This window comes from Pelmatolapia mariae, linkage group LG9 (genome assembly GCF_036321145.2).
Source record: "Pelmatolapia mariae isolate MD_Pm_ZW linkage group LG9, Pm_UMD_F_2, whole genome shotgun sequence".
NCBI lineage: Eukaryota > Metazoa > Chordata > Actinopteri > Cichliformes > Cichlidae > Pelmatolapia > Pelmatolapia mariae.
Genome location: NC_086235.1, coordinates 28,034,926 through 28,095,873, shown reverse-complemented (window position 1 = coordinate 28,095,873; position 60,948 = coordinate 28,034,926). Strand labels below are relative to the sequence as shown.

Below are 60,948 nucleotides of genomic sequence, written 5' to 3'. Positions count from 1 at the left end.
ATTCATTATAACCACTAGAGGGCGATAAAAACACACATCTTCAAGTAGCCAGAAGACTATCTGTGAGAAATAAGGTAGCATGAGAGATGTAGTCAGTATTTACTGTAACACGTTATCTGCATATTAATTCGACTGCTTTGTTCAGGTTTGCCTCCCATTGTCAGTCTTCACTCCCCTGATTTAAGATTTATTAAAATGATGCGCACTAGAGGAACAAGGAAAGCAGAGTGCGAGCTATAATTTCAGTTCATCTATAAAACATGAGAGCAAAACTAACCATTTATTGTTACCGTGTATGTCCTCTAGTGGTCAAACTCAATGCCTACAGCAAGTACTTCCGGTATTTCCTTCATAATAAACACTCGCCATGTAGCTTTCAAATAAATCGTGAAAGAAGCTTCAGTGAGCTATGTATTACTATCAAATATTACATATTAGTACCTTTTAAAATTATATTTACATGTATGCGTGTTCTGTACGAATAGCCTACGAGAGTCCAGGAGGAAGGGGACTCGCAAAAAGAAGTTAGACATTTCATACTCCAGTCCACAGGGTGGCGCTAATGCACATTCCTGATGCTGTCAAATGGTATAAGAAGAAGAGAATACGGAAGTGGGTTTGTTTACTGGCTGGTTTTGGAGGCAAGTTTCTGATCCGAAAGGTTTATTGCGGTTCGGAACTCTGTTTTATGTTTTAAAATCTTTACTTCGGTTCTGGAAAGTGTCCAGAACATATAAAGGCTGAGATAAATTAGCTTAACGTTAGCTCCGTGTAGCACAGCGTTAGCGGCACATTACGGTAAGGACTCAGTCATCGTGGAGTAGAGCAGCTATTGGAGGAAAGGCATATTAAACTTGGCTTTGCTAGTGAAAAAGCAGCACGTCCTATATCGCTTCGCTTCAGCTTTTTTAAAAAATGACCATAATTCATTCATTAATTCGGCATCATTTGTTTAAATAAATACCAACGTTTTTCTATAAATGAGCCTAAATAAACCTAGTACCTCAGCCTGCAGTCACACACATTTCTCATTGTCTTTAACGATTGCTTGGGGTTAAACAGAGGCTTGCTCAGCCCGTTAGAAGCACGTGTCAGATATCCAGTCTAATACATCAGCGTTAGTATCAGACTGATCTGCTGCAGCTGGTGTAACCTAAATCTTCACTACTCTTATGGTCACAGGGCTTAGATATAGGACTATTATATATGATTGTATGCGAAGGCTGGCACCAAATTAAACGATTTAGATATTGAACATAGAGCCGGTCGAAGGCATCAGTGGGGCAGACAGTATCAAGAGGCATTGCACCACCAGTTAGCCTGTGAAATTGCTCTTTTAGGTTAAAGGTTGCTTATTAAGCAGTGGTTAACACTGGACACAGGAGGTGAGTGCTGCTCACTGATGGAGGTTTCTGTGAGGTTAACTTGCTGCCATTTCTCTTCCTGCTGTCCTGCAGCAAAATGACTGAAGACCTGGTCCAAACAAACTGCAGTAAAACACTGCTTGTCCGCCACTTACCAGCTGAGCTCAGCGAGGAAGAGAAAAAAGACCTCCTGAAGTATTTCGGAGCTGAGTCAGTCAGAGTCTTCTCAAACAGGGGCCGCTTGGTACGTTTCTCCTCACCGATTATCCCATGGGCTGTATCTCACATCCTGACATTCATTTGAGTTGCCAGGCAGTCTGAACATATTTGTCCATCTCCACAGAAACATGCAGCCTTTGCAACGTTTAGGAGTGAAAAGTCAGCGGCAAGGGTAAGAGTTTTGTTTGAGACTTCCTCTGGTTTTTCTCTCACTTTGTCCTGTACGGTCTTTTTCAGTCCCCTTAACATCTTTTTTTGTAGGCTCTAAGCAGACTCCATCAGTTAGAGGTTCTTGATCAGACACTCATTGTGGAGTTTGCAAAAGACCAAGATCACATAACAGTGCTAAAGGACCCACCTGTGTCAGAAAGGTGAGCTGTCTGAATAACCCCGGGCTGCACAGACCTTCATTCTTATGTAAATTGATGGACTGTTAATGTCTCTGTCAGTTAACAGCGGATGATTGCATCCCTTGTAGTGGTCTGAACCTCCCCTCTGCCTTTCTGTAGTGGTGAAAATGTCAAAGAAGAGCAGAAGAAGCAGGAGAGCAAACAGCCAAATATTCCCATCATAGAGACGGGCGTTGCACCGAGTCTCGGGTAAGAATGAAAGCATGTCATCATGAAGCTGGTGTGACATGAGGGAAGGAAACATTTTATTTTTATCACTTGTTTTGTTTTTTATTTTATTTTTATTTTTTGGCTGATGTTATTCTCTAGTGCATTATTCATTAGATACCTTGTAGATTTCTAGTCTTTGTTCTTTTTGCCATTTTGTGGGGTTAAAAAAAGAAAACAAAAACACTATATCGCATTCTGCCTTTTGGTGACAGGCCCTGTCTCCCATTACCCAGAGTTTGTGAGTCATTACCTGCCCAAACTCTGTCTTATTCGATTAAATATGCATGTGTGACACATGTTCTCCAAACTGCGGTCAGAGTGTTGTCAGTTTGGCTATGCAGAAACTGCCTGGAGGCTGGCTGACAGTAAACCTGGATGAGAATCTGAGAGCTGTAGTTGGGAGCTGTCAAACGCCTTGTGTCCAATTAGATAGCCAGGCCGCCACTGAGCGCCTGACAGGCCGTCTGTCCTGCCAGTTGGTGGGACCAGGTGGTCTTTGATACCTTTCACTCCATTTCTGACAGTTTGTCTCGCTGCTGCTACAGCAACCCAGACTTAAGAACTCCATATTCTAATACTAGTCTGCACAAACTGAGAGAATGTGCTGTCTGGTTAGACGAGTATATTGCATTTAGGTGTGTTAGAGCTTGTAGAAAGGTTGGATTAGGGACAAATTGAGATGTCCTGCTAGCTGCACTTGCTGGTTATTTTGAGCTTGAGTTCACCAATGACGGCGTATTTTAAATCTCCTGTACAGCAAAAATGTGATTGCGTATTTGGAAGGAGAACTCTGATCTTTTTCACTGTTTTTCGCTAGTCTTTGGTTCCTTTTATGGACTAAATAATACATTGAGGGATATTAAGTGAATTTAAAATACATTAATCTGTGCTTTTAAAAAAAGGGACTCTAAAATAGTGGTCAGCTATGCTCATTTTGTTAATTCAATCGTTGTATAAGCAGAAAGGCTCGAACTGCATTTTGTACACATTTACATTTTTGTAATTTGTTCTGTGGTAAATTATATGCTAATAATTAAGAAAACAATTTTTCGTTGTTTTATTTAGAAGAAATAAGTAAAGTCTGTGTGAGTAGGTGCACAGACACAATGAGCAAATCAGACAGACTCAAATGCCAGCGGGTGAAAATAAGCTTCAAGATTTTAATAATATCTTTAGCATCATAATGCATGTAATGATTACAGAGTTGAAACCAGATATTTAAACCCTTTCAATCAGACGACGTCCAGGATATGATATAGATTTATTTTACTGTGGAGAGCTGTGGCTTAAGATGTGTATTTGAGTTGCCACAATGGATTTAAATTTTTTTTTTTTATGTGAGTCGTGGGTGAGCTGATTGGATTTTTGTGGGCAAAGGTCGGCTTCACTGTGATATGCTGATGTGCTGCAAAACATGTATTTTTTTTTTCTGCCCATTAATAATTAAAGAGCAGAAGGGGAGATTTTAATCATCTTACAAATTTCACATTGATGCAAACTGGAAAAAACTGAGCTGGGAGAGGCATACAACCACAGTCCGACTTTATCGGCGACCGCTACTAGCTGTTTGCTGCTATCGACCAATAATATTAGCTGCATTTATAATGGTCGGTGAGGGAACGTTTTAACCCTCTCAGGCTCAAATTAAGTTTTAGTTACAGGAAAAATCTGATATTTGGGGAAAATTATCAAAAAAACCCAGCTCATAAAATATGTATGTGGGGTAATCAGGTTGTTAGTTTTTAACTGTTGCAAATCGGCAACGCCTGCCTGGAGAGGGTTAAAAGTAAAGAAGAAATGGGAGAAACACCCTTCAACTATATTATGAGTGTTGATGTTTCATAGTTTGCCCACTAGAGGGCGCTTTGCAACATCCCTGTTTTTCAATTTTAAAAACAAGAAGCACATGTTTGAGGTGACTTTTGTTGTGATTTGGCGCTATATAAATAAAATTGAATTGAATGTTTGGAACCACAAGCACAACAACCAGCTGATCTAGTCAAGTCAGGTAAATAAATGACTACATGTAGCAAATGTTAGGAAAATCTAAAAAAAAAACAAAAAAAAAAACATAAAACAGTGGTGAAAAAGATCAGAATGACTTTTTAAAATCCTTAAATATAAGTATCGGTGGTTAAGTGGTTAAGAGTCCTTAACTTCAGCTTGCTTTCATTCTAATTGGAGAAGTTGTGTGTCGGTTGAGTGCTGAAACAAAGGAGAAATGTTTGTGGGAAAGACATGTGGCTTCTTGTGGCTTCAAGCCGCGACACAACAGAATCTACATTCACAAAATCAAATGAAGACGAAGGTGAATTAGATTGCTGTTAAGGCACCATTTACCAGGCCTCCGCACCTTTAACTGCTGTTTCTAGTGGCAGATTAAATAACTCTCCCCTACCTTCAGTCTTTGCTCATTAGTCTTGAGTGTAGGTGAATTTGTTGTCGCACGCTGTGTAGATTGGCACCTTAAGAAATTTATTTCCCGAGGACCAGCCTTGCTGTGCTGACACGGCATGGCTTGTGCTTTTAATCTTAATGATAGTCTATCTAGCAAGAGGTAGGGCCACTGCCTGGGCCACACACTGATGTGTGCCTGTTGTTTTGACATATAGTCATGTGAAGAGGTTTATCCCATAAAAAGTATTTGAGAAAGCAAACGCTTGATTATCTTTGAACAGTGCTTATAAAAAAACAAAACAGGGACGTGTTACATAATTGTCTGCCAGTCTCTGACATCATCTTGTTTTAACTTTTGACCAGTTTATATGCAATATTCATTCATTCTCAGGATGTTTGAGGGTTTTCTTGCATGATTTAATCCCACATTTTCAGTGGGATTAAATCTGAGCTTTGACTAGACCGTTCCTTCTCCTCTACCTCTCCGTTTCTCATGCCGAAACCATTTTTTGGTGGATTTGCTGCTGTTCTTAGGATCATTATCCTCTTCAAAAGTCACTTCTGGTTCAGCATTAATTCTTGGAGCAGATGGCCTAAAAGGATCTTCAAGCAGTCCTTGGTGTGATGCCGACTTTACAGTTGAATCAGAGACTGCAAGGGACATGCTCCGTAAAGCCATAAACTAACAGCGTAACCTCAAAACACAATGTTTTTGATTTGCTAGTACAGAGCACATTATTCCTAAAGGTTGGGTGTTTTCCTGTCTGGTCACCGGCCAAGCGTGGTTTAGTCCTTTCTAGGATTTCTTGGCTTCAGACCGTTTCCACCTGTCGTTCCCCTGAGCAGACTCAGATCACTTGTGCTTTAATCTGGATTCCAATTTTAGATTTGAAGGTGAAGGAGATAAATATAGAAGTGTACATGCTTCGTTCCCGTTTGACTGCTTTGTGTATAGAAATTGAGAAAATGACTGAATTTGTTTAGAGTACATCACCTTCATCTGTATGCACTCATTTGAAATGGATCGCGTGTTTGCGCCTTCAAATGTATTCAAAACGTCAGTAGTTTCCACGCTAATTTCCATACTTTTTTTTTTTCTCGTGACTGTTTTTCAGTGAAGGGTTTATTGTATTTAAGGCAGGGAGTTGCAGGTTTAAAGTAACTCTGTCTTTTTTTTCCCCTCTCTCTCTGTCTCCTACAGGTTGAAGTTTCAATCAAATCCCACTTTGAAATATTTATATCCACCACCCTCTAATGGCATTCTGACAAATATAACGCACGCCCTCATGAGCGTGCCAAAGTTTTATGTTCAAGTGAGTAAACACAGCTTCCTTTGTGTGGTTTTATTTGTTATTTTACCTTGATACGCAGATGCTGGCCATAATAATAATGATGATGTCCCTGTGTTTATTTTTGGTAAGTGGGAATTGGTGCAGGAAAAAAAAAATCAAGCTAATGTGACAGCATTTCGAGTCCGTACATTTATATCTTAAAATAGGAATATGATTCTGGAATAAGTGTCCCAGAGGTTTTTGAACTGCATCCAGGCTCTTAAAGATCAAACAGCAAACATTTGCCTTTTAAATCTCAATTTGGGAAGCAAGTATTAATAATAAACCATAAGTGGGCGGCATGAGTTATGGGTTTAACATTTCCCTGGGAGCCGCGCTGCCTGGATTTTAATTGCTGCTGTTCCCCGTGTCAGCGGCTTGGTGGTGCTAGTGTGTTTCGGAGAAGCTCTCCCAGTGCTCTGCCTCATCGTAGGCATCTCACTCGAGCCTCAATCTCACCTTGATCCTCGTATTTGTATGCAAAAGCCTGGAAATCTGTTTTACATATGGAGCCCGAGTTTCCGGCTGCCTGTTTGAGAGCGGCAATATATATTTATATTACCTGCTCTCTCTCCCCCCAGCCTGTGGTATGAATTTTCACTGTTCTCAAACTCATATCTCAAACTATACAGGTACTTCATCTGATGAACAAGATGAATTTGCCATGTCCTTTTGGCCCAGTCACAGCCAGACCACCCATGGTAAGCTTCTGTACACCATCACTGAATGCAAAGCTCTTTCCAAGTGTGTAAATGTGAAGATTTTTGCTTTTTTTTTTTTTTTTTTTAAAAAAGAAGCAGGTGTTATGTTTCACAAAATGTACTTCTGAGAGTTAGACAGCTTGTTAAGGCAGTAACACTCAGCTGTGTGTCTTTAGGTTGATGAGCAGAACTATAGATCCCTACCTTTCCTTAACTTTTTGACTTTCCCAAATACGGAGACTGAAAGGTCTTAAATGTAAAAAGAACATGTTTGAGCAGTAAATGTGAGCACTTTTCCCAGATCAGCCAAAATATTCCTACTTTCTCTCCATTCATAGTTCATATTCTTTTTTTTGTCAAAATGCACATATAAATATACAAATGTACTAGTTAGCTTATTTATTAATCATCAGAACTTTCATGTGTTAACGTCACACTTTCAGATGCAGGAACCCTTTGGTATGATCAGTATTTCTACATTGAGTACACATAAAAGGTATTTTCTGAGTACTTTATTCAGACACAATCTGAGTAAACTAATAATACACAAACAGGGAAAAATAATGAGTAAATATTCACATTCAGAACTTCTCCAAAAACTACTTTGAGTTTGGTGTTTCAGTAAAGCAGATGCAGGTGTGACTTTCATTTATAAAATTTAGTTCATGACAAAGGCTGCTCTTCCCTCAAATGATTGGTTGGCATGAACCATACCTCAACAAAATCACAGCAGGCTTTATACCCAAAGCTGGAAAAGGCTGCAACGGCCGTTCTAAAGACCTGAGCGCTCATCAGTCTGCAAAGTGCCTACAAATAGGACAAATTCAGGACAGGTTGCTACCTTAGCTGAAGTGGAGTGGGCAAAGATCACACAAGAACACAGTGTGCAGTCCTGCAAGAAGTGAAAAAAGAACCCGAGGGTAACATAAAACTACCTGCAGAAATCTCTTGGTAAACATGTGAAATCCTTTTTCATGTGTCAACTGTAAGAAAAGTGCTGAGGAAGAATTGTGTTAATGGAAGGACACCCCAAAGCGCTACAGTCCACAAAAAAGGTTTGCAAAATAGGAAAAGAGAAAAGAAAATCAGCGGCCTGTCCCAAAACACTTTCCTTTGCTATCATTGAAGGAATAATGAATTTTACAGGAGAAATGCAGGCAAGATGTCCATGCCCTGAAGTTTAGGGGAGGTTGGGTGACGCAACAGGGCAGTGACAAAAAGCACACGAGTAAATCAACAGAAGGATGGTTAAAAGGATGAAACTCGCAAGACAGAGACCTGACCTTAACTCGGTTTAGATTCTGTGGCATGACCTGAGGAATGGTGTTCAATCAAAACATCCCAGAAATATTGATGGACTGAAACAGCTTTGTAAAGAGGAACGGTCCAAAAAGATGCCAAAAACCATTTGGAAGTGTCAGAAGCAGCTACAGCCAAGGTCTGACGAGGCTGCTGCTATTAGAGGGCCCGTTAATTATTAAAGTCAGGCTTTCACTCGTCTTTTCCAGCCTTAGTGATTACAAAAGGGTTCATATACTGTACACATGCAAGCAGCAAAAACAGCACAGACAGAGAATAAAGAATTGAATAGAGTTTTAATTAAATAGAAACTTTACATTTAACTGTATGTAACTGACATGGTGGTTCAGAAGCAGAGCAATGATGCTCAATATTCAAGGAAATTCCAATGTTCAAAATGTCAAAGGCATAGAGAAAAGAAAAATTGATAGGATGTGAAGGGAGAGATCCTCTCTCATGCAAAATGTCTGGGAATGCTGTGTCCAGCTCTGCTAGGAGTTTCCTTTTTTCCTCTGACACGTTGGTTCTATTGTGTGCTCATTTTATTAGTTATTAGAAACTGGTCGTCAGGTTGCTCAACTGCAATAGTAATTGTTGTTTTTAGTACCGTAAAGTCGTCTCCTTTGACTGTTGTAGAATTTCAAAATATTGGTGTTTAATTTAATATCAAAATCAGCCATCGCTTCCCCCATTTGTATGCTAAGCCATGTAATTTTCTTTCCCGCAGTTTGAACTCCTGCCTCCTGCTCCACCCATCCCCATGCCTCCTCCCTTCCCTCCCGATTATCCCCCTTTACCAGAGGAGGAGATGGAAATGAGCAGCGAGGAAGAATCCGAGTATGAGAGTGGAGACGACGAAGACAAAGAGAGGTGAGGCGACGACAAAGAGTGTAGCACAAACACTGGCAGTCAGACTGGCTTTCAGATAGTTTTGCACCTCATCATAGCTAACGGTCATGCCGGCGTATTAACATATTATTCATCAGTAGTAATCTTTCCAGAAAAAAGAGTGACTAGAATTAGTTGCAAACGTGTGTGGAGACTTTCACATCTGTATCTCACTCCCTGTCATATTTTCTAAATATGCATAAAGCTCGTGTAGATCCACAATTGTGTAAATGCAAAGATTTTCGCGTCTGATTTTTGCTCCACTTTAGATTTAGCAGCAGGTGACAAACTAAAGGGCAAATATGAATCTTTGAACCTTACATCGACAGCGTTGGCTGGCTGTCAGTGGAATCATACTGGCATGTTTTGGGTCACTGCCAATCGATATGAAGTTGCTCTGAGTGATCACCTTTATGGTGTGATGAAACATTCCTGTCCTGATGGGAGTGGTATCTTCCAGAACGGCTGTGCCTCCAGTGTTAGGGTCTGAGAACTCGCTGAATGGTCTGATGAGTAAAAAAAAAAAACAAAAGCTAGTGTGAATCATATACTATTGTCTTTGCGGTCACCAGGTCTCCTCCCAGTTGACCACCTATAGATGATTTTAGACTGACGTGTTATAGAAGATAATCACCAAAGTGATGTCCCAGCCCTCCAGCCGAGCTCCAGAGACCTGGAAAATCAATGATCCTTCTGCACATTTACAAATCAGAATATAAATTTAGAGAATTTTTTTATACATTTCTAAATCTGATTACAGCAGATATTTAACTATCCATATACATTTGCAAATGTGTGATTACAGTACTAGCTTCATAGATTTTTTTTTTTTTTTGGACCAAGTTGGACAATTTTCCCCTTATTCCCTATGCTTGGTTTATTTCAGGATTGTTCGTCTGATGGGCCTGGTCAACCAAGCATGCAAGCGACCCTTGAGACCAAAAACAGCTTCAAAACGAAAGAAGCCCAGGATCAAGGATCTACTCTATGCTCCCAAGCCAGACTCTCAGAGGTAGACCAAAGGCACTCATGCATGTCACAGTCCTCACGCATAGCTCATCTCAGGACAGTATTCACAGGCAGCTAAAGAGAGAGGACAAAAACCTCCAGATAATAAGTCTTCCTCATAAACACAGCCTTGTGCGGCTCGGAGACTTATTGTTTCAGCATCACACACGCACACACTCCCTTAATGACAGGCCACAAACTCTGTTACTAAACTATAAATATACACAAACACACAGTCTCCTGGCCACATGTTTGTGGACTGGGAAATATCTCAGGTTGACCAGAACAAAATATCCTGAACCGTAAGGAGCTCAGGAGCTCAGTTTTATTGTAGGTTATTTTTAGAGATTGCAGTTGAGGGTAGCAGTGATTGTCTTTGTTGTCCTCAGTGCTCCGGCTCTGCAGCCCTCGGATGTGTTTGAGCAGCCCCACGCCGCCGGTCCGAGGAAAATTGAGTTCCGCATTTCTGCTCCGGATGTAGCAGCTGCTGTTGAAGGAAGTAGGCCAGCTCAGCCTGAAGACGACGAAGGCAAAGGTAATCCTCCCTCCCACAATTTCTACTGTCAATTATGTTGGCTAGTTTTACTGGATTGAGCTTTTTTGTTGAGTCATGACAGTTTTCCAGAGTCCAAGCTGATGCCTCTGAAACTGAAGATCAAGAGATATTCAGTTTCGAGTAATATAAAGAGGAAAGCAGGAGGAAGTTTAGAGTAGTTAATCAGTTTTAGAAATTCATGATGGTGTGATTTTTATTTTTTTTTATTTTTTTTTTTATTTATTTTTTTTATTTTTTTTGAAAAGGACAAACAGAGCTGAGATAAAGGAGCATGCCATTGTTAAAGGGTAAAAATAACCATTTCACAGAAATGGTAACAAAAAAGTTACAAAAATGAAATTGAGACTTTTTGTCCCAGTTATCAAAATTATTGTTGGTCCTTCTCTTGACTGATTCATTAATGAACTTATTTAAGTTGTACTGATGACATTGGAAAGATACAATTCAGCCAGAGTTACTGTTTGAAAAGGAAATTGGGATAAAAGAAGCTGTCCATCAACCACAGGTGGCTTTGCAAGACCGTAATTTGTTTGTGTTTAGTTAAGCGCAAGACATGAAAGCTTGAGGCACAGACGATGATCAGTGTAACATAATATGATTACAGAATGACAAGGATCATTTCACACAGTAAATTATCTGTTTTTAATTTATTTACATTTTAAGGTACAATCCAAATGCTTGTGCTTAATTATCACAAGAAAGATATTTATTTATTTTTACTTTTAATCGCTGCTTAACCTTTAGTGTGATTCCAAAGAGGGATATACAGATCTTTGCTAAAGGTGGATTTAATACTTCCAACAATAAAATATGATCTCTATAATTCGCTTCTTCCAACCCGCTGCCAGAGCTATAGAGCTCTCAGTGAGTTATTAATAAACTTTATGAGGATGTAGAAATGTGGTAAAGGTGAAGAGCAGAAACTGTAGAAGGAGGTAGAACAGGTCATCTACTAATCGGAAGGTTGGTTCTTCGATCCCAGGCTGCTTCCAGTCTGCATGCCAAATACCCCTGATCAAGATACTAACCCAGAGCTGCTCTCCGGTGCACCAATGAATGTGTGTGCATGTTAGACAGAGAGCACTTGCATGAATAAAAGTGAATGGGTAAATGATGAAAGTTGTGTAAAGCACTTTGAGTGTTCAGGTAGAGTAGAAAAGCTCCAGAAATTTACTGCGTGTTTTATATTAGCATAAGCAGCATGTGTTAAAATACGACATCATTAAGAAATGAGAAGTGGCAGCCATGACAACTATGTAATGATGCAATGTTAATTAGTCAGTTTCCAATGTTGATTGTGCTAGTTAACCATGATCACACATATAGCTTTCAAGCACTTTCTGTCATTGACACATGCTGATGGGTGTATTGTCCATGTCCTGGCCACGGATACTTCAGCATGTGGATTGGAGAAGTCAGGGATCAACCCACCGACGTTCTTTATGTGGATGACCCACCCGAAGTTTGCTTTTTCCCCCTCTATTTAAAAAAAAAAAAAAAATCCACATGTGTACTGAGCCACAGATGTGGAAAATTGTTAAATCTCTAGCATGTGAGAAACAAAGGCTAAGCTGTATTAAGACATGCAAAAAGCTACTTTTATAGCTACCGTTAAGATAAATCGGACCAATGCTGCAGTCTCCAAATACATCGCAAAAGTTTAAAGATGGGTTTGCTTATGTCCTTCTGTGCAGCTGAGGCAGTGTAGGGATTTAGTTATTACTATACATCATGTTTATTATCACATTGATGCAGGAGGTGTTTTGATGTTCCTATTGACATAAGTTAAAGCCCGCACCATGGGCGAAGTCGCAGCCAAGTGTTACACAGCAGTATATCACGGTAGAAACTCCCACCAAAAAGGTTTAACCATTATCTGTATGAGCAAATGTCATTGAGGGCACAGTCTGTGTTACTTGTCAGCTGTGCAGTTCCCTGTTTGCCTTATCTCCCTGCTCTCTAGCTACAACTTCACTCTCTGGCAAGTCCCTGCGAAGTAAAATAGATCTCAAAGTCAAACACAAAAGATTTCCTAAAGGCAGGGGAAAGATAAACTATGACAGGTGGCTTTTTGGATTAGTCTTGTTTTGGGGAAGTGGAGGTGTGGGATCCGATAAACAAGCTATTTAAATGAAAAGGGGAGGTGGGGGTAGATAAGGAGGAGGATAATTTTGAAAGCAGCGATCTAGTTCTCTGCAGAGAGTGTATCAGAAAAGCTCCCCAACGCTTCTTGCTCTAGTGCACACACACATACACCTTGCGTGGATGACAACTCCCCCCACCCTCCTCGGATTTGTAGAGGCTCACTGCTCTTAGTAATTCCATCTACAACATGTGAGTGTGTGTGTGTGCATTCATGTGCTCCTCAAAAGAGTTATCCTTCCACCGCCTTTCAAACTCATGTTTGCAAAACAGGAGGGAATTTTGATTACAGTTCTTTATTTCACAGAGACTGAATGTGCTCATGTTTGCTCGTCTTCCAGTAGTCAGCGCCACCAAGTTTAACCTTCCACCTTTTTCATTATTTCATTATTTCTTTGCCGTATGAAACCCGGTTGTATTAATCCCCGACAAAGAAATCATTATTTCCAACTCGGATTATACTGATGCCACAGTGAGAAATTTAAATATCAATATGTTAAACTAATTGTGACCAAGAGGATTTGCTTCCACCCTCCCATCCCCATCCAGAGCTGGTGTTGTTTACTGAAGAGGATAAACATTTTGGAAGTGATTATTTCACCATCTGCTACTGGTAAACACTTTGAAAACTTCAACTGTGCTAGAGGGAGAGTGTCATCCTCCTGTTTTTGATACCATAAAGCGATTCAGCAGATCTAATTTAGTGGCACATGAGAAATATGTGCATAATTAATGTAACAATCTGATACACAGGTTTTAGCACGCTTACACTTTTCTCCCTTAGCATCGTCCATTCAAGTGGATCAGAGCGAGATCAAGCCCAGCAGCAATCAGGAGGAAGCAGAGGCTAAAGGTTTTGGGAAGCTTTATTTCAGCACACAGGCATCAAAGCAGCAGGAGGAGCGCAGCGACAACGAGCAGGATCTCGTCTCAGATGTCATCTCGAGGAAGGAGCTGGAGAAAGGACGGCTGTCAAGAGATGGTAAATGTAACGCACAGAAATGTGACAGATTAAAGGAAAAGGCAACATAAAGTCTCTTAGTAAAGGGGTTGGGCCACGTCGTGATGTCAGCGTCAGTGCACCTTGTCATTGATTCAAAGTCTTTGTAAGGATAAAATGCATAGTGTGATGCAGGGTGTGATCTAGTCACTGCAAAGGCCATAGGATCTAAGTCACATCATTTTCATACTTACCAGATTAATCAATCAGTAAGAAACGATACAAAAATGCAGTTTTAGGTTATCTATGTGATTACAGTAGTCACTTTTTCATGTAACTGTTGTTCTGTTGGTCCTGTTTATTGTGCATCAGCTGCTGTGTCAGTTTCCAAAAGTCCTTGCTTTCCATTTTAAGGAGCTGTAATATATTCTGATTCCCTCCTTTGTTTAGATGCGAGTAGAGTAGAAGCAGTAGATACTTTGAAATGCATATTAGCGTAAACTGCCAGTTAGCTGAGAGGCATCATGGCTAAAACAAAAAAGAAGTGCAAATTGTGGAAAATCTGCCTTGAAAGAAATCCTTCACAGAAACAGGAGCTGGTGGTAAATATGGAACAGAATTTTCTTTTGGCATTGCAAAACCCTGCCTCTAATTAGCTTCTACTGACTGTGACCGTCTAATATTACATTACCTTTTTTTGAGTGCAAAATATCAAAGCATTCAGTGTCAGCAGATTGTTAATCTGAAACATTTTAAGACGAGATAAGGGAGATATGTAAAGTAACATTGTTCTCCCTGTGTGGAGTCAACAACCTAGCCGTGCAGTCTACCTTTAGTGGTTCACATGTTTGCTTGGCAGGCAAAAGGTCACTGGTTCAATTCCAGCCAGAGTTTTTGTGCTGGTGGTAATTCCAGCCCCTTGTGGGTTGCGTTGGGAAGAGCGTCTACCGTAAAGCTGCCAAATCAAACATGCAGAGCTTCCCACTGCGGCAGCCCCTTGTGACAAGCGAGCAGCCAAAAGTAGCTTGACTGTAATACTTGTTGCCGCCGATCAGTTCCTTCCCACATACTCTACAATCAGCTGTAAGTGGCATTATTGCAAAGTGGAAGCGGTTAGGAACCACAGCGTGTCGGCAACAAAGTGGCAGCCACATAAATTTACAGAACGGTGGCGCTGAGTGCTGAGGCGTATAGTGGCTAAAAGTCACCAACGCTCTGCTGACTCATAAGACATCAGCTCAAAGACTGATCTGGTAGGTGGCCCAGTGCTTTTGTCTATCTAGCTGTTGGTGTGTGTTATATAAAACTTTGAAACTTCCATTACTCAGGAAGGCCAAAAATGATCAACATTACTGACATTAGCAGGGTTGTAGGGAAGATGATGATGATTACAAGTCATTTTCTTTAATGAGGTTGTGATTTTAAGATTCCGTTATCGTAATTATTTACAATTAATCCAGTGACTCAGACAGAATTATCATTTGCAGGTCGACTCGGCTTTGCAGGGCAGGTTAGCTTAAATTCTGCTTCAGGGCAGAGCTGCTTTCAAATCCTGCTGTTTAGTTTAGTTGAATAGGTGAAAACACACCTCCAAATAAACACTGACATTCCTCTGGCTCTGCTGGCCATTTACATAGGTTTAAATGTGGAAAAATGCACATTTTTATGTATATTTAAACCATTTTAGACAACTTGTTTTGTTTCTCCCTGGCATGAGGGCAAATTTGACAGAAAGGTAGACCTTTATTAAATAGTTTGGCTATCCTACCAATACTTTATGTCTCACGTTCTCTGACGCCGTGTTTTTACAAGCACGTATACACCAGCTAACGCACGATATGCCCAATTACACTGAAAAACAAGTTCATACATGTAATCATTGCTTTATAGTCATGGAGCTTCTAAGCCTAGTTCTTTCTCCATCCTGTCTTAAATAAAACATTGAGCGGATGGTATTGAGTTGCAACGACTTTGAATTTATTTAAATTTTTTGGTATAGGCAGCCCTGTGATCCTTTGTACCTGTTTTTTTTGAAATTCACCTTGCATCAAGGCACCCCCTCCTTCTCTCTTTTAAAACAGAGATAAAAAGGATGTCTGTGTTTAAAAATTATGAACCTGGCGAGCCAACCTGCAGACTATACGTGAAGAACATTGCAAAGCAAGTGGAAGAGAAGGTAGGTCCAATTTTAGCTCTTTGATCCACTTTTATGCGGTTGTTTGGTTTACTGGAGTTGTTTCATGAGAGTCTGGGATCATTGTCCTATATATTAAATTGGCATAGCATCAGTTATCTTTGAAAATGTCTTGTTTTAGAAGCCTGATGATAACTATGCTATTGCATAAAGCATCCATGGACTGATGTGCAGAAATCGGGTTGTTGGTGTTTTTCTAGCAAAGCTTTACTTTTCTAATCCTAGTGATGATGCCAAGCAGTGATAGTTGGTGGGACTACAAATAACAGGTGCCACTACCTCATAAAAGGTGTTCTTGCAATGCATTATATCAGGATGATGTCATACATTACCACTGTTTGACCCTATGCTTCCTGGGAAAATGGTGATATTTCTTCCCTTACATTTGATACGGAAGCTGTTAAGTGAATTCGCAGGCCTTCTTAGCCGTAGCTCACAGCTGTGAGTAACGGTCCTGGTGAAGGTGAGAAAAAAGGTGGCAGCGAAAGTGTTCTCTGTGTGGGCGTCTCTGGGCTCACCTGAAGGTCAGGCTGCCTTAATCTCCACTGTTAACCTCCACGCTGTGTCGAGCTGATTTATCCAGTAAGCTACTTTGTTGCCTTCTAGTTTGCAGAGAGACTCAATTAAGTGCAAAGCAAATGTGTCATCAACATTTTGGGTTAATATTTATTCAATTTTGTAATGATGCATCACAAAAAATGAATAAAATCCTAATCATTTTTGCTGCTAATGTTTATTATTTGTGTTTCAGGAGCTGAAGTACATCTATGGGAGATACATTAACCTCTCGTCAGAAGAGGAGAGAAACATGTATGTTAACATCAATCCTCTGTATCATGTCTTTACTTCATATTAACACAACTTGTGATTCACTCCCCCCCAAGTTTCTCTTCATGAGCTATTTTTTGACTCTAGCAATTTGTCACTTTCTCTTGAGAGTTTTTAGTTATTCATGCTGACACTGTCTTGTGTTATTAATAAGTACCTAAACTGATGTAGAGATCATGAGGGACGTTTTTATGTTTGTGCATCAGCACTACTTCAAATGAATATTCCACCTGAGTCATCAAACCGAGCTTATGTTGAGGACAGACTCTGAACACAGATTCAGGTGATAAAAAGGAAACTGCAACTCTGCGAGCCAATCAGTTTCTCACTTTAGTGACCTGCTTGGCTTTTTTCTTTTTTTCTTTGGCATTTACAACAATTACTGACCTCGACACCTTTGAAAAAGAGTTCTGAACACCAGCTTTTTTGCAACAGTGAAAACATTTTGAGTGTTTAAACTGAGAAAATGTTCAATTTCAAGGAAAAAAATGAGTCATTTGGAATTTGAAGGCAGCAACATGTATAAGAAAGTTGTTGTGGGGCCGTGTTAAACATGGTGTCGCATTCACTCTTCTTTAACAACAATCTGCAAACATCTGGGAACTGAGGAGACCAGCTGTTGGTCTGCTGGGAGAGTAATGTTGTCCCATTATTGTCTGATTTAGAATTCTAGCTGCTCAGCAGTCCTGAACGTGCATATTTTCCTGTTGGCTTTCATGTTTTTTAATTTTATGATGTGCAAAATGTTTTCAGTTGGGGAAAGGTCTGAAGTCATCTACTACAAAGATGTTTGTGCAGGATGCAGTTTAGCATCGTATTGCTGAAATATGCAAAACTTGTCGTCTGTATGAGAGCTCTGTTGCTCTAAAACCTTTGTATACCTTTGAGCATAGATGTGCCAGCTCCGTAGGCACCAATACACCATCGTCCTATCAGAGATGCAGGCTTTGGGGTATGCAGGGTGCATGTTTTCCAAAAATGGTGACCTGCCGCTCGCACTGGAGACAATCACAGCTGAGTGCAAAGTGGTGGGAATAACAATTAGCACCTCCAAGTCTGTGGCCATGGTTCCAGAAAAGGGTGAAGTGCCCACTCTGGGTCAGGGACAAGTTCAAGTGTCTCTGGGTCTCGTTCATAAATGAGGGGAGATTCAAAATGAGCTAATGTTTTTCTTAAAATGGTACATTTTTTTAAATATCCTATTTTAAGTTAATTATGGGGGATTGGAAAATTGGGAGATTTTGTTTTTAATTGTATTTTAAACAGCATATCAAGTTTTTTGGGGAATTGATGATTTATGCAAATGACAGCTTGTCTTTAGTGAATTCAAATAAACTGTAGCACAGAAAAGCTGGTCCTGAGAGAACTAAGGTGAACGTGAGTGGATGTTGTCACTTGATAACTTAACCAGCTGTCTGCAGCTGCTCACTCACAGTCAGCTGTGCAGCAGCAAAATTAAAGACAGCTTTCTGTCGTCTCTAAATTTCTTTGTGATCACAGTTTTAAATTGTTAATGTGTGTGATTACACAGCTGTTTGTCATTAACATGTGCTTATATTGATGAAGTCAACCTTAAAATAATGATTTAGTCAGCTACCTTTTTCTGTCCATCTGCTTACCTGATGTTGCCAAATGATTAGAAATGAAGAAGAGAGATTCAGTGTTTCAGGTTTCACTGTGTGCTGGATAGACATGTTGTGTTCACAGTGTAGTTAGACATGCCTAATGTTTTGGTAGTAGACTGCACTTTAATACAGAGTTTCAATTATTCTACCAGCTAAATATCTACTCAGTTGAATCAATTAATTGGAATAAAAACCTGCAGGTTGCTGGGTCTCACTAACGCATGACCGACAGCCGCTGTTTTATGAGCTCACAGGAGCAGATAACATTTTCCTTTTGTAATGCTGAAAAGCCAGAGCTTAACGTTGAGTCGACCAGGCCACAAGCTTTGAATGATAATGATGTGTCTTTATTCCTGTTCCATAGGTTTGACATTGTGTTAATGAAGGAGGGGCGGATGAAAGGGCAGGCCTTCGTCGGACTCCCCAGTGTGCAGAGTGCAGAGAAAGCCCTGCAGGAAACCAACGGCTACGTACTTTATGACAAACCTCTGGTTGTTGTATCCTTTCTGTCAGATGAAACAAAGACAACGTGTGAATTCAGGTTGCACTGATATTTGTTTGGATTTAAAAACATAACCATTAGTGTGCATTATTTAGCGTAACAATACAGTGCAGGTAAAAACATGGTAAACAGAAGGAAGCGGCTATGACATGTAAGTGAACGTGCAGAAAATGGTACAGACATCAAGGGGTAGTTGAGAGCTGATTTATCAAGTGGGCACTTGCTTTCACAGATGTGCTTTTGGCTTTGGTCCTCGGTACCTTCAGGAGGATATTGTCTAATATCTGGCAGCTCTGAACTACCACCTGTTTTTCTTCCTCTTTCCAGAGATAACCATGCATCCACTTTTGAACTTGTCTAATGGAACAAGGCTATTGACTTTGATAGTGTTTTAATGTGCATCCTGCAGCCAATTAGCTTGTCGACAGCATATTAGTCTTTCAGCTCAAAGCATGAACAGAGATGTCTGCAGCATAATTTACTTCAGGTGTTGTCCTGCATTTAGCTGTGTTGCAGGAAAAATTAAAAAAAAGGATAACATTTTTGTCTCTTGGTATCAATTCAGTTTTATTCATATTTATAGTATTTTAGCCACTATGTGATTAGTAAAGTGTGGGATGGTCTTTTTTTGGTTGCCGGTATCTTTTTATGTCAGAAGATATCAGTATGAGGATGCACTTTATTCCAAAGGTTTGGACATTATTCCAAAGGAGGAGAACTGACCTTGCTACATATCCAAACACAAAGTAGCTCAGAAAGCTTAAAAAACATTCAGTGGGAGCTAAATAAATAGGAAATAGAAAAAAAATAAATTAAAATCTGAATATAATGCAATAAAAGATTCAAAGATGTCTTCTCAGTCGATGGAGCAGTCCAAGCGGCAACAGCAGTGTTGGGAGAAACTCACTTGGCAGGCTGACCTGAAGTTGACATGTTAACTTTGTTACCTTTCACCTTCATTTCTGATCTCTGTGTCAATCTCAGCTGCTTGACTCTTTGAGATTGCATTTATTGGTTCCTCTTGTATGTAATGCTGTACCTTTCAAGTCTGTTTGATTAAAAACAAATTTGATGGAGGCTGCCAGTAAGATTAGCTTAGCATAAAGCAAGGGCCAACCAGGTAATAACAAACAGCTGTGCCACTTGCTATTGCATCATTCACAGTGGCCGCTGGCTACGCTGATAAGCTTGGTGTCAACGTTCTCATCCAACTCTGAGCAAAAAAGAAATTTTTCCCAAAAATTATTTATATAATTACTGTTACTGCAAAAATGTTAAGATTTTTAATTCCAGCAAAATTTTGCTGTGGATATTACGTTATACGCTACAATTATTATTGTATAATTAGTCCTTTATTCTGAGAAATGTTTCCTGGATTGGCTTGTTTGCGTACGTTTGTTATAAAATGAATTAAGCATGTACTCGTAGCTTAAATTTGATATTTTTCTAGTCTGTTTGCAGTATCAGAAAGTGAACCGAGGTTCATTCAGGTACAGATATCTTTAGGCAGAGGACAGCCAGTCCCAGTTTGAATTCCCTGTCATGATTTTTTCAGTGTTTGCCTGAGACTGCAGTATGGCACTTACCAAGAGCTGCAAAAATTAGTAAGCTTGAAGAAAACCCGGCATAAAATCCTCATACGTTTTAGTCTGAGGTCTATCAGCAAAAACACTACAGTCACAGTCTTCCACACATTTGGATCTCTTCTCTTTATTTAACCTGCTACGTGAGGTGAACTGTTTATCAGTCTGTATGATTGGCAAGTTATGTCACTGAGTAAGTGAGGCAACCTCAGGAAACCAAGAGACCCAAACTCTTATAAGGTCAATTTTGGCCAGAAGTCTTCTGGCATTTATGAACAAATAGCTGAGACCTTTACTCAGATTAAATTCATATGAGGCAGTGAGTGTCACAAGGAAGAAGGCCGATGTGGCCTAAAGCTGCTCTGTGCAAGTTCAGAAATAAACGACACTCCATGGCTGTGAGATAATTAATGAATTATAGATTGCAGTAGTACATAGAATTGAAAATATTTGCTGCCCCAGACCTTAACTTTACAATTCTCAGCAATTTGCTCGATCTGCAAGACCGAAACAAGACAACACGGATACCAAGAGAGGACCAAAACAGAGGTGAAGTCAGCAGGTGAGTGATGATATGGTGATGAAATGATAATATGGAAATGATTTGCCTTTTCTCATGATGCCACTGTATATAAAGAACAAGCCTTATGTTTATTGCAATGGTCTTTTCGCTTCACAATTATGTTTACACTTTATCTATTCAAGATACCAAGGCTTGATATTGTGGCCCAGCAGAACCATTTGTATCCTTATTGTGTCATATCCTTTGGGGAAAAAATGAGGGGGGGAGCGGTTTAACTGCAGATATTGTAGCACAAATATATAATTATAGTATAGCTTTTTTTGGTTTCTTTTCTTTTTCTAGCCTATTGTATCTTATTTGTCTTTTTTTTTAGCACAGACTTTATAACCATAAGCTATTTTTGAATCTTAAACTTCTTCATTGATTTCTGCCCTTTTTGACTGAATTTCAGGTGGAGGTCATCAGAGCATGTTTTCTTCCTTTCTTATGCCATTAAATACAATATTTTATTAAAATAATTTTTGTCATGTTTTATTCCAATCATCGCCTCAAACACATGTCAGCATTTGCGCGTACACTTCAGTCAAACTATCATTACTGATTATCTTTAGTCCCAAACTTGAAGTCCTGTCAGCCAAGTAAATACAGACTGGGGAAGGTATATGAGATCGAGATTGGCTCTGAAGCAGATGGTAGGCTGTCAAAACAGTGGGGGAAAAAAAACCCACAGTCCTGAAGAGACAGCAAACAAACCAAACAGACTGCTGTGTGTGGAAAAATTGCTGGGACTGGGTTAGCTTACCTTTACAATCCCTGGCTGGCTCCATCTGTGTGATTATAGAGAGTAAACCTTGGAGGGTGAACTTCTCCCCTCAGCAGCCATCATATCTAAAGATTTGGAAATAAAATTGTTTTTTGTCCTCTAGGTATGAGCAATACTGGAAGTGTGCTTTGGCTCACGTCAATCACAAGTAAAGTTTGTGATGTCGCTGATATTTAGGCATCAAAAGAAGAGAAAACGTTAATCTGATGATGCGAGAAGATTGTCCTTATGTTAAGCTTTCCCCAACTTGGAGCTCTTTAAAAGTAGATGCAGAGCAGCCGAGGGACACATTTTTACAATGCGTCAGATCCATACAAGGGTTGCATTGTATCTTTTCTTGTATTCGCTCGAGCCGTTCTTCTCAGCTTGCCCACACACAGTAACGTGCGAGCCTCCCGTAAACCGGTGGTGGTGTTTTTTTCTTTCTAAAAGCACAGGGATGTAGCCTTCACATACACCTACTGTTCTATCTTACAAGTTTTTAATAAATTTGAATGCAGACATGACACGTGTACAGTGCAGCCTGTGGAAGTGTTCCAAAACAGCAATAAAAAAAAAAAAAGCATACAACAAATAATAGATTTAAATAGGTCGTGATGAATGTGCAGATCAGTATAGGTACGAGTTGTCTGAATACATCTATTTTCAGGGAATGACAATATGTACTAATTACTGGATCTTCCTTGTCACATTTGACAAGTTGATTTTAAAGTGGGCATACTACCTCCAAGTAGCTGATACTCTACCACCAATCACAAATCTGGAATGTGTAATCTACTAATGCATCACACAGTGCTGTTTCATTGAGTTATCCCCCCGTGAGTGCAATAGGCTTCATATACCAGCTTGGAGGTATGATTTAAAGTTGGCAGAGAGAGTGGTTGCCGTTGCAACAGTTTTACCCAAGTAATGCGGGGTAATTTTACTTTTTGTATAACTTTACCTATGAAGCTTCTTGTAGTTCATTACATTCCAGTGTTGCACATGAGTTCAGCCTCTCGGTAGTTAAGATGTACGCACGAGGGGTTATCAATCAAACACGTGCTTGTCTGGTCCGACCCGCTGCTCATATGTCAACGCCAGTGTGTAGGAGGAGTTCCCATCTGTGCCCTACTCTGCCCGCCACCTCAACGATGACAAATGTGCCACCCGCAGTGAAAATATTGAGAGTTACCAGGACATTTATCAGGTAACATTTGAGCAATAGGGAAGATAACCTTTTGTAAGTGGACGCTGATAAAGATGTATGTTCTTCCTTTCCTCTAAACGGGCTCTGTCTTTGTTTAATACCTACTGCAACTACCCAGAAGTAATATCGTGATAATATGTTTCATATTTTGGGTTCAACCAGGTGTGCAATCTACTTACTGAGTCTAGCCAAGCCTTTGGATTGCTGAATATGTGTCCACAAGTGGGCATTATATGTTGCTAAGTTGGATGCCTGCAAGTACCTGTTCTGGTCACTGATCACAGTTGTATGAGTCAACAGGCTTTCAGCCTTTGTGGTTGTGTACTGGATATCCCCAGTACAGTCTGAATGCAGTGCTCATAAAATTATTAATACCAGTAAAGAACTGGTTTGCTACATGAAAGTTTAATCAGACACAACAGCTAAGAGTTAAACTGATAGATTTGGAGGGAGGCGATGCTCTTTGATGGAACCAAAGCAGCAGAGAAGATTTGGCTTTATAAGCACTACTTAAATGTTCCGTTCAGGCTAAAACTTAATGAAACTACAACGTTGGGGTGGTGGTAGGAGGTAATACATTAAGAGCTGTTGGCATGTAAGGGATCCATTTGTGCTGTCAGATTATAATACTTATACCTGAATCAATATAACTGAGTGTTGGGTGTCAGCTGTGAATGACACAGTGATTGTGAAGCCTGAATAAAACAGCTGATGTTAATCAGATGATTAAGGTAAGGTCCTGTGCTTGAATGCAGTTTATCAAAAAATTATGTGTCTTACTAAGCTTGCAAGGGGTATTAATGACAGAGGAAAATTAAAGAAATGTCCATAATCAGCACTTTGCTGGCTTAAAAAGTGAAGCCAAAAAGCATTTTGCTCATCAATTAGTTTTGTACTTCATGGTGGAGAAATTGTATGAAGTCTATGAAAAAAACAGTATGTAATTCATCAACAGTTTTACAGTGTGGAACCAAAGGTCGAATTTATCCCAAAAATATATTTATATTGTCTGTCAGTGTTTTAACCATATTTAGTAAAATAGTTTTAATGCAATTGGGCATTAACACATAATTAGATTTATTGTTTATTGAGTAGATACAGCATGCACTCTATTGTGGATATAATTACACGTTTTTGCAGTTTGCTAGTCTGGATTCAGCCATTCAAGCATGTTTTAACAAAATGTCATAAAACTTCTCAGGAATGAATGTCACAGAAAACTGGCCTCAAGGTCAGACTGCAATGCATAGAGACATTGCAAAAAACCCAAGAGCAACAGGCCTCAGTTAGCATGTTAAATGTTAAAGTTCATGGCAGTACAATTAGATAAAGACTAAACGTGTAGCTTTTTGGGAGGGTTTCCAGGAGAAAGCCCCTTGTCTCTAAAATGAACATGGCAGCACATCTTAGATTTTCAAAATTGCATCTCAACAAAGCACAAAACTTCTGGAACAATGTCCTTTGGACAGAGGAGACCAAAATCGAGGTGTTTGGGCATAGTACACATGTGTTCCATGTTTTAAACAAAGACAGCCTATCAAGCCACAGGACCTGGGCACCTTGTTGTCCAAGATAAGGACAATGCTGGACAAAACTTCCTATCCACTCCATAACGTACTGGCCAGTCACAGGAAGATGCTCTGTGATAGACTGAGATTACCTAGATGCAACATTGAATGACACAGGAAATCATTCCTGAATAACTCCTCCATCTAAAGCACACATACACGATGCAATAGTTGCACAACATTACCATCTGCACATCCTTTACAGAGAAAATAACAAAGTACAGTACGACAGTATGCACCTCAATGTCAACCAGAGATATGTATTTTGTTTAATATACTGGGATATTCACAGTTAGAGCTATTTGTATTTATTAGAGCTATTTTGTAATGTTGTAGTATGTTGCGTTATTTAATTTAGTTTAGTAAACCTGATTAACCTGATTGAAATGTGTCCATAAATGAAAACACCCAAACCTTAATGAACTGAAGCAATACTGTAAAGAACCGTGGACCAAAGGAGGGGGTATCAAAGAAGGCGTTGCCACCAGTGACACTGAAATGTCATTTTCGATTTAGAATTAACATGTATAAAAACAAAAAAAGACAGACAGAATATTTTAAAATAGTTTGATTTATCTGTGCTGGCATTTAAATGGAAACTTTTAGAAAGGCATGGTTCAAAGAGAATACATGCATTTTTCTGTCAGTATATCGGTACTGGGAAACCAGCTGTTGGATAACATTCAACCTGACAGTGAACCAACATTACGAGGCATTGCCTTCCCTGGGTGAATTCACGTTAGCGAATTACTGTAGAATTCACCGCCAACGAGTCATAGCCTGGAGCTGTTGGGGTGCACGGGCCTCTCATCGGCCACAGCTTCATTTGCATACATATCTGAGTAAATGCGGGGAGTTAAACTTGTTGGGCTTTAACCAATTAAATGGCGAACAGCACACTCTAATAGAGATGTACTGTATCTTATTCAAAGTTACTTCAATATTCCTTAATATACATCACCCGCAGCATTTCAGTCTGGTGAAAATTATACCTCCGTGCTATCCTTTTTTGAGATTTTCAAAAATAAAAACACGAGGTAAAAGAGCAGCAGGGATACACATAATGAGCTGTTGTTGTCGATACTTCTCTGAGCTGACGGCAAAGCAGAGACAAAACTAACACCTACAGCATGTACTTGCAAATTCTTGATTTAAAGTTTCTTATAGATGTTAACTCTCAGCTGTGTCTCCTTGTGTGGTGCATACTCTGTGTCATCTTTTCTTTGCATCTTCTTTTTCAACACAGTGTGTAACAGCCCTTAGGTTTCTGCCTACCTCTTCCCCCACAGTATTCATTGCGGCTCTCATCACACACACCAACTGGTGTGTATAGAAAATACATGAAACCTGCTAACCTGCACTCAGTATGCACACTTAAAAATGCTTAGGTATGCATCAGCAATTTTGATTTAGATGACTCGTTCTTGGTTTATCATCTTTTCTTCACACGATGTTGCTAATTTAGAATATGACTTACATGTTTTTCTCACTGCTTAGTGACTGCCTTTAATTATATGCTACCTTTGCAAACCTCACCACAATGACCGAAAAGCTTATATTAAATCATCTAAATCATAAATTTGAGCTGCCCAAATTCCAGCAAACAAATTGAATAAATCCAATTCAATAAATTAAACTGAAGTAGGAAATACCCTCTCATATTGGATGCATTGGTTCACAATTGGTCAAACCACTTTCCCAGCCTCCTAATGCTGTAACAAGCGTAATTTCATCAGTTATACTGTTGCTCACTCCTCTTCTGGTTTTACTTCATCTCTTGTTTTTCCTGGTTCTCTTGTTCCTCTTCCAGTTTTCACTCTTCTTCCTTTATGTCAAGTTTCAGATTTTTACCTGTACACCTATGTGGCAAAAATTGTAGATTTCAGAAATTATGAGTCCACACAAGTACTGTAATCATCTCCAATATACACAGCGATCTCAGTCTGCAGGTTCTCTGGCACTGTGAACACACAGACTGCTTAATAACCATAAAAAGATTGTTAAAGTAAATCTTGACAGTACAATTTTTGAGTTTCTAAGCTGTTTTTTTCTAGTTTGCTAATTAATCTTACATAAAGTTGAGATGACATGTACATGACACCTACATTTAATTCCACATCAGTGTTACCAAAGAAGTGTTACATGTCTCGATACAGATACAGGTAACACATGCACATTTCAAAAGGTTACAAGACATAAAAGAAACTTGATATCAGACAGAATTGTTAACCCATCAAACCCTTACTCACTTCTGGAAACAGGCAAACACAACAGAGGATCAGACAATAAATCATATCTACAGTTGCGTTGACTCAGCAAGGGCAATAATAAATAAGGTTCATAATAAATAAAAATAAATAAAAGTTCAGAATATTTATTTGAAAGTGATGCTTACCAGAAAAACGTTAAACTGCTAGCGCGCCATCTAAAGATGACTACATATATCAAATAAAGTGCAAAACCAGTGTTGTAGATTAAATAACACTACATAATGCTAACACCATAATGGTAATTATGCTAATTATTGGCCTTTAAAACAATATTATTTTTCAGTATAACCAAGCTAGCTCTTTGCTGTGCCTAATCTTCATGCTAAGCTGTGCTAACTGCAGTGGCTTCATAGTTAATGTATAGATGTAGCAGCTGAATCCTATTTCACTAATTGCTAGTGGGGTTTTTCTTTTTGTTTGTTTGTATTCTTTAGCAGGGATTACCCAAACTGGGCTTCTTCCCTCGAGATCATGATCGTCATGGTCTCAGTGTTTAATGACTGTATTACCTTCAGCTGCCTTGAAAGTGAAGTAGCCTTCTACAGTAGATTTATATACACCCATTCAGTGTAGGTGGAAAAACATTAAAAGTGTATTCTCTTTAAAAGAAAAAAAACTGCTTCTTTGACCCTGAAAGCTTCCAGCTTTATAAACTGACATATCAATAAAAAGAACATCATTGTGAATGTTCACTTAACATGAAGAACATTTCTAACAGACTGTCAGTCACTAGTTACATTGGCGCACCACAAGGGTTCATTTTGAGGTGACTGACAAGATGTTGCACTAAAACTTCTGTTTAAAGAAAATGGATTTAATTTTAACAAGTCAGGGGTGAAACTGTTCACCTCCAACCTGTTTTATTCCATACGTCATCCATCTGTGCTTGGTGCCAAGGTTGAGATAAACGAGGAGTTATCTCATAAAGAGGAACAAACAGTACTCCAAGAACAGACAAAGCCCAGCAGAAACCTTGAGGAGGAGCTCCATCTGCCCCCACCCGGGAAGAGCCTCAGAAAGGAGAGATATCTGAGGCAAGAAGAGGGGTACCTATTTGCCTCCAACTCTCTCAACAACACCAACGACCAGGACCAGGGACCACGATCATCCCCAGTCCCCCAAACCCCTGACAGGCCATCACCCCCCTCCCCCTCCCTTTCTCCCTCCTCCCCACACCTGAAATTCACTGAGGAGATGATGGAGCGGGTCAATGCTGGGCTCAGATCTACCCCCCGGCCCAATCCCTTTTTGTCCCCCATAAACCCCCCACCAGAGCATCCAAAGGTTCGCCATCGAGCCCCGCCCTCAACAGAGCAATCGAAGTCACATTGCCCAGCCTCGCCCCCCTTAGTTCCACCTTACCACCTTCATGCTCTGTCTCCGCAGTCTGATGTGTGATGTGTGGAGGGTCCGGGCTGCGAGGATTATGGCAGTGGTGACTTTTCCCAGGAGAAGCTGGGACCCTGTTTACTAGAAGGTTTTAAAATTTCTGTACTTTTAGGTGACAGAAGGAGACATGTGGCCTGGTGAAAACACAGAGAGCTGCACTCTAAAAGATCTTTAAATATAGTAAACATACCTTGTGTGCCACAGACTGCTCCCAAACACGAGGGGGCAAATAATACCTCTAAACACTTAAGTTGGCTTTATTAAACGTTAGATCTTTAGCTGGGAAAACATTTTTAATTAATGATTTAATCACTGAGCACAGCCTTGATTTTATGTTTTTAACTGAAACTTGGTTGGACCAAAGTAACAGTGGAGCTGTTCTCATCGAGACGACCCCTCCTAACTACAGTTTTATCAGTGAGGCCAGGGTGAGCAGGAGAGGAGGAGGGGTTGCTGTCTTATTTAATGAATCATTTCAATGTAAGCAGCTATCTCCTGGAAGTTTTCAGTCTCTTGAATATGTGGCGTTACAGCTGAAGGCCCCATCCAAAGTTGTGTTTCTTAATGTTTACAGGCCTCCCAAATACTGCACAGACTTTTTTAATGACCTCAGTGAACTGCTGTCTGTGATCTGTTTTGATTTCGACTGTGTAATTATTGTTGGGGATTTTAACATCCATGTGGACAGCCCTCAGGACAAAGGGACTAAAGACCTGAGTAACACGCTGGGCAACTTTGGGCTGACTCAGCATGTAACAGAGCCCACACATAATAAAGGACACACTCTTGACCTACTGATCTCCAAGGGCCTGAGCATTTCAAAGGTTACTGTGTCTGATGTGGGCCTGTCTGATCATTACTGTGTTTTCTTTGAAAGTAAAATCTCAGCCCACACAAATATATCAACAGCAGTGATCACAAAACGGTGTATAACTGAACACAGTAGTGAGATCTTTAACCAGGTCTTCCCATTAACACCTGACCTGTCCAGAGGTTCAGTCAATGAGCTCGTCAATAGCTTCAATGCTAAAATGTTAAATGTTATGGACACTATTGCTCCCATTAAGGTGAAGGTTATCTCTGGAAGGAAAAAGTCTCCATGGAGAAACTCCACACTGGTGAAAAATGAAAAAAGAGAGTGTAGGAAAGCTGAGCGCAGATGGAGAAAAACAAACCTCCAGGTTCATTATGACATCTATAAAGAGAAACTTCACAATTATAATTTACAACTGAGGAGTGCAAGGAGGTCCTACTTCTCTGACATCATCACTAAAAGCAGTCATAACGCTCGGGTCTTATTTTCTACAGTTGACAGGCTAACAAACCCTCCTGTGTCAGTGGCAGCTGAACTTCATTCGACCATGGCCTGCAATGACTTTGCCAAATTCTTCACAGAAAAAATCCAAAAGATTAGACAAGCAATTGGTACATCAACAGCAGATCCAGGACATGTACTGTGTCCACCAAAAAAATGTTTAAACACCATCAAACAGTTTCACCCTATTAACAGCAAAGACCTGGAGGACATCTTAGGCCAACTGAACTCCTCCTCTTGCTGTTTAGATGTCCTGACAACAAGTTTTTTCAAAAAGGTCTCAAAGACTTTGGAGTCAGACCTGTTACAGATCGTAAACTTTTCTTTAATGTCAGGTGTGTTTCCAGAATCACTAAAAACTGCTGTAATAAAACCTATACTGAAAAAGGACAATCTTGACAAGACACAAATGAATAACTACAGGCCGATCTCAAATCTCCCATTTTTAAGTAAGATCATTGAAAAAGCAGTTTCTCAACAGCTCAATTACTTCTTAACACAGAATAACTGCTATGATGCCTTCCAGTCAGGTTTTAGACAGAACCACAGCACTGAAACCGCTCTGACCAAAGTGTTTAATGACATATGTTTGAATACAGACAGTGGAAAAATGTCAGTCTTAGTTTTACTGGATCTCAGTGCAGCATTTGATACAGTTGACCACAACATATTACTCAAACGACTGGAGAACTGGGCAGGTCTTTCAGGAACTGTACTAAACTGGTTCAAAACATACTTAGAAAACAGGAAATACTTTGTATCAATAGGTAACTTCACATCTGAGCAGACAAGTATCACATGTGGAGTTCCCCAAGGTTCCATCTTGGGACCCCTTCTGTTTAACATTTACATGCTCCCACTGGCACAGATTATAAAGAACAACAAAATAAACTATCATAGCTATGCAGATGACACACAAATATATATCACAATGTCACCAGGAGACCGAGGCCCTGTACAGGCTCTTGGTAAATGCATTGAGGAAATTAATGACTGGTTGTGCCACAATTTTCTCCAGCTAAACAAAAACAAAACTGAAGTAATAGTCTTTGGAGCCAAAGAAAAACGATTACAGGTCACCAGAGAACTTCAATCTATACACCTAAAAACCACAAACCAGGCGAGAAATTTGGGTGTAGTGATGGATGCAGACCTAAACTTAGAAAAACACATTAAGACAATAACAAAATCAGCTTACTATCACCTCAAGAATATTTCAAGGATAAAAGATCTGATGTCTCAACAGGACCTGGAAAAACTAGTCCATGCATTCATCTTTAGCAGGCTTGATTACTGTAACAGCATATTTACAGGTCTACCTAAAAAATCAGTCAGACAACTACAGCTCATTCAGAACTCTGCTGCTCGAGTCCTCACTAAGACCAAAAAAGTGGACCACATCAGTCCAGCTCTGAGGTCTTTACACTGGCTGCCTGTCCGTCAGCAGGATAGACTTTAAAGTTCTGATGCTGGTCTATAAAGCTCTGAATGGTTTAGGACCAAAATACATCAGTGACCTCCTGACCCAGTATGAACCTTCCAGATCCCTCAGGTCATCTGGATCCGGTTTTTTATCAGTTCCCAGAGTCAGAACCAGACACGGAGAAGCTGCATTCAGCTTTTATGCTCCATATATCTGGAACAAACTCCCAGAAAGCCTCAGATCAGCTGAAACACTCAGTTTATTTAAATCCAGGTTGAAGACTCACCTGTTCTCAGCTGCTTTTGAATAAAGCACCAAATCCACACTTTTAAGCTTAAATTTCAAAACTTACATTTTAACTACTGATTTTATCTACTGTCCTGATTTCATCTACTGTTTTGATTTTTGATTTTATATACTGTTTTGTTTGTTTGTTTGTGTTTGTTTGCTTGTTTGCTTGTCTTAATCAATTTCAAATCATGCTTTTTATTTGTTTTTGTTTTTAATGTCTCTGTAAAGCACTTTGAATCACCTTGTTGTTGAATTGTGCTATATAAATAAACTTGCCTTGCCTTGCCTTGCCTAAAAGGAATTTTACATACAAGATGGTGACAAATTAAAGGGACAAAACAGAACAACTTGCCTTTGTGTAAGGATTATGAAGACCACAGTGTGTGATTCAGATCATTTTCATGCTCATGATGAATGAGGGCATTGTCAGTCTTGAAGTGATGAAAGTGATGCTTAGCAGAAAAACGTTAAACTGCTAGCGCTCAATCCAGAGACGACTACATATAATCAAATAAAGTGCAAAACAGTGTATACACACTATATAATGCTAACACTATAATGGCAATTATGCGAATTATTTGGGCTTTAAAACATTACAACTTTTCAGTATAACCAAGCTAGCTCTTTACCGTACTTAATCTTCATGCTAAGCTGTGCTAACTGCAGTAGCTTCATAGTTGCTCATCAAACCATCAGCACCATCAGTGACCCCTGATGCCCTGTGAATGAAGGCATTGCCAGTCTTGAAGAGGTCACTTTCTCATAAGGGTAAAAATGCAGCTCTGGAAGATAGAAATAGTTGTTCAGAGCACATCTATCTTGGTGGCAATGGTTCCTCTGTTTAAGAAGACAAGTGGGCCCAAAATATTCCAATGAAATGCTCCTGACAGCATACCACAGCCACCAAATGCCCTTACTGAAAGGATCGAGTGTTTTATGTGTTTCCATCATTTTGTCGTTGTATTTCTATTTCACAACAGACTGTCAGTCACTAGTTACATTGGCGCACCACAAGGGTTCATTTTGAGGTGACTGACAAGATGTTGCACTAAAAGAAATTTTACATACAAGATGGTGACAAATTAAAGGGACAAAACAGAACAACTCGCCTTTGTGTAAGGATTATGAAGACCACAGTGTGTGATTCAGATCATTTTCATGCTCATGATGAATGATGGCATTGTCAGTCTTGAAGTGATGAAAGTGATGCTTAGCAGAAAAATGTTAAACTGCTAGCGCTCAATCCAGAGACAACTACATATAATCAAATAAAGTGCAAAACAGTGTATACACACTATATAATGCTAACACTATAATGGCAATTATGCGAATTATTTGGGCTTTAAAACATTACAACTTTTCAGTATAACCAAGCTAGCTCTTTACCGTACCTAATCTTCATGCTAAGCTGTGCTAACTGCAGTAGCTTCATAGTTGCTCATCAAACCATCAGCACCATCAGTGACCCCTGATGCCCTGTGAATGAAGGCATTGCCAGCCTTGAAGAGGTCACTTTCTCATAAGGGTAAAAATGCGGCTCTGGAAGATAGAAATAGTTGTTCAGAGCACATCTGTCTTGGTTTGCAATGGCCCTTCTGTTTAAGAAGACAAGTGGGCCCAAAATATTCCGGTGAAATGCTCCTGACAGCATACCACAGCCACCAAATGCCCTTACTGAAAGGATCAAGTGTTTTATGTGTTTCCATCATTTTGTCATTGTATTTCTATTTCACAGCAGGTTTGTTTGACGTTTAATGTTTTCTAACTGCTTATTTTTTAGTTTATCATGTTTATATTTCCAGGAGACTAAATTAAATCTATGCAGACAGAACAAGCTGTCTGCCGAGCTGCATTAATCACTTTGTCCCTCTTCTTGACCTCTTTTTGAACCGAAACCATTATAAACAATTGATGTCCATCATTGAATTTTCTTCCTGCCTCGGTCAACTTAACTCTGAGCTTTTGCTGACTTTGACGGAGCAAATAGCAGGAAGGCACGCACTGCTTAGTCAACTCAAGAGTGTATGTATGTCATCAGTCTTACAAGTCTTTCCAAGAGTGAACGTGTCAATTCTAAGGTATGCTAATTCATTATGAAGAGAGTGATGGCTTGACCATTCATATTTCATGCTTTTAATCCTTGCAAATTTCATGAAGTTGTCCGAATGAGTAGCATTTAAAACTGAAGTGAAGTAATGTGCTTGAATAATTAATCTATAATGTCTTTGATGAGAAGTACAACCAAGGTCATCAGTTTTATTTATGCCAAGAAGCTTATTTATTCATCTTAATTGCATATTTAGCTTGTTTATGTTCAGAGCCTTATGGATGGACTTCTTCTTTTTTATATGATGAGTGACAGAAAAAAAATTCATCTACCTTCCCCACTTGAGCTAATAATGGCTCAGCTTTTCCAAAGAAAGCAAGAACTTCATTCCGAAGTTATGCAGTGAACGCAAGCTCTCGGCTGGTTATTGCATAGCCCTATAAAGCCTCTGCCGGTATGTAAAAGTGCAGCCTGCATGCTATAAACTGCTCATCCCCAATGTGAGCTGCCTCCTTTTTTTTCTGACATAACACCTCTTTCCTCATTGCTCTGCCCTGCGCTGTCCGAGTTGCCAACTAAATCTCAGCCTCATCTTGTCCGCTGTAACCTTGTTTATTCCCAACAGTGGCATTAGCAAAGCTGTAAAAGTATTTATGGGGGTACAAATGCGGGACAGCCAATCTAAGGTAAATCTATAAATCCTGGCTGTTGATTTCTCAGGGCCAGGAGGTGCGGGCCGGTGATCAGTAGAGGTGGAAAGTATTCCCCGGGTGACTCTATGTGAGTAACACACAGAGGCCGAGCAGCATGCCAAACAGTGCTATGGCGACACTGTTGTGCTTTTAATACGGCTAAGCTGGCCTTCGCCTCTAAAGTGAAACGCCGCCTGGCTATCCATCTACCGTGAGCTGGTATCATTAGCTAACACCCAACAGGGGCCTGACTCAGCAACTTTGCGTAGGGGTGTGTTTGTGTGTGTGTGTGTATGCATGTGTGTGGGGTTTATTTGTGTATCACGCACTCCGTCCTTGGGAGGGAGTAGTTATAGTGAAAGCTATAGCTCATTATGAAAAAAAAGTGTAACAAGCATAGTATGTGCAATATGTAGAAGTCAGTTACTTTCACAGTAAGTGGGACTAAAGCTCAATCTTTATTACGATCCCTTACAGGAAATTTGATTGCAACATTGAGATTACCGAACCATCAGATTATGGAGAAAGACACTGATTCAATTCCTGACATCGATGCAGGATTTATAGGGCAATACCATCAAGATCCTATCTACATTAATCTCACTATTCTAAGAATTTTTGGTTATCGGTAGCCGTTTCCAGATATTTGTAGTTATTCATGCACATAATTGTTCTGCACTTGTCTTAACTGCTAACAGCTACAGGACAACACCAGAATAAGCTGACATAAACAGTTGCTGCATATCATTGGCTTGTAAAAATGTTTATGACTGCACAGTTTCCTGCCTTCTCACTGAGTAGACATAGCTATATTTACATTTATGACCTACAGTAATGGGTCTTTTCTCTGTGTTAGCATGTTTGTTTGACTTCCAGAAAAAAGCGTTTAAATGCATTTGTCATATTGAGAATGTGTCTTTTTTTTTAATTAGCCATGTTGGATTGGCGGGATCGTTTTCCTGCCCCTTTGTGAATGGTAATGGATATTGATGGAGATATTGGTATTATTCCTGTAAACATTCAAACAGTGTGGAACAAAGGATGCAAACAAAGGGAACAAAAATAGGTATTATCGATAATAACGTGTGCAACAAATTATAGTACCTTTCAAAATTTGGATAAATGATGGTCGATGCAGGGGGAACAAATTTGCTGTTAATGTAACTTTTAAATATTCTTCAGTGACACTCACTATACCATATATTCTGGGCCACTGTGGCTACATAAGCAGTACAGAAATTCACTATCATTCAGCAGAAGAAAGGCAGGCAGGCATTCCCACAGTAAACACACACGGGTGTTAATCTCTTTTATGACAGAAACACTGTAAGTTGGAGACAACATCTTTTCAACCTCAGTCAAACTTGTCTCTTTCTTTAACCTTGTACTCTTCTCAGTATCATGCAGGGAAGGCGCTTCCATCAGCTTCCATCTCTAATAAGATTTACAGAAAGTATAGTAGAGAGAGCAGGGTGATATGTCTTGGGAGCTCTACCCTCAATATTGGCAAGGAAATCAATGTGGTGAGTAAACCTACCAGCACAGTCTGCAATCAGCTGCTAGGCCCAAAGTAATCACTGAATTGAAATAATCCTGAAAGGTTCCCCCACTGTACCAAAGTTAATAACAAAAGAGTCATCCAGGCCTTCGCTTGGAATTAGATATTAATCCTTGTATCAAGAATAATTACAAGGAAGATTCAGAAACAGTGACCTTGCCGAGTTGCTGGTTGACTGTCTTTACTCGTTTTAGCATTCAACAGGCGCCCTGGTTCCTGGATGTGTACTCAGTGACACAATTTTCAGTGGGACAGTATAGTTCCTCGCTGCCTAATTCTTTGCGCTACACTCCAGGAACGGTCCCTCGACGGGCAGGAACCTCATCATCAACAATTTCTCACTTGTTTACATTAATCCCATCTAGATATCCACTCATTCCCATAGCAGCTCTTTGTAATTCTTCTCTGTTGTCACGGTTTTGATAGACAGGCAGCTAACACTCACTAATTAGCTGTGAATATTAGCTGTGTGTGGTACTGGAAGTTTTCTTCTAATTCTCATTAATGTTTGTCAGGTCACTTGTTAACACTACTACGGCAAATTGCGAGGCCTTACTCATATGAAATCCCATTGAGCCTGCACATAAATTCCTATTATTATTATTAGAATTTTTTGCACATTTTTTTATTTTTATTTGGGAGTTATAGCCAGCAAACCAAGGCACTGTATGTTGAGGACCAGTTGCATATTTCTGAGGGGATATGATGAGCCGTCTGCTCTTGTTCTTGAGCCTGCCTCAGTTTGGGGAGATAAAGCATACTCTCCAGCAAAGTCCAACTGTCAGTCAACTGTCAGACAGCCAGGTCAGGTCTTTGTCAGAGCCTCAATCATTTGTGTTTATTAGAGGTCAAGTGGAGTCATGTTTGGCTGAATTTCAAGCCCCTCTTGCCTGCCTCTCCAGGGGTAATGGCGATTCATTTTGCAGAAAAGTAAACACATTCCCATTTGGCTGATTCTCAGAGGCACCATTTCATAAAGTTTCAGTATGAGATATTATTTATTGCCCAATATATTCATGTTTCTGGGCGCTCAATGGATCATAGACTAAACACTGCTCAGAAATGATTATTTGGTAGATGTTAGCCCAGAAATTGTTTTCTGTGTATCTAATGTTTGTAAAACAAACAAACAAATGTTTCATAGCTGGTCTCTCATATTATCACAGTGAAAAAAAAAAAAAAAGGTGTATCTGCAGCACAAAGATTTTTTTTTCTGTTTTCTGTGACCAATGCAGAAAGCAGAATGTGTGATTGTAGCTAACCCCGCTGTCCTGTAGCATCTATCGACACTTAATAGTGCAATTCTTTCAATTTCATTTAGATTCATTGACAGCAACCCTAGAATTACCTGCTTATTTTTGACTTAAAGTACTGAAAGCATGTTTATGCAAGTACACTGACACTTTTGTGTTTCATATGCATGAAACACAGAGGTGTCAATACCAACTCCTACCTCTATTATTTAAATGAAGGCTTCAGGTCTTCCCACCAGTCATTCTATTCATTGCTTGTACATATGAGTCCTCTCCATGGCCATACCAACACTATTGATGATAAAGAGCCAGAGCACAGGATCTATGAGGTCCACCACTAAACTTTCAGAGTATCAGAGGAGCAAGTTTTATTTATTTATTTGCATATTCTAAAATATCTGCTGTACAGAACAGAACTTCAGCTGCTTGGTGGGGCTTTCTGTGTGATGCTCTCTGCAGTAGGTCCCAGTGTGATGTACAATAATGACCTGTCAGAAATGCAAGCTTTTGAAAAACAGGGATAATCCACAGAGGCTATCTGACTAAATGAATTCTAACCAGAGCCAAGCCAATCCCCAGAGACCCCAGAAAAGCATAATCCATTCTACTTGTCTCTTATCACAACTGACATGAAAAAAGAAGCACACCAAAATAGGACGTTTAGCTCAAGGACAATGATTTCCTTTTTAGATTACATTGTCTTTTGGTACACAATAACTATATATGTTATAATTAATTAGCTTTTATTCTCTGCTCAGAATTTCAGAATCAGATTGTATTGTTTGCTCTGGGTTTTTCATAAGCTTAATAATACTCATGCTGCATAAAGATGGTGTATATAGATGTATCCTAAAAGGCCAAATTTATGTTTCAAAAGTTGCAGTGAGAGTGGCTGCACTAGAGCCTGAAAGATACTCGAGTGTTTGGGGCCGATGCTAATACAGACTGTGATGAATTACCTCAGCCATATTGTTCTTTGACAGTTTTTATATCATACACCTTATACACTACTTATCAGACAGCTTACATGCTGTCACTCATATCTGTGATAGACCAGTGTGGACCGATTTATTGTTTGGGCTCCAGTTCAGATATTTTATAAAAGGAGCAGCTGTTTGTGATAACAAATAATGGATTAAAATGAAATCTGCAGGGGGCAAAGAAATTAATTAAAAATACGTCATCAGGAGGAGCACGGCACCCAGACTAATAACAGATAACTCTTACTTAACCAAAAAAATATATTGTGGTTTGGGAGATATTGTAGTTTAAAAACCACTGTGAGTAAGTATGTAAGAAAATACAGATGAGTTGCATTAATGTGACTAGTTTAAATTTAACAGAACTGACCCAGTTCTAAAGGACTGGTTGTTAAGGTCATTTGTTATTTTAATAAAATTCCTTACATCAATGATGCTGTTACCTTTAGTTTGCAGCTAAACCTGTTACCAACTTTTTCCTTATTCGCTTATAAAGGATACTGCATGCATCCACGTACTGACTGCAGACATGCTATTTTGAGCTGTATTAGCTGAAGATTTGCTGCCTGGGACTGCTGCATTCAGTCATGGTATCATAATTACAAGTTGGATGTATGAGATTTTGCGGGTGGAAGCTTTTACAGCATGTACGAACACAGCGGCTTATCCACTGACGTTGTCAAACAAACATTGCAGAGTCAGAATAATCAATTATAGTCACACAGATTTTACTAATTCAAAAGCATCAATACTGGCTGATAGACAAAAATACATTCAAAAATTGATTGAAACTGAATTTGTTGGAGTGTAGCTGAACTCAACAGTATTCCAAGAGTATGTGGCACAGGAAGAGTACACGGTTTGCTACTACAGTACATTTAATGATTGTTGGACAGTGTTTACATTTAAATGTTTAAAACCCAGAAATTGTTACCAGTCATCTAGGTGAAGCGAAGCACCCAGGATAAATCTTCTCTGAGATGGATATTGTTTTTAGGACATAGCTGTCAGTTGTGTCAAAGGTGCTTTGCTGTCAGAGATAAGCAATGCTGAATCCGAAACCTCAGCCTGCCAAAATTACTTTTTGATGGAATCTTTACCCCATAATAATCCAATTCAGTCAAATAATCAGTCTCCATAAAGCCCTGAGTGTGAGTGAACTTAAACTGTCAGCATTCAATTAGGCAAAGATTGTGATCTCTCTGTGGCAGTGCTTGTCAAGCTGAATAATATAGCCATCACCCTTGAAGGTGAAAAAGGTCCGCTGCATGGATGGAGACCTATTGTCTAGAGGATTGACAAGGGTTGATGCAACAGGCTAAAGCAAGTTAAGGTCTTCACACATGCACACACACACCAACACATTCCCTCTTTCCTCAGCACTTGTCCTTCTATCCCCAGAGAGGGCATTTTTCATGCTTTCAAACCACCCAGCAGTGACAAGCCTCTGACAACCCTTGCTTACTGTGACACCTTTGTGGGTCCAGAAGAGGTTTCAACCACAATACCTCTTTGACGGGCATTCTTGAGAGAAAACACATATTATTCTCCTATAACGCCAATTTGATTGATTGGCACAGTCAAACTTTTAAGAGTGAAAGCTTCCATGGAAGACTTTGACACATAATTATTTTTTAAGGAGTCCCACTGAAACTTTATGAATGTTGAATGTGTAATTCAAAGCCTTAGTCAAGCTAGTAGAACGGCTCCCACCAAAACTTAATTCCCAACACTTAGGTGATGAAGTCTGAATCGTTACATTAACCAATACATATTACACATCAACAGTGTAGGAAGAGGAAGCTAAAGATGATGGACTCTATCATACTGCCCAAAATACAGGGTGTATCAAAAAGAATCATTCATTTGCAAAGGCTTATTATTTAAATAATGGTCAGAGGCTTTTGGCAAATTTTAAACTACATGCCTGAATATTAAGTTTTACATGCAAAAAGTTGGAAAGTATCTTTGATCCACTTCTAAATAACTGCAGATTCCAATTCAAACAACTGTACATAAGTACAAGTTATTCAGATGTGTCACCCTCTGATGAGAGGAAATTGGTTAGGATGTTCGAGGACAACACAGGAACAACCGGGTCTCAAGCCCAGCATGAACTGGAAACTGCTGGAACACCAGAGCCCCTGTCCACAGTGAAATGAGTTTATATAACCATGGAGTAAGAGTGCGCTGACCAAGAAAGAAGGCCCTGCTTACTGAAATTTTCAGCTCCCAACATGGACAAGCCAAATGCCTTTGTCAACAAAAATTGACCACAACAACAATGTGTATGTTTGGAGGAGTGAATGTGAGGGTTTCAAACCTAAAAACACTGTACCAACTGTAAAGCATGGTGGTGGTACCATGATGCTCTGAGATCATGGTGTACTTTGCACAATGTGGATAGCATAATGAAGAATAAGACCTACCTTCAAATTCTTAAACATTTCCTCAAATCAACAGCTAGAGGATTGAAACTATTGGATGCAGGGCAGTGATCCCAAGCACAACACATCACAGCTGGTTTTGTAATGAATAGAACAGGCTAACATCAAGGTGGGGTGCATGTTTGTGTTTAAGCTTATATATTTAATTTTGACCCCGTGAAGATTCGAGAAAATCCAACATAAATTCACACTTTTTTTCAAGTCATATAAGATGTAAACTCACAGTCATTCAGATTACTGGGAAAAGTTCAAACAGTTGAAAGAAATGATTAAAAGCTCAAAATTACCATGACGTTCATGCCTATGATGAGTGCATGTAAACTCCCTTCGTATGCATGTTCAGCTGGATGTGTGCAAACTATAAAATGTATTTAGGAACACTTGTTCAAAATATATAGTACGTATTACAAAAAAATTCAGCTTACGCATTCTCTTTTTTAACCATATGGTTGATAATGCAGACATGAAGGTAAGAGCAATATGACTTTTTTGTCAGTAGCTGAAATACTAGACACTTGTTAGTGTATGTGGAGTTGAAAAACTCTTTTATCAAACCACCCATTAGACACATGAAAGTTCACTTTTTAGCAGCTCTCATCCGCCACCGGTTTGTTTTAAATAAACACAGCAGCTTGTCATGGTAATTAATGATAATAAATTAGGACAGGCTAAAGCAAAAGCTGCCTGTACATAGATTAATTGCTAGGTTAGTTTGCCATACATCTTTAAATATGACAGGCTGGAAGCAGTTGCAGGGCAAGTATAAAGTGGGCCATAGGAAATAAAATTTTACCTTGTTAATCAAGCCCTGTATTTTAAAATGTATTTTTCTCAGAAGGTATTTGGCCAACACATCGACTACTGAAAACTGAGCTTCTAATAATGTCATAAAAAAATTGTTGGGGGGGGGGGGGGATAAGAGGTTTTGAACTTTATTATATTTAATGAACTCTAAAAAATTTATTAAATTCTTTTAGTTTTAGTCATTTTATCATTCTTCCCTTTGACTAAGCCTCTTTTAAGTTTCCTGAGCCTTTTATATTTGAACCTTTTAACTAATATACTGTCTGCTCATGTACTCAAACTTGTACACTGGACTGTTGTTGTTTGTGTCAGAGGGCAGCGCCTTGCCTTCACAAAGAGGCCACTTCGGTTTCAGCTGACTGCAGCTGTGGCACTCGCCATGTGTGGCTGGGAGACTACGTACCTGCTTCAGCTGAATCCATTCCTCCCTCTCCCTATACCCTGCACAGGGACAGTCTCCCAAGGTCAGTCAACCTGACACACACACACAACCACACACTTATTCCCCCTCACTTCCCACCGCTGACAACCTTTTCCATGAAATCAGAAATCAGTATGGCCATGAAGTCGTTGCTCGCATGAGGCAAGATCAGGGTGAAATGCTAGCATGACATCCCAATTTTTTGTCATGGCAACCTGAACACCTGATATAAAAACTGAAAGCAAAAACAAAGATGTGATAATAAATCATTGTTTTACCAACATCTGGTATGAAGGGACCATGTGTTGGAGAATCTGAGAATTGAAAGCTAAAAAAAATAATAAAATAAAATAAAAAAAGAATAGCTGCTGACAGCTAATGCCCTTGGGGGAATAAAGTGGAGGGGAGCATGTTTGTGGACCAAACAGGATGAGGCAAGTACTCTGACATTTTCCCCAAACCAACACTTGATGAATTTTACCCCAAGCATAGGACACTGCAGACATTTTGGTTGACCCCTCCCACACCCCACACACTACCAAACCTCCCCCCGCCCTGCCTTAACATATTGCACCTGTTCAATTATTTAGCTGCTACTCTGTGGCTCGGTCCTGAGCTGCAGTGAAAGCTGTACCTGCCGATTAGAGCAGGGCTTGTCACAGGAGCTGGCCAGATATCTCCGTCGGGTCGCCCGAGAGAGAAAGAGATGCCTTTGGCCACATTACGCAGGAGGAAATGTCATTACCTCATTGCAGGCTTGTCATTTCCAGCCTTTGGTCTCCCAGGGACAGCGAGAATTTGTTTGCGTGCAAAGGTGTGTGCACAACTCACTCATCCGCCAGACATGTCCCGGTGGTGAGACACTCAGTGTTTTACTCATAAAACAAAATCTCAAAAGTTTCTTGCTTTCATCACAAATCCCTAAAACATCTTAGTATAGAAGGATTCAGATACTTGATAACTAGACCCACCCAGTCATCCATTCGTTGTTTATAGCCACTTCTGTAGAGAGTTGTAAACCTCTTATTAAAATGTTCATTATGAAAACTGGAGTAATTATAGTTCCATTAAATGTATTTATATAATTAAATGTGTTAAATGATGGGTATTTTCAGATGGCAGTGAAATAATAGTAAAGTTTTCAGAAAATATTCATCAAGCTGTGACATAAACATGAACATAATGGCATGAATCAGAAGGACTCATGGGATATGTCTTTTTCTAATACACAGACGCCAAATCATTTTAAATGTGAATACATTTTTTTTTGCCTATTTCAGTAAATAAATCAACGAAAGATAAATGTCTTGTTTGAAAATGTTGAATTTATGGAAATATTCAGTTTATTTGCTGTTGTGATGCAATAAGTGCACTGTTAATGGACTTTTAACTTGTTGATGATATCTGCAGAGTGCAGTGATCTGATGGTAAATCAAGCAGAAATGATGAGGAGCCGTTTTTTTCACCCACTGGGGGGCACTGTTGAAGCAAATACAAGTGTAACGCCTAATCTGCCTTCAGTGGTCAAAATGGTTTAATCAGAGTCTGTTTGGATGCCTTGGTCATTTTTGGGGTGTTGTATCTTCCTTTGCTGCAAGGAACTGCTGGAGTAGTTAAGTCTGCCCTCCTATATGTGTCAGGGGCAAAGGACCAGAGAGGAGACATGTAGGTGAAGTTAGAAAGCACACTTTAAAATATGTGTGTCTGTGCATGCGTGCCTGGACATTTGTGCATGTTATAAGATAAGAGCATTCTACATTTGTCCATCTCCCTGAAGATCCCTTGTCCCATAAAAAAACCTCACATTTGGCAGTATATTTTACTTTATTATCTTATTTATTTTTTTGCTGGACTGTATTTACTGTGTGAATGTCTGTCCTAAATTTCAGCATAGATATGCAAATCACTCACAGGAGTTATTAATCAGAGAGTCACAGGGATTATGCAAATAACCAAGAAAGAGCGATGAGCAACGGAGAGGGGGAAAAAGAAGAGTCTGGACGTCAGCAAACGTGTGTTGGCATTCACCAGAGGGAGATAGTTTTATTTGAGACGCTGTGATCATCGTCCCCTTGTTCTGACCTGATGTAGACAGTTCTGGTGAAAAGGTCGTCTCTATGTTTGAAGGTGCTCAGCGTGGAAGCATTTCTTAGCCCGTCAGTCTGATGATGAGCCTGTTGTTTTCAAGGGGAGAGCCAGACTGCATATTAATATGGAATTTCCTTATAAATAATATTCCGATGCAGAGCAGATGTCGACATAACAGCTTGCACCAACATCGGAAATGTATGTACGCATAAACATGAAATAAATAAATTACATCCCGAACAAAACAGTTTATTGCCATCGAGGCAGTCCCCTGAGGGCCTGCTCCGTTTTTCTCTTGATGATATTTCCACAGATAACATTTTAGACCAACAGTTAGGTAGACTAAGATAATAAATGTCTCTCAGCGTGACATTAATTTACCATGAAACAGCTGATATTAACACGTCTTCTGGGACGATACTTTCCCCAGTTTCTAGCACACGTGTGACCTTCCATGCCCAGATGTTTGCCAGGATGCACTTGTGCTCTAAACACCATATTATAATATTACGCTACAATCTTGCTGCTTGTTCAGTGCTCAGTGGCAGAGAGAATGGCAGGTAGCTGGCGATAAAAATGGAGAATTTGCAGTTTAACAGAATCTCTACAAAAAATATTCTTTAACATTCCAAAGAACAAATAAATGACTAAAAATAAATACTTTTGATGCTTCTCTTTACCACCAGACGTGCACAGATATGATTTCTGACTAGTGTTAGTCATATCGCCTTTATAGCAGTACTTATACTTTGTGTAAGATTGTGTTGTTTCCACTTTGTTGTGGAGTTTGTCCTCCATAAAAACTACAGAGTAGCACAACTCGAAATGAATGCTAATGTTGCTTACTTTCTGCTGCATGTTTAAAGAGGCAGGTTTGGCATATCACCATACTGCAGGTAAGCATTGTGGTCAGCACTGGTTTAGCCTGCCCTCACACCAAATTCTGGGAAAATGTTATCGATTAATTTTCCTGAAATGAAAGGGAGTAATTCCTTGTTGAATTTGGTTCTCAGCTTTTGAATGGTATGGTGCATATGTGTGTTCCACAAGTGTCACAGGACCCCTGCTTTCAAAGTGCAATTTTCAAATCGTGTTTCCACTTGTTCCTAATCTACTGGTGGGACTTTACAGATTGGAAAAAGATCACGTGAGAAAAGCTTAGTTACCTGCAGTCATTCTTTCCCGCCCCGGTGGACGATTATTGGCAGGTTTTGTGGCCCTGCCGCGAAGGGTGAACGAATGCATTTCTGCAGATGACTGTGAGGCAGGGAAAGATTGAATTCTCCCTCCCTTCCATCTGTGTGGTAGTGGAAATGGGTGAGTCTCCTAGAAGTAGGCAGTGATAGATGAGGTACATGGAAGAAGACAGCTACCCCTGCTCTCCAGCCTGGCTGAATCAGGAAACTGTCTGCCAACTAAATGCCTCTTTCTCCCTCCCTCTCTCACACTCTCATTATAATTTCTCCCTTTCCTCCTGGCCTCCTCTCTTCCTCTGCTTACGAATCAATCGTTTTGTTAGTGCTTACCAGACAACAGATCTTTAGTCATTATGAGATTGTGCTTTATATCACTGCTTAATGAGCACTGCACCCACTGCAAGCATTCCAGGCAGCGGCTAATAGAAAAAAAGCCTAAAATAGACTTTTTTCCCCTGTGTGCACATAAGAATATCTCTTGAGTTAATTAACATGTTTACATACTTTAACTTTTAAAAATCAAAATATATAACAAACACAAGGACTCAAACACCCTGCATTTATAAGTCATGGTTATTAATCTGTCTCGCCACAATTGAATAGGTGTCAGACCACCTTAAGGAGCTGTTGACCCTAAAGGAACCTCATTAATGTGAATTTCAGTGTGCTGCTCACTTATTAGTCAGAGGTTCTTTGTGGTGGCAACATTTATACATGGACAGTGAAATTTGCAGTATACTGCCATATTTCCTCTCAACGACCAGGAGTCCATGGGCTACCAAGCCGGGCCTAAAGTTAGCCAGTGACACGTGGCAAATGATCTTTGACCTGTGACCTTTGGAAAGGCTCCAAGTATGCTCCTCCAAGGTAAATGTTTTCCATCCTTTCATTCATGGCTCTTCGGGCCTCTGAGTGCTTCTTTATTCATTGCTTGGATAAATGTACATGACCCCTTAAAATAACAAGAGCTGCCCCAGAGGCCACACTTGAGTGATGTGACATTCCGCCTAACCTGGGATGACTTTTAAGAATCGGATAAGTGGACAGTAGGAAGATGGAAGGAAAAGACGGCGATGGAGGATGAGGGAGATGGTAAAACGGACAAAATCAAATCAGTGTAAGCAGATAGGTTAAGTAGAAAAGGTTGAAGACAAAGTATGATACAAAGAGCAAAATAACATCAAGCAAATCCTTTCCTTTTTTGACAGCAGATTCCAGTTTTTTGACAAAATGGCTGATTATTTTGTGAAGAAGAATTGTTTGTATTTGCCTCATGCAGCAGAATAATTTCATGTAAACAGAATCATGCGCATTTGACTGTTCGTCTTTCAAGGAAATGCCTAAATGCAGAATTTCCATGCAGCTGTAGTGCAAATTCTCCTGTCAAACACACAGGCGAGCGCTCATCAAGGATTCCACACTTAATCAGTTGAAGCTAATGCTTTACAAACAGTCTCTGTAAAATGTTAAGCAGAGTTCGTAATTAGCCTATCATGCAGTCATAATCACTTCAGAAATAAATTAAGCCAGAGGTATTTCAGCAGGCTAATGACCTGCATTGGTCCTCACAACCACCCTCTTCTACTAAGCTGTCATGTTCAAAGAGGGGCAACACATAGCACTCACTTTGTTCCTAACCTTGTGGAGTCCTGTGGATAAATATATACCTGTACTTCATCTGGGCTTTCACTAAAGACACTCTGCTGCCTCTTGTTTGTTTTTGTACACTTACTAGTAAAGCACTGTCTTATTCTGTAAAACAGCCCAGTTCATGGGTGGTAATAGTGTTCTTTTTGTGAAACAATTTTTAAGTGATTTTCTCTATTACTAATTTAGGATTGACACTTATGTTGGAGATAAACCATTCATACATCCATTTCCTTGCACTTAACCAATTTGGAGTCACAGGAGCTGGATCCCAGCTGTCATGGGGCACAAGGTGGGGAACACCTTAAACAAGTCGCCATACTATTGCAGGACTAACACACAACCAATCACGCTCAGATTCACATCTATGACCAGTTTAAAATCACCTTGCATGCATTTTTCTGGACTAAAAGAGGAAGCCAGAATACCTGGAGAGAAGCAACACAAGTATGCAAACTATAAGAGTCAGTTACTTCTGACACGCTGATGCTGTTTATTGATTTAAGAAAATACTTAATATAATAATTTATTTAATTAATACATTGAGTTAATTACTCAATAATTTAATAATGTCTTTTTCTGTATTTTATTAACTGATCTTTCACTGTGTGTGAAAGATTTGATTCTGCAAAATCCCAAATAGGCCTTAGGACAGCAGTGTAATAAAAGAAGTCTATTGAAAAGTCTGTGAATTGAGATATACTGGAGCATCGGGGAATTGAGGACAGCATAAGAAAGCAGCATTTTACTTCTGCCCTCAAAACTGAGACCACAAAAAGAGGTTTCACCAGATAACAAGATGGCATTCCACAGACACCTTTACACCTGGTTAGGTTAGGAGGCACCGTGAGGGACTTCACCCATGAGTGATGGTTGTGCAATGCCCACAGGAGACTCACGAATATGGTATGAAAACAATAGCTCATCAGGGTTAAAAAAAAAAAGGGCTAATGTAATTAAACTGTGCCCCAAATTAATTGAATAAAGGAAATACTCCCCCCCCCCCCCCCTTTTTTTGCAGAATACACCAAATACATTTAGCTACACATGCTATTGCACATCCAGTTGTACTTGAGGTATAATTAATTTGATTATTTCCTCCTGTGCTTTTCTTTCTGTGTCAGGTTAAAATGTCTACTGAAGGCAAAGCTTCACTTCAACAAGTCATATCCTCATCCTGAGCCCAGCTGCCAGTAAAGATTGAGGAGAACTTCACTTTCAGTATGTTTCCTGCTCAGTGAAAGTGAGTGAACAAGATGTTATGCTCTATAAATGTGTAAGTAATAAATGAGCAATTTTTCCCAGGTTGTGTAAGTGCTACCCTGACATAAGCAATGGCCACTTCCATTTTAATTTGGTGCTTATTAACGGCTAATTAGCTCATTGGGTGATACAGTTGCTTTTTTTTGTATATGGTATTGTAGTCAGAGGATTACAAGTTAAGCTTGGAACAACTGCAGTGTAACTGAAGGATGATTTATTGTTAGTTGCCTCTCTTGTCAAGTATCTTCATTTGTGTAACAGTTGACTGTCTTTTTCAAGCTAATAGTTGACACTGGTTAGCTAGAGCAAACGTGATCAGAGGCTTCATTTGGGTTGTTGCTCATTGTATGCAGTGGCAGTTTACATTGAAAAGACAAGATAAAGGATAAAGCAAAGAGCTCTGTCAACCTTTAAGAGTAGGTATGACCTGAGAACTGTAAATTACAGATATGCTAATTTAACAGCTTGCATTAATGTAACATGTTAGGTTCTATATGAGTTGGATTGATTTTTTTTCTACACTCCTTGAGTAGGATGTATTTAAAAAACAAAAATGGTTACCTAACAGGTTGTCATTATTTAAAGTGCTGAAAAAGAAATGAATGCTCTTGTCTCATCTTACTATAATACAATTTACAATATAAGGTAACAAAATCTCTCTGTGTTTTTTGTCTCTTCAGCTTCCAACTCATACACCACCAGGAGTTGATCTTAGACGTTAAAGGTTCTTATCTATATCAGATATAATTGTCACATATAGTTGTCACATTGCCTAGCAACAACCTAGTAAAGGCTAAAAAGACCAGTTTTTAGCAACACACAGTGTTGCATTACTGTTTTTTAGTTTAACACAAAAACATCAGATTTATATCTACAAAACTGAGGTTATGCATGAAATATGTAAGACCCAATAAGGTTCCTTGGCAGTCACCTAGCAACAGGCTAAAGTGATCTGTCTGTAACCTTTATACACCTGGAGTACCATATGAAAATATCTGATCCAAGCATCCTATCCTGTCGTTTTAATTTCACAATAACAATATGTCATTTATAGCCACAAAAGTGGATTTATAGTGGAAGAACCCCCCCCCCCCCCCCTTTTGTTTTAGCAAATAAACAATATCTGCCAACCCTATTTATACTTTTCTCACTGTGATTAAGTACATCACTTTGCCAACAGCATAAGCACTGAAAACAATACTGTTTGGGCTTGTACTAGTCGACCAAAACACCACAACATCTTAAGCTTTTCAGTTGAATTTGTATAGGAAAAGAAGCTTTAAGTTACCAAATAAAATGAGTAGTTTCTGGTTAAATATCTCTGAACTTCTTCATGCCCCCATGTATTTGTTGTACAATGCTCAAGCCTTATGAAGTTCTATTTCACAATGACAGCAGGATTTCTCTTTTAATAAGCTAACAAGATTTTGTCATTAAATTTGGATTTTTGTTTCAGTGTTGTGAAGAAACATTGAGGCCTGAGGGAGAAAACATATCTGCAACCTTCTTTTCATTGTTGTCAACAAGAGGATGTCTCACTGGAAGCAGCTGAGATAAGCTATGGAAGTTTGCACCCACCTTCATATAGTACAGTCACTTTTCATTCTTTACACACACACACACGCACGCACACACACACACGCACGCACACACACACACACACACACACACACACACACACTGGTTGCATAAAAAGGTTAATTAATTTTACACTAAGGATTTTTATCATCTCTTGCCTCTGACTAGCACTGCTATTATGGTGCAAATGATAATCAATCCCGGATCAATTAGGCAGTAATTGCTGAGTCAATGGGGGAGGCTGGTTAAATATTGATAAGTGTCTAAAAGGGCCATCAGCTCTATTGACAGCTCAGGGAGACAGACAGCACTGGTTCAGCACAGATGGGAGGGGGGAGTGATTGAGAGATGGCTTTGGGGCTCGGGTCTTATTCTCTACTGAAGCTGGCCACTGTGGTAATCCATGCAAGCCCATTTTTTGCTGTAAGCTCTGTTCATAAGTTTAATATTATTTTTGGAAGTACCTGCTCTACAATTATGAAACTATCAAGACCCTAACCTAACCTGCATAAGAGGAGACCTCAGCCTGTAGTGCCAGGTGACACAGCGTTTAAAAACAAAGCTAATCCTGATGTTATTTTTATGAAGCTATTTTTTGGATTCGTGTTTGTTTAATTTCTGTACATTAATTTGTGTGCATTCTATACTAGTTATTCAAAGACATAGATATTTCAAGAGCAGATTGTACAATAACAAGATAACTGCAACCCCCATAGCAATGCCAAGGCTGATGTGAAGTGAAATTTGCCAATAACCTTTCTGTGTGGAGTTTGCATGTTTTCACTGTGTTTGCGTGGGTTCTTCCTGGGATTCTGGCTTCTTTATACAGTCCAAAGGCATGCAACTTTAATTGGTGATTCTAAATTGCCAATGCGTGTGAATGTGAGTGCACCTCTGCGACAGAATGGCGATCTGTCAAGATGACTATGGTAGCTGGGATAGTCCACAGCTAGGACTTCAGAACTGCCTTAATTATTATAAAAATATAATACCTCTAGCCAATAACTGTTGGGAACATTTCTGTGAGATTTTTGTCCATACTGATATTATATCATCAGCAGCAGCAATTTAAGTAAACTGAACTCACTGTTGTGCTCAAGAAATAATTTGAGATGTTTTTTTTGCTTTGTGACATGGCATGGTGTCCTGCTGGAAGTATCCATCAGATGGGTAGACTATAAAAGGATGCATACAATACTCAAGTAGGCTGTGGTATTTAAAATTATAGGCCTTTTCCACAAGTAGCTACTCAGCACAGCTTTGCTTAGTTTTCCAATAATTGGTAGTACCAGGTACCAGGTACTTTTTAGTACTCCACTGGGGTTCCAAGCAATCTGAGTCAATCTGAAAACATGGCGTCAGCAGACTGCATGGCACTGATTGGCCAGTCAGTGGTGTCACTTGACGAGTCATGAGAGCAACTCCTTCACAAAAATTAAAAATGCCATTTTTGATACCTGGCATCGATGAAAATGGCTACAAAAAACAAAACCATGGCCCCTGAAAAAAGCCGTAGACCGAGCAGCAGGTACGTCCTCTGTTGTGTCAAGGTTTGTTTCATTTACAGATGTGTTTGTGTCACATAGAAATGGCATCACTGACTCTTGGACACTTTGCTATATCAACTCCACAGACATTGAGGTGCTGCCACAGCAATCACAATTTTGAATGTTAGTGGGTAAGTTTCTAGATAGTTTATCTAAAATAAGTAAATAAATAAATCCACGTATAAATATATTATCTCACTGATTTTCAAACCAAAATTATTTCTCATGCTTAAGGATGAGCAGAAGAGAATGGATGGATGGATATATACTCATTCTAAACAGATGAATGTCAGCTGAGGAGCAAGAGACAGCAGGAGCTCTCCCTATTGGTGGGATGGTTCTAGCCCTTCTGCAACACAGAAGTATAACCGGTATAAACAGTATAACCGGTGCTTGATAACATTAATTTACAAACTCAAAGGACTCAGCTTCAGAGGAGCGAACAGCCACTCACTTAAAGGTTGTTAAGAATAAGCCCATTGATTGTGTGTGTATTTTGTAAAATGTATGTGCATCACCAAAAATTAAATTATAGTCAGTTGATCAAATACTCTGATCAAATATGTATTTTATTGGTCTAAATATTCGGTTTTTGTTCTAAGGCTGTAATTGACAAATTGGGTCTTGGGACTACAGTAAAACAGATTTTAGTTTTTGATTGTTATTGAATTTAATATACTGACTTTGGATTGGTTTGAAGTAGTTGGATTGGACTACTTTCTAATCCACTACCTATTTCTTATATACATTATATAGAAAACAAAGTTTGTATACATTGACCTGACATTAAGTGTTGCTTGAGATTTAAGGTGGTCAGCTATCTTTTGTTCATACAGCTTCACGGCAATCCTAATCATTATTAGTAATGGCTGGCGTGCTTTATTGTAAAATTTTATATGGAAATTTGTGGTTGTTTTGTGTTGTGACATACTATCTTTAAATTTTGCCTGAGGATGTTTGTGAAGGCTTATTTGAAACACACAGTTTGTTTGTTGGTCCATCCACTAAAGCAGCGGTCCCCAGCCCCCGGGCCTCGGACCGGTACCGGTCCGTGAGTCGTTTGGTACCGGGCCGCGAGAGTTGAGGCTCGGGTGTGAAATGTATGGTTTTCAGGGTTTTTAGCGGTTTTTAACGTTATTTTGTTATCATTTTTATCGTTAACTCGGTTTTCCTGGGTCTTTTCACGTGTGTTATGAATAAATCTTCTTTTTTTCGATACCGGTACTAGTTTTATTTTGTTGTATTTATCTGCGACACCTTAAAGGCCGGTCCGTGAAAATATTGTCGGGCATAAACCGGTCCGTGGCACAAAAAAGGTTGGGGACCGCTGCACTAAAGCGTGATCTTGAAAGGGTTTAATTGAAGCCAGAAATTCATCTTATGCACGAGCAGTTTGACATATTTTTGCAGAGAAAGTCTCACCAATTAGAAAATAGCTGTGTATTTTGGGGTATTGATAAAGAACTTGGAAAAGCAATGAAACACATTGATGTACAACCTTGGTCATATGCTGTTCACAGCATGTAATCTCCAAAATAATATTTTCTGATCCAGACTTCTCTTCAGTTTGCGCTCTAATGAAAATATCAAAGCACAGTATCTTTAATTATTTAACACATTTAGTAACAGCATACTCTGTTCTTTTAACAGTTTGAGTTACATTTGGTCTGAGCTTAAGAGGGGAGATGAGCAAGGACATTGTCCTAATTATTATGCTGCCTAAACATGCTGTGTCGGTAAATGATGTTTGCAACAGGCGCAACCTCTGGCTGCTTAGAGCAGCTACTTCCTGACACTCCCAATCAGCTTGATTGATTGGATCCCAAGCCTCTCCCTAACTCTGATTGGCAGCTTAATGACAAAGGGGAGGAGAATAGCTAAAGGAGACGGGGCATTTTGTGGCAAATACAAAGTAAGTTTTCTCAAAATATATGTTTGTAGTTGCCTCAATTGCTAGTCTGCAGTAAAGGCTGTATCATGAAAATAATCATCCATTTTAATCTGTCTGGGCCCTTTTCTTCAGCTTTCCTAAATCGGTCACATCTATCAAGATTAGGTGACTGGTGGAGCCCAATCCTCCTTTAAAATGAATCAATCTCAGTGAATGCCTGCAACAACTGATGCTGACTGTCCAAGTGACTCATAGTATAACCAACTCTGACAGATTTTCAAGGCTTATATCAAACTACTGATTAAATAGCTAAGGGATCCATCTACTGAAGATGACACTGACGTTCATGTTAGTATCTATCTACATTTGTTTCTTGTAAGCAGTTAATGGCATTAGCCTTTTGAGAAGGGCTTTTAGCCCACGTTTTTCTATAACTCATTCCTTTTTACAGTAATGAATCAAAATGAGGGTGGTAGCAAGTGCTGGTGTCTTCTTTGATGTTGATCCTTTCTATGTGTCCTGTCTTGTATTTGACTTCACAGAGATGTTTAAAGTAAAGTACATGACACACAGTCCTGAATACGAAACTATGTGGTTGCTTTAAATCTGTGAAACATGGTGTATTCGACTGAAAAAAATAGCAGCGATACTCTTGATTATGTTCTTTGATTTGCAGGCATTGTGAGTTTTGTTTAAAATTGTTCATGTTATCAATGCAGTTATAAACTGTAGGACTGATATCATTTTTATCTAGGTAAGAGTGTCTCAATGTAGTAAATAGTTTGTAATCAGAGAATTAAACGTGCATTTAATCTTAAAAGGCTTGTTATGTGGAATGGCTTTGAAGTGAGCTAATTCAATATGAACATAACCCAGGGGCACTTAAGATGGAGATTGGGGTTACGATAAGATGTGCCTTTAGAATACTAGTGCACAGCTGGCACACCCAGAGACGACTAATCGTTTGAAGGAAATCTTTTCTTTGAACTTTTCTCGAGAATACTGTATGAAAAAGATGAATTCACAGCCGCTGATTGCATACCACCAAAGAGTAGTTTCCAGTAGCAATCTTTCTGTGATATTTTCAGCACTCATTTTCAATTTTAAAACAAAATGTGTTTTAAATATACTATACTAAATATATACTATACTATATTAAATATACTAATGTATTTCCCATTGGTATATTTCCAATACATTCTATTCACCTAAATATAGAAAGCGCAGCACATCACAATGTTCACAAATATGTACTTTACATTAGGCAGTCGCAAAACATCACAATTACAGGAAGAAATGTGACAAGTGATATAACTGGAAGCAGATTGACTTCAGGACCAGCCATTTGGTACAATTCTAATTAATCCACTAACTCTCCATGGGACTGCTGTTAGCACCACAGCCGCTCGCACAAACTTACTTGGCCAAGGACACTAGCTAAGAGGAATTTAATCAATGTGATGGATAACATTTGTCTTTACAACTCTCGCAGCAATTCCCATGTTAACCATTCAAGGCAACAGTACTTTTCCATCCAAATGTTCTGTTTTTTGTCTGCTGGCAAGTCATAAGTAAAGCAGAACCTAAAGGCAGAGCAAAAAAAAATACAGACATTGTCCTCACGAGGGGGCAGAGCAGCGGAATACAACGAAAATGCACATTTCAAAGCCTGCTTTTTTATAGAACTGTAAAACAATGCCACTGTGCTGCCTCTTTGAGACATTAAAGACCTATCAACACTCAGTTTAAGAGCTACATGTTATTTTGCCTTTTCAGATTTGTAGACATGAACAACTTTCATTCGCAGCCAGAAAGCAGCCAGCCAAGACTTTGATGAGTGATGCAGCCAAGTTGAACAAGCAGCCTACTTTCAATTAATGAGAGGCTACATTCATGAGTCATTATTTTCCAACAGTTTAAATATTCCTGAACAAAAAGATGTACGTATGGTGTATTTGTGTCGATACACTGTTATCTGACAAGATTACAAAAGCATTTTTAATGTAACTGTACAAGAAAGGACTTGGTGTCCTAGAACACAGAGAATAGGTGTCTGAATGTTTGGGCTGAGCTTTTTTTTTAATGTTCCATAGCCTCTTTTTGGCAAAAAATAGGCCTTGATGCATCACAAGCATGATGCTAAAGTCCTTGAGAATGTACCAAGAATCCGCTGAAAATACCTTTATTAGTATAGTACCTATATTGTTTATTTTTTATAGCAAACTAACCATTTAGAAACAGTCTTCCGTTTTAAAGTTTTGTTTCTGCATGCTGCCATGGGTGCAATAAATCCTGCTTTTGATAATGATAAATGCCTCTTGAGTGACGATTAATCACAGAGAAACACACACATTTGTGGGCCCCGGCGTTATTTATGAAACCGTAGTTTATATTCTACCGTCATCTTATTTCACACAGAGAAAATGTGAAATATGATGTGACTTTAATTTTTCCAGAATGACTGGGGAGTGAGCATTAACAGGTTATGTCATGCTGTATAATAAAAGCAAGTCTGTGGCTCAGATGTTCACCACCTGCATGTGCTGTGAGCACAAAAGGATGGGCTGGTAAGCGGGGAGGTTTTTTTTTTTTTTAATCAAACAGCCCTCCAGCTGTTGCCCACCAGGTGAAATGCACAGTGTATTCAACCAAGAAAACATGGCAGGAGATGAGAGAAGACCTTGCATGCCAACTGTCCTTTATTGTAACTTTCAGTTGTGCTGGATTATGACAAGGCTACATAGGGTTGCAGTAATGTGGCACTGTATCATCATGGGACCTGTGTAGCATTCAGCTGATCCAAAATGATGGAGGAAGAGTACTGACAGGGACTAGATAGAGAGAGCTTATTTCTGCCATACTGGCTTCTCTTCATTGGCTCCCTGTCAAATCCAGAATAGAATTTAAAGTCCTGCTTCTCACATTCAAGGTCTTGAATAATCAGGCCCCATCTTAATAACCTTATGGTACCATATCACCCCATTAGAGCTCTTCGGTTTCAGACTGCAGGCTTACTTGTGGTTCCTAGAGTATTTACAAGTAGAATGAGAGGAAGAGCCTTCAGCTTTGAGGCCCCTAACAGGCCACATTTTTCATGTATTACTGTTTGGTAACATGTAAACAACTTTTCATTGCATCGTTCATCTGATATGTTCATGGGTATCAATATTTTGTAATATACTACCAACATTACAAAGAGAAATCTTGATGAAGATTATAATTTACTGTTTGAAACTGTTGTCGCCAGTGTTGCAGTAAGAATTAGCAATGGAGCAACAAGAAATGGTTTGTAGTTCACAGTTATAGTGACATTCACATGCAATCTGGTAGTCAGTACAATACAAATGCAAAGAAATGTCCAAAAAGCACGTGCCTGCTATGAATATTTATATTTTCAGTTGCTTTGAGGCTGGTGGTCTCATTCAATGGAGCAAACGTTTGATTGACACCAGGATGGCAACAGTGCACCAATCAATCAACCACATGAATGAGCGGTATTCCCAAAACCATATGCTGCATATGTGTAGGACACTGCACTTTCTCTTGGACGCCTCACCATTCTGCATTTTTTATAATTTAATTTGAATGACTAACAAGTGGGTGCTTGTAGAAAGGGCTGAATATTCAGTGAAAATGTTAATGCATCATTTTATGGAAATTAGGCACTGAGCCAAGAGGCAGCAGATTTATAAACACCTGTTTACTTTTGATGTTTTGCCACACATCGCAGCAATTGCCACAGAACCTGCAAAATGAAGAATCTACTTGAGGGACATGCAGGCATACTATCTAACCCCCCACCCCCCAAAACATTGTGGTTTCTCACACTCTGTTTGTATTTCAGTTATTAGATCTATAGAATGCACATTACAAGGATGATAGATTTATTAACTAAACTATATCGAAACTTTTCTTGAAGAAAGAAGGCAACTCCTCTTTCTCTGCACCAGAGAAATGAAAGTCTGTCCCATTAAATATTCAAAAAGCTGTTTTTCCCTGGGAAATTAATTCGTCATCTATATATAGCTTGCTTTTTATCACTCTTTCCTCATCATCATGGATGAATCCTGATTCTAAAGATTCCCCCCACCCCTCTTCAGACATATAGGAAAAATTGCAACAGAAAAATATTTTAAGCACCCTGCCTAGTCATGATGAGGGCATGTTTGGTGTGCCTCATGTTGTAAGCAATAAATAATCAGTGAATTATCTAAGTATAGATCAGGCTGAGACAAAAGTATCCAAACTGAGATTTCAGTCATTTTAATATGTAGGTTGGTATAGAAGGTAGGTATACAAGTGGCTGAAGCAATAGGGGTAAACGATTATAAAACCTTGTTAACCTTGTGAATGCCAAGGTATTCAACACCTCAACATGAGGCATAATGTGAAATTTAAATTCTTGACATTTTCTGCAGAATAATCCTTAAAGAAGGCTGCACAAATTTCCACTTTCCATCAAACCTACTAGTACTATTCACTCTATAGTTACACATTATAGTCAAGACAAATATCTGTTCTAATTATTCTTTTTAAATATATCACATCAAATATTGTTAGTTTGTTCAGTCTGAATACCTCTGTCACTACATAGCGCCTACACCCACTGCTACTGTTTTCAGTGCGGAGTGGGGGTTGCGGAAACTATTTCTTTTTATCTTGTCGTCAGCGCTTTATCTTGCAAGGGATTGGGATGGGCCAAACACAATATCTTCAAAGAGTTCGGAGGGCTTTGATGAGTCCATTTCCTCCTCTGTATGGATCAACTGGGCTGTAGCCTTTACTTGCTCCGATAGTTTGAGTGAAGGTCTTTGACTCAAGAATGAAATCTCTACATATGACACGAGGTCCAGCAGGTTAGCTTTTGATGCTTTAACTTCAAGACACCTGCCTCTTTGAGAAATTAAGACAGTGGTATTACCTTTCATTATAATAGATGCCTCTCCAATTTATATTAATCCTTATGAATCATCTGAAAATCGCAGGTTCTAATATTTAATTGGAAGTAAAGACATGTCATTATGAGGTTAATCATTCTGGACTCGTAAATTTACACGTTCAGTAGTATTTTCATTATTCTGGGTTTTTCCATTTATAATTATTATTTGAAAATTGCTCATTTAGATTTAATTCTTTAGAGCATTATGGTACCATAGAGTGGTTAATATGAAGCTTCTGGTTTATAGAGGCTGGTTGACTGGGCCTGTCTACCTGCAGTTTCAATCCTAACTCTGTGAGTGCATGAGTTTTCTTTCACAGTCCAGATACATGTACTTTCTACTGCTGATAAACTTGCTATAGATCTGAATGTGAACAGAAGTTTTCCATCTCTCACGGTAGGCATGCAGTTGACTGATGACCTGATGTCCAGGGTGTACTCTGCTTTTCATATTATCAACCACGATGACTTATCTACAGCACAGAGCAGTTATAGACATAGGATGGACCTTTTTGGGTTTGTCGCTAGCATGAGGGCAATGTTGTTTCCCACACTACATGCTTATTCTAGGCAGATTTTGATTAGGTAGCGTGTTTATAACAGAAAAAGGTGATAAAATACCAAAAACATTTGGTGCAACAAATATTGTACTTGTTGGTGTACATACAGTGGCTTGCAAAAGTATTCGGCCCCCTTGAACTTTTCCACATTTTGTCACATTACAGCCACAAACATTAATCAATTTTATTGGAATTCCACGTGAAAGACCAATACAAAGTGGTGTACACGTGAGAAGTGGAACGAAAATCATACATGATTCCAAACATTTTTTACAAATAAATGACTGAAAAGTGGGGTGTGCGTAATTATTCAGCCCCCTGAGTCAATACTTTGTAGAACCACCTTTTGCTGCAATTACAGCTGCCAGTCTTTTAGGGTATGTCTCTACCAGCTTTGCACATCTAGAGACTGAAATCCTTGCCCATTCTTCTTTGCAAAACAGCTCCAGCTCAGTCAGATTAGATGGACAGCGTTTGTGAACAGCAGTTTTCAGATCTTGCCACAGATTCTCGATTGGATTTAGACACCAGACAGGTCAGGGATAAAGTTATTGAGAAATTTAAAGCAGGCTTAGGCTACAAAAAGATTTCCCAAGCCTTGAACATCCCACGGAGCACTGTTCAAGCGATCATTCAGAAATGGAAGGAGTATGGCACAACTGTAAACCTACCAAGACAAGGCCGTCCACCTAAACTCACAGGCCGAACAAGGAGAGCGCTGATCAGAAATGCAGCCAAGAGGCCCATGGTGACTCTGGACGAGTTGCAGAGATCTACAGCTCAGGTGGGGGAATCTGTCCATAGGACAACTATTAGTCGTGCACTGCACAAAGTTGGCCTTTATGGAAGAGTGGCAAGAAGAAAGCCATTGTTAACAGAAAACCATAAGAAGTCCCATTTGCAGTTTGCCACAAGCCATGTGGGGGACACAGCAAACATGTGGAAGAAGGTGCTCTGGTCAGATGAGACCAAACTGGAACTTTTTGGCCAAAATACAAAACGCTATGTGTGGCGGAAAACTAACACTGCACATCACTCTGAACACACCATCCCCACTGTCAAATATGGTGGTGGCAGCATCATGCTCTGGGGGTGCTTCTCTTCAGCAGGGACAGTGAAGCTGGTCAGAGCTGATGGGAAGACGGATGGAGCCAAATACAGGGCAATCTTGGAAGAAAACCTCTTGGAGCCTGCAAAAGACTTGAGCCTGGGGCGGAGGTTCACCTTCCAGCAGGACAACGACCCTAAACATAAAGCCAGGGCAACAATGGAATGGTTTAAAACAAAACATCCATGTGTTAGAATGGCCCAGTCAAAGTCCAGATCTAAATCTAATCGAGAATCTGTGGCAAGATCTGAAAACTGCTGTTCACAAACGCTGTCCATCTAATCTGACTGAGCTGGAGCTGTTTTGCAAAGAAGAATGGGCAAGAATTTCAGTCTCTAGATGTGCAACGCTGGTAGAGACATACCCTAAAAGACTGGCAGCTGTAATTGCAGCAAAAGGTGGTTCTACAAAGTATTGACTCAGGGGGCTGAATAATTACGCACACCCCACTTTTCAGTCATTTATTTGTAAAAAATGTTTGGAATCATGTATGATTTTCGTTCCACTTCTCACATGTACACCACTTTGTATCGGTCTTTCGCGTGGAATTCCAATAAAATTGATTAATGTTTGTGGCTGTAATGTGACAAAATGTGGAAAAGTTCAAGGGGGCCGAATACTTTTGCAAGCCACTGTATATAAATTAAAATTTGTATTTTAAGCAAGTTGAGAATTAGAGGTAAGCTATTTCATGTCAGTGAAAAAGTTAACCCGCTGACATTTAACATCTTGTTTTCAAGTGGATCCAAATATACAAACATACAAGTGGTACTAGCATAATACAAAACAAAATATTTAGTATAGTATGGCACAAGGAGGCAGAAGACTAAAATCTAATTAATATTTTTTATGTGGGCCTTTTTATTGATCCACTTACTGGTTCTTATTCATTACTAAAGAAGTTTCGATAGTCTGCAGAGTAATATTAGGCATTTAATGTATGCTTAACTACTCGTAAGTCCTTTGGAGTTTTTATGCATCAGTGTTACTTAAAATATAAGATTTTAAGAAAAGTTGTAAAAGAAGATAAAGTGAACTCAATTAACCACTGACCATGAAAATACCATACCAGTCTCAATAACATGGCAAAGCGTAGATGTCATGCTTTGCCTCTCCGAAGCTTAAAATGGACACGCATGCAGAAGTTGCAATACGTTGCAGTAAGCTGCAGTACTAGCAGCGGGAGATATTTTATTTCAACCCATCATGAAAACAAACATTTAAAGAAACACATCAGCCACTTAGCTTAATCTTACCTGGCATAGAAGGAGCTTGGAATGTATTTCATACCCTTCTTGGTCAGTAGCGACTTGTTGGCTTTGCATATAGTATCTTCCCTTACTGGTATTGCAACTCCTGTAGGTGTACCCATTTCATGCTTAGTAAAGACAAAGCGTGACATCCACACAGTGGACCAGCATGTCCATTACACGCTTTGCCATGATAGTGGGTTGGCCATCCGTATAGTCTACCTCCTTCTGTTGTCATGGGTTCTCCCAGGGTCCTCTGGCTTCCTCCCACACAAAGACATGCTTGTTAGGTTAACTGGTGATTCTACATTGGGTGTAGGTGTGAATTTTATTTCTTCTGTGCGAGCCCTGTGGTGGATCTGTCCAGTATATCCTTTCTCTTTAAAATGGATGGATGAATGACGGCCACATACCGAATGGTGATCTAATATTGACTGGTGTCTTAGCAAATCAGGTGCTAATTGAATGCTATAGGAGTGTAAACGGAATTAAAGGTACAGTATAAATTTGCCGTGCACTTTTACACATATACATAAATCTAATTGTCCTTTAGTGTCTGTCTTTCCCTGAAAACATGTTCTTGGACCCAAGAAGTAGTAAAGTAGGAAGTAGTTTGTTTAGAATTTACAGATGAAGATCTGATTGCTGAGCCAGGACTGCATAAAATTAGTTTTCATGAAATACCACAGAA

General features: G+C 39.4%; 1 protein-coding gene across 3 annotated transcripts; it reads left to right on the top strand.

Annotated features, from left to right (window-relative positions):
* The first annotated feature begins 580 nt into the window (after positions 1-580).
* rnpc3 (RNA-binding region (RNP1, RRM) containing 3) lies at positions 581-21,214 on the top strand. Of its 3 annotated transcripts, none has more exons than XM_065471663.1 (16): positions 581-641; positions 1,458-1,608; positions 1,708-1,755; positions 1,845-1,954; positions 2,093-2,182; positions 5,802-5,913; positions 6,564-6,632; positions 8,659-8,801; positions 9,706-9,831; positions 10,217-10,362; positions 13,310-13,507; positions 15,547-15,641; positions 16,411-16,469; positions 18,477-18,609; positions 20,682-20,759; positions 21,172-21,214. In XM_065471663.1, the coding sequence occupies exons 2-15, from the start codon at positions 1,462-1,464 to the stop codon at positions 20,748-20,750; spliced, it is 1,545 nt and encodes a 514-aa protein (XP_065327735.1). In that variant the 5' UTR covers positions 581-641; positions 1,458-1,461; the 3' UTR covers positions 20,751-20,759; positions 21,172-21,214. The 3 variants fall into 3 exon arrangements, with proteins under 3 accessions (XP_065327735.1, XP_063339561.1, XP_063339560.1); XM_063483491.1 differs by lacking the exon at positions 21,172-21,214 and adding an exon at positions 20,903-21,165; XM_063483490.1 differs by lacking the exons at positions 581-641; positions 21,172-21,214 and adding exons at positions 678-798; positions 20,903-21,165.
* The last annotated feature ends 39,734 nt before the right edge of the window (positions 21,215-60,948 follow it).

Bases quoted from the DNA above. Each gene is read 5' to 3' on its own strand.
- rnpc3 (XM_065471663.1), top strand. From the start codon at position 1,462: ATGACTGAAGACCTGGTCCAAACAAACTGCAGTAAAACACTGCTTGTC. The intron at 5,914-6,563 runs GTGAGTAAACAC...CAAACTATACAG, and splicing joins TGCCAAAGTTTTATGTTCAA to GTACTTCATCTGATGAACAA. The intron at 6,633-8,658 runs GTAAGCTTCTGT...TCTTTCCCGCAG, and splicing joins TCACAGCCAGACCACCCATG to TTTGAACTCCTGCCTCCTGC.